Here is a 71,229-nt window from a genome sequence, read left to right as displayed (position 1 = left end):
GTGTGTGTGTGTGTGTGTGTGTGTGTGTGTGTGTGGTACTGGGGTTTCTGGACTGGGGTTCCTGGAAGCCCTTCTACCTCCAGGCTACACTCCCAGACCTATTTTATATTTTTTATTTGGAAACAGGGTCTCTTAAACCAGCAAGGCTGGCTCCGAACCAGCATGATCCTGCTGTCTCTGCCTCCCAAGCACGGGGATTAAAAGCATGCGCCACCACGCCCGGCATATTTTATACTTTTTTATTTTTGGAAACAGGGTCTCTTAAACCAGAGCGGCTGGCTTCGAACCTGCGTGATCCTCCTGTCTCTGCCTCCCAAGCATGGGGATTACAAGCGTGCGCCACCACGCCCAGCGTAATCTGTGCTTTGAGAGAAGAAAAAAAGCCCAAGAAGAAATGTATCAAACCAGGGCTTTAAAGACCCACAGAAAGGAGACAAGCACCACAAACCACAGCCAGGCAGGACAGGAACTGATGGAGTCTTAGCCTGGTGAGATGTTTCTCAGATGGAAATTACCTTAGGGGGTATAATCTGACTCAGGAAAACAGCATCGGATGAGATTTATGTGGATAATGGATGCACCCTAACAGACCGGAACTTACTCAACTCACATCTCTTTTTAAGTGTGGTTTCTCAAAACAAAAATCTAGATAAATATAATAGGGAAAAAGTTCAGCAGAGAATACCCAATAAATGCAATTTACTTTTTCCCTCAGGTACCATTGGTCTCTGTGCTGGTTCTGACCACAGAAACGTGGACGTGAATTCCACTTAATACAGAGATCCAGGGCCATTGTTTTGCCTTGATCAGCTGCCCAGCTTTCTCAAGGTTTGCTTGTTTTCCAAATTCAGTGTGTACAGGATGGAGGCTTTGGCAAAAAGTGGGGGGTTCAGATTTGTGTATTTAAGTTCTACTGCTCCCATCGGGCTGATTTCAGAGTCTTTGTGAGGAGAACCTGACTTGCCCACTGGGATCCCTGTTCAGTCCAAGGCAGGGATCCCAGGAGCATGCGTAAAAGGATGATGCTTGACTTGGAGACCAGCAGCTCCATGGCAGCTGACGCTGGACTGACTGTGTCCATGGGAGCTGGCTCTTCCTCTGAGGCAGCCTCATCCAATTGACGAGCTCAGAGATTAAATGGATATTCAGACATTTTACTCCAGGTGTATTGCAAAAACTAGTTCTAGCCCTGATCTCTCCCTCACCTTCCCAGGCAGTGGGAGGACTCACTTACTGGTGAGACTGGGGCAGCATGAGGACAATAGCCAGCCTCACCCTCTTTGTATTAGCCTATCCTGTGACGAGTCACTGCTACACACGGGGAAACAGACACAGCAGTAGTAAATCCCAAACCTGAGCTCTCAGGAGGTGGGGACTGTGGAGGACCTGGACCCCTGGGGAAACAATACATGACTTCCATTCACATGCCCCCTGGAAAGAGCTGGTTGACTGGCCTCAACCAATGGCAAGCATGGCTGGGAGTGAGCTTTAGAAGGTAGACTCTGCCGTCCTGATCTTGGATGCTCCCACTTCCCATGGCTCCCAGCCAGATCCCAGACTCCACTGAACCCATCCTAGGTCTCCTTCCTCTTCCCCACATCCTCCATGTCCTGCACCCGCTCACTGAGCCCATCTCGTTACTCCTCTGTATATATCCAGTTTTCCATCCCCATGGTCTTGCAGCAATTCAGGCCCTTGACACTGCCTGGCTGGGATAGCATAATGGCTTCTCCTTTTCCCCTGCCTGGATCTCCACAGAAATCTCTCCAAACATAAGCAGGACCCTACCACTGCCAGACCTTGCACTCTCTTGTACCCTCAGGAGAGGGTACAAGGGGAGAGTGTAGTCCCTCTCCCCTTCCAGCCCAACCCCCACTCAGTCCTCTGCCCCCTCCTCCTTCACACCACCCCCTACAGAGCTTCCTACAGTTCCCAGCTCATTCAGGCACCCCTCACTTCCAGGACTTGGTGTTCTCTTTCCTGCCAACTGCCAGGTGTGTGGGCTGCCTGCCCATTCCAGGTGCCCAGAGCTGCATATGCTTCCTGGAGGTGGCACTCAGCATCACTCCCTCTGTGAGGGGGTCCCTGGCAAACCTGGTCATGGAATAGATGATTTAGACCAGGATGCTTCTGAGGATGAACGGCCACCAAGCATGGATGGCATTCCCCCTCCCTGCCCCCCCAGGCAGAGCTGGTCCTTCTAGACTTGATGCATCCCACTGTGTCCCTGCCTTCACCTGACGACTACCTGGACCATACAACAGACCTTCTGTGCGCCCCCACTCAACAATCAAAATGAAATGACCCTCCTCGGATGCCAAGATGACCCTGCAGGGCCTCACCCTGCTACTTCACTGCCTCTTCCCCTCCCTGGAGACTAGCATGCACCCTGCATAGTGAGCACCCAAATGCTCCTGTGAGGCCTCATTGCACCCCTGTTTCCACATCCTTTTCAAGACAGATCCTCCCACCCTGCCTGGTCTTGCTCTCATCTTGGCCCTGCTTTCTCCAGGGAAAGGGGGGCATGGGTGGAGCAGGACACTGTAGCTTGTCCCTGTCCCCTGAGTGCTCAGAACCTGGAGCTGGCCCCAGCACTGGAAGAGCCCCCAGGCCAGCGACCTCCTGCCCTAGCATGGGCTCAGTCCGGCCCTTTTGTGAACAAATGCAAACGGGTATCTCAGGAGAAGTGAGGCTTAGCCAGGACACCCCGGGCCCCTGTTCTGTGGCTGGCCTCAGAGCCTGTCCCCAGGGTGGCCCCACCAGCCTCTGCCTCAGACAGGCCCAGCCCGGAGTACAGATGCCGCAGCACCCGCAGCACGCCTCCTCAGACACAGATCTGCCTGGCTGCACCATAAAACCTAACTAAGCACATAAAAGCTGCCTGCCAGCCTGCCAGGTGCCCCTGCTGGCTCCAGAAAGGCGCTGGTGGGCCCCCATGACAGCAAGGGGCTGGGACGTGGTGGCACCATGTCTACAGGGTCCAGGACACCTGACTTCACATCAAGAGGAGCCGCAGCAAGGCTGTGGGTGGGAAGTTTGAAGAATGACATCTGGCTGCCCCTTGTGCCTCGCAAAAGAGACCTGGTGCCCAGATAACGAATAAATCAAGGAATGATATTGTGCCCTCAGGATGCTGTGTGAGGCCAGGTTACATGCAGACACTATGCTCAAGAGGTCAAAGGTCATCAGTGGGCACACAGCCAAATGGGCACCGCCATTCTTCCTGCCTGCCTCTCCATACAGCAGTCCTCAGAGCACCTCTCAGGTTTGTGAAAAGCCATAGCCCTTCCCAGTAAAATTGGAGGCCTGCTTCTGCAGAATCCCAGATCCAGCTAGTGTACTCCGGGAAGGTGGGGGCTGATATGACCAAGCTCTGGGTTTTGCCTCTGGCCCTGGATTATAGAGGGTATGCCCTCCAAAGGAATTGTGGAATACTGCTCGTCCTCTCTCTTCCTCCTGGCTAGTCATGTGGGCTCTGCGCTCTAACACACATTCCTGCCACTGCCATCCAGAGCCCTCACCAGAGACCCAAAGCAATGGGTTTGCCCCATCTTGGAGAGGAAACATCATTACAAAAGTATCTCTCTTCTCCCTTCTCCCATCTCCTCTCTTCTCTCTTTTCTCTTCTCTCTCTCTCTCCTCCTCTCTCTCTCCCTCTCCCCCCCCCTTTCTCTCTCGTTTCTTATACTGGGGATTCAACCCAGGGCCGGGCTGTTCTACCTCTGAGCCCTATTTTATTTTTTATTTTGAAACAGAGTCTTACTGAGTTGCTGAGGACCTCACTAAGTTGCTGGAGCTGGCCTCAAAACTGTGATCATCCTGTCTCAGCCTCTCAAGTACTAGGATTCCAGGCATGTGCCACCACATCTGTCTGGCTACCTTTTTCTATTTATAAATTAAATGCTTCAGTAATTTCATTATAGCAATGTGAGACCCACACTGAGTCCTTCCACAGGAGGGGCTGGCTGGCAGGCCCCCATTGCCTCTCCCCTGGGCTTGTGCTCTCCCGAGCTGAGCCTCCTGACACAGGCTCCCCCCACCCTCCAGTCCCTGTCCACAGAGGCGGCTGAACTGCAGCCTGCCTTCCTGTTTCCTTCTCAGTCCATCCTGGGCCTCGGTGTCGCCAGCCCAGCCCACCAAGTCGACTCTTTCCTGATAGAGCAAAATGGCAAGGACAAGTTAAATGCATCATCGTGAGGAAAGAGGATGGTGTAGTTAAGGCTGAGCCTTTCTAAAGTGGCCTAGGGAGAGTGCGAAAGGATTTCACCCACCTGCCAAAGCCTAAGGACAAAATGTTTCCAGAGACTTGAGCAATTGAAGCCAAGATCCACTAGCCTTAGAGACCACTCCGCTGGACGAATACTAGTTAACTAACTAATCTGAACAGGTTTAAGGCTCAGGACTTTCTTCCAGCCAATGAACATGAACTACCTCCAAGAAGAGCGATTGCACAGATCCCGTATATGTCCCTCCACTCCCTGCACTTGCCTTTTGGGATACTATTCAAGGTTTCGTGAAACATCACATCTGAAGCACAATTCTTTATTTCTCAAACAAATATGATTTCTTTTGACCTTTGTGTTGGTGTTTGTTTGTTTTATGGTCCTGGGGATTGAACCAGGGTCATTCTACCTTTGAGCTATATCCTCAGTCCTGCTTTATTTATTTATTTATTGTTTGTTTGTTTGTTTGTTTATTCATTCATTCATTCATTCTACCTCCAAGCTACATCCCCAGCCCTAGTTTTTTTATTATTCATTTTGAAACAGGGTCTCATGAAGTTGTGGAGGGCCTCACTAAGTAGCTGAGGCTGGCTGCAAACCTGGGATCCTCCCGTGTAAGCCTCCCAAGTACTGGGATTATAAGCATGTGCTACCACACCAGACTTATTTTTTATGCTGAAACAGGATTGCACTCAATTGCTGAGGGTCTCAATAACTTGCTAAGGCTAGCCTTGAACTTGTCATCCTCCTGCCTCAGTCTCTCAAGTACTGGGATTACAAGTGTGAACCACCATGTCTGGCTATTTTTTTAAGTTAACATGAGGAGGAAGAAGGTTTGTGAAACAGGCACAGTGGTGCATACCTGTAATCTCAATACCTCGGAGGATGAGACAAGAGGATCGCAGGTGAGGATGAGCCAAGAGGATCGCAAGTTTGTGGCCAGCCTCAGCAAATTAACGAGGCACTCAGTTACTTGTTGAGACCCTGTTTCAAATTTAAAAATAAAATAAGATTGGGTAGAATGGGTAGCTACTTCTGGCAGTTCAAAGGTAGAATGACCCTGGGTTCAAGCCCCAGTATCAAAATAAAATAAAATAAAATGGTCTGGGGACATAGCTCAGAGGTAAAATGTCCCAGTTCAAGCCCCAGTACAAAAATATAAAAAAAAAAAAGGTGTATAGATAAAGCTTGGACAGGTGGGGTCATGAACCATACATGTATGGGAGGCCCTGGCCGTAACAAGGGAAAACACAGGCTCAAGTGAGCAAAGCAAAACCAGGGAGCCAGGACCCAGGACCCAGAACCCAGGTCTGGTCTGCAGAAGGGCATGGTCACAATCCTCCCCTAAAGGTCTCTCTGCAACTAAGAGGAGCCTGAAGAGAAGCCAGGCTGATGGAAGGGTCGTGGAGAGTGAGTTTGGCCTCTGGGGTCTTGACTCAGCAGGCTGAGACACATCCTCCATGGCACAGCAGGGAAGCCTGGAAGCTGAAGAATGGAACTGTGTCCAGACATGGTCTTTTGTGCAGGCCATGGCAGGAGAGGAAGAAACCGGAGGCGATGGCCCCAGGTGCGCCAACTGTGGTATCCATGTATTTCCTGGGAGGCAGGAAGGTTCCTGTTGATCAAGATGGCTGGTGACAAGAATCAGGGCTCCAACAGCCAGAGAGCAGGCGGCATTGAGGTTATGGTCCAGGGCTCAGCCACAGCCGGAACCTACAGCACTGCCCCAGGCCCACAGAGACGTCCAAGCTGTGCCAGGCTGGCTGGGATCACAGGAGGGAAGAGGGGAGAGGCTTCCATCAGAGACAAAAACACAAAGATCACAGCAAAACTTTAGCCATGACAGGATCTGACCCCACATGCGCCTGCCAACGCCTCCCCAAGTCTGGCTATTTGGAACAGGATGTGGGAGTTGGAAAGGAGCCATGGGTTGGGGGAATGGCCACAAGAAACCAACAGGTCCCAGGAGGCCAATATCACGAGTCTCTCTTGATTGAAGTATGCCAAGTGGGAGACATGTGTCACAGCTTGCAGCATGTGACAAACATGGGGAGGGCTCAGGGACAAAATAAACCCCTAGGCAGGAATAACAAAGGATGGAGCCTAGGAGGTGAAAACAACCTAGGTGGTGTGTGTGTGTGTGTGTGTGTGTGTGTGTGCGTGTGTTACTGGGGAATGAAAACATGGCCGTTCTACCTTTGAGTTACACCTCCATCCCTATTTTATTTTATTTTCTATTTTGAAATAGGGTCTTGTTGAGTTGCCAAGGCCTCACTAAATTGCTGAGACTGGCCTTGAACCTGTGATCCTCCTGTTTCAGCCTCCCTAATACTGGGATTACAGGTGTGAGCCACCGTGCACAGTAATCTACCTGCTTTTAAATCTTACCACAGTAATGATCAAGCTTGATTTTACAGAAGCTGAGCTCTGGTCAAGGACTTGGGAGGCACTGGATGCTGATTATTTTGCATGCTCCAATTTGCCCTTCATCAAACAGCACATCTCTCCACCACCAAAAGTCAGCCAGATGACCCTTTTCACAGACTGCCCTCTGCCAGGCCAGAGTCCTCCACAGGTATTCCAAACCGGGGTGGTAGAGAATCATGCCTTTCTCCCTTGCCCAGAGCTTTGGGAATCCCAATGCCCCCACTTCTACCCTTTTACTTTTCTGTCATAAAATAATGGCATTGATTCCCATGGCAGAAAGAAAACATCAAGGGCAAGAGTTTGCAAATTTCAGCTCATAGACCAAATCTTCCCCACCATCTGTTTTTGTAAATAAAGTTTTATTGACAGTCATATCCATTCATTTACACATTGTGGTTGTTTTCACAGGCAGAACGGAGGCTACATGGCTCACACACTCTATAATATTTACCGTCTGGCCCACTGCACACAAAAATTGCTGCCCCTTAGTCAAGATAGTAATGAGAATTTTGATAGGGTTGGGTTATACAGTTGTTTCTCAATATCCAAAGGGAATTGGCTTCAGGCTTTCAAAGATTCCAAAATCTTCAGAGGCTCAAGTTCCTTTAATAAAATGGTGTAGTATGTGCATATGACCTATGCACATCCTCCCATATATTTTAAATTTTCTCTAAGTTACTTATAATACCTAACACAATGTAAAAGACTAAGGAAATAGCTATTATACTGCATTGTTCAGGCAATAATGACAAGGGAGAAGAGTCTGTACAATTTGTGTTTGCTTATTAGTTTTTTACATACATTTTATTGATGCATTGTAGCTTCACATCATAATGTAGAAAGATTGATAGGATCATACCTGCACACAGTACTTGATGAACTTCCCCTCTGGTTTTTGAGTTTTAATCCAAGATTGGTTAAACCCATGATTGCAGAATGCATGGATATGGAGGGCCGAGTAGCGATCTTCACTTGTTATAGTAGCCAAATATTAATCATATGGTCAGTTAACATTAAAGCTGCTTTCATGTTGGAGAGGAAGGGAGGGAAGGAGGGGAGGGAGGAAGGGAACACAGCTCTGAGGTCCCTGCTTCCTGTTTCCCCAAAGGCTGGCTGCTCCCCACCCTCTAGTTTGGAAATCAGAGACAGAGAATTCCTTGTTCTCCATTGTTCTAGTTTAACTTTGGTTTGGATCATTACAGATGCCCAAATAAATTCTGAAAAAGGAGTAAATCCTTCTAGAACCAGAGTAAACTACCAATGTGTTCAGGTGGAACCCTGCTGGCCTGGTACTTTTCCTCTTCCCAGCTCATTATTGGTGATCAGAGGGGAGGCCAGAGGGAAGGGGGGGCAGTAGAGCTGTGAGCCATCAAGAAGAGTCATCCCCAACACCAAGGTTCCCTCCTGCTTGCTCACTTCCTGGGCACCTTCCATGGGACAACCACTCCCTTCCCAGGATCCTCTGCAAGGAGCCATACACACAGGGGCATCTGGATCCAGTTCCATTAATAGGGAGAAGATAAATGACTTTGAAGGCATGAGTGGTTCTGGGAGGACTTCTGGGTGGGATGGAGATTGACCTTGGGACTTAGAGGTGGGAGAAGATTGATGGTGGCTATGGGCTAGGAAGACATTTCAGGGTGAAAAAACAGCCTAGAAAGGAGGCCATGGAGTAGGAGATACCAGTGAGTGAGAGTGATTTGTGAAGGTCTTAAATGGACATTATGCCAATAGCGAGGGGAGCAGGCAATGTCTTATTAACAGGAGAGTGTCCTGTCTTCTGACATTAAAGACCATGCTGCTATCCAAGCAAGTTTCAAGAAATGACAAAGGCCTGGATTGGAAATGTTCATGGGCAGGGTGCATGCATTGGGGAGGGGTTTAGGAAACTGTTTACAGAGATGTGCTGAAAAGAGGGAGGAGCCAGCCCTGGGCCTCAGGCCTGAAGTGTGAGCCTGCTCCCATCATGGCCACAGTCACCAGAAGAGCCACAGCTGTGGAGGGAGTAGCAAGAGGCCTGGGAGGCAGGTTTGACACTCAGGATCTGATAGAGAATACTAGCCTCTGATCTGGGCCAAGGTCTGGGTGCAGATACAGAATTGGGGAATAGATGGAGACATCCCCAAAGAAATATTGAAGAATAAAGAGAGACGATTGAGCTCAGAACCTAGAAAGTGACTGAGGCTCAAAGTACTGAATCTGCCCCTCGCTTTGAAGCAGATGCTGCTCAGCCTAGCCTTGAGGGAACTGCAGTTCCAGCCAACTTTGACTGACACCGCAAGAAACATGCTGAACCAAGCCACATCTGTATGGCTGGCCCACAGAACCTGAGAGGACAAGCTTGTACAGATGCTGCTCCTCTTGCAGAAGAGCCATCTAAGTAATTGGCAACCCCAACCTAAGTTGAAAACTTCTAAAGTCCAAGATGCATTTGCTACACCTAACCTACGGAGTAGCGGCTTGGCAGCACAGCTCACTGTAGTGTGGCTTGCTTCCCTCGGGATCATGGTACTGACCACAGGGGCAGCTCGTGCTGATGCCAGCCTCCAGAGAGAGAGCACCCAAGGCACATGGAGAGCCTAGACAAGATCAAAATTCAAAGTCGAAAATACTAGTTCTACTGAATAGGTCTTACTTTCACAGCATCATAAAGTAAAAAAAAGTGTAAGTCAGACTGTCTTAAGTCAGGGACTGTCTCTATTGCTTTAAGCCAACTGTAAGTTTTGGGGTTATTTGTTACACAGCAATAGATAAGATAATACTTTGTTTCTTCTCTCTCTCTCTCTCTCTCTCTCTCTCTCTCTCTCTCTCTCTCTCTCCCTTCCTCCCTCCCTGTCTCCCCTCCCTCCTTTCCTCTCCTCAGCTGCCTCAGTTTCTTCCTATTAGAGAAGGTTTCTGTGTCATGGGCAACATGGTATCCACAGCCAGATGTGGTTTCCTTATGTCATTTCACCTTAGCAAACAGAAGAATTGGGCTTTCTCCACCAAAATCTGCACAGAAACATCCTATAGAACAATGAATAACCCAGTTTGCGACTCCTCTCAGGGTTCACTGGCCACAGGACAGGTGTTAGGATTGGGTAGGTCATGAACCAACAATCCCCTGGCATGACCAGAGAGCACCCTCTCAAGTAGCCCCCACTGAGGTGCGCATGGTTGGGGTAACAGCATTCCTCCATAGAAAGAAAATGCTATAAGCCAGGCGTGGTGGTGCACAGCTGTAATCTCAATACTTGGGAGGCTGAAACAGGAGGATCATTGTTCACGGCCAGCTTCAGCTACTCAGTGAGGTCTCCACAACTTAGTGAGACCCTGTTTCAAAATAAAGAAAAAAAATAGGACTAGGGTGTAGCTCAGAGGTAGAATACCCTAGGTTCTATCCTTGGTGTGGCAGAAAGAGAAAGAAATAAAGAAATAAAGAAATAAAGAAATAAAGAAAGAAAGAAAGAAAGAAAGAGAGAAAGAGAGAAAGAGAGAAAGGAGGGAGGGAAGAAGGGAGGGAGGGAGGGAGGGAGGGAGGGAGGGAGGGAGGGAGGGAGGAAGGAAGGGAGGAAGGAAGGAAGGAAGGAAGGAAGGAAATGCTGTTTCAAAAAGGAGAAGGAGCCGGACATGGTGGTACACATCTGTAATTCCAGCACTTGAGAGGATGAGACAGGAGGATCACAGGTTCAAACCAGTTTCAGCAACTTGGCGAGGCCTTGTTCCAAATAAAAACTAAAAATAGGGCTGGGGTTTAGCTCAGAAGTAGAATACCCCTGGGTTCAATCCCAAGTATAGAAGGAGGAGGACGAGAAGGAGGAGAAGATGATGATGGAGAAAAAAGCCATGCCAGACAGGCAAAATGACAGCTGTCCTTGCAGCAGCCTGGGTGTGCAGGGATGTAGATGCCTGGTCATTCTCCAAGGACAGGTGAGAACTGGAAGACAGTGGAGAAGGTGAGCAGCACCTGCTGAGGGACATGGGGCGAGGCACGCAGGGTCCAGGACCAGGAGCCTGCGGAGGGCAGCACAGGGACCCAGAGCAGGGGAAACCCAGAGCCAGGACTTCCACTTGCCCTAGGGGAGATCAGGCCCTGCTGGTCAGAGGTGGGGTAGGTAGCACAGCAGCAGGCAGGATGAGGCAAGACGGGCAGAGGGATGCCAAACAGAGCACCAAGTGGGAGGCCAAGAGCCCCAAGGGCTGGCTCTGGGAGTAAGGGGAGGCAGTCTGTCCTAGAGCCATCTACAGCCCCTGCCTTAGGGGACAGGTGGCAGAGTGGAGATTTTTAGTGGCAGCTGCAGGTTGCTATAGTTGGAATCTCAACTGTCCCCTTCTACATGAGGATAAAGCCCAGATTCAGTTATTTCACCTGTACACACTTCTACACTGCCAACACATGAGCTTTCCTGGGGACATTTCATATCCAAACCCTAACACTACATAATGTAAACTGATCACAGGAGTGTCATGCACCATAGTCAAAAGCTCCCACCCCACTCAGACAGTGGAGTTACAAAGGGTATTCACGCCAGTGGCATAATTCTATCTCTCCTTTTTAAATCCTGCCCACCACACACAGTGTGTGCCTTGGCCCACACTAGATACTGAAACTAGAAAAGGGAGAACGAATCAGCACTTGAGGCCCTCACTGGCCAGCTACAGAACCAGACACAGAAACAGATCCATCCATACAGTGAGACCGATTGCATGGGAGTTTAGGGTTGGAACCTTCACAAGGAGGGGGGTCTCAGGGCTGGTTTTTGCAGAGTGCTGATGCAGAAGGGGTCCCTGAAAGCAGAAGAAATAACTAGGGTAGGTGTCTCCCACATTGCCACTTAGTTAATTACCTTCATGGCACCTCCAGAGCTACCATTTATTTAGTATTTTTTCTTTAAACTAATTCATCCTGTTTTACTTAAATTTATTTTAAATAGAACCTTTACATTGCAAGTATAAAATGGAAAACTGACATTCCTTGTTATAAATAGAAGCTAACTAGAAAAATAAGTTAAAAAAAACACAGGCTCATGAATTTCTTATGAACCTGCTGTAGCCTGCTCTTTGCTAAAAGAGAGAAGTTGTAAGCATGAGAGAGAAGTAAAAGAAATATCAAAGATTGCTGATAATTTTCATAGAGAGATAAACAGCCAGGCGTGGTGGTGCACACCAAAATCCCAGTACTTGGGAGGCTGAGACAGGAGGATCGCAGGCTCCAGGCCAACCTCAGCAACTTAGCCAGGTTCCTCAGAAATTTAATGTGACCCCATTTCAAAATAAAAATTAAAAATAGGGCTGGAGGTGTAGCTTGGAGGTAGAATGCCCCTGGATTCAACCTTTAGGACCAGATAAATAAAAAATAATGATGATAATAAAAGTGAGCAGTTGTCACGTGACATGTAGACGGTATGGAGGCCTGAGGACTGTGTCATGGGCAGTGATCTGGGGACCAGGCTTAGATGTGGGGATGTGAATTGGGAAAGCTGACGGGGTAGGTACTTAGGACTTCATCTGTGAAGGTGAAGGTGAGGCAAGCCAGGGGAGACGTTGAATGTGATGTGGTTACAATGGGGACTCAGACTGCTACCACGTGAGACCCTGGAGCTTGGATGGCTCCTGGAATTTGTCCCGGTTGAGATAAGGGAGTCCAGGCCTTTGAAGGGCCGCATGGACCAGGCAGGGGAATAGGTGGCTCTGGGAAAGAGTTATGATTGTGAGTGGGGCACCCCCTTCAGGCATCTTATGGCAATTCCTGGGGAGGGTCCCAGCTGGGAGCTATCAGCAGGAAACACTGAAAGGGAAAAGATGAGGGTATGGGTCGTCTGTCCTGAAGGGGGCAACTAGACAGTAGAACAGTGTCCACTGCAGCAATTCCTTTTCTCTGCAGCTCTGAGCCATTTGCTTCATACAAAAGGCCCATCCTATCTGGAACAGCTCCCCCAGGATTTTGCCTGGTCTCTTGTCTTGGGAAAACTTGCAAGAGAAAGATTACGGGATGAGTACTCCCTCCAGAGCTGGGCTCAGGGCCACGAGACTCATCATCTCCCTCTTCTAACACCTGTTCTAAATTCTGTATCTCAGCCAGCACCTAGGCTGGTCAATCAGGCTTGCCTGGTGGGGTGGCCATGCTTCTTGGCCCTGAGAGTTATGCTGCCCTGCTCAGGCTCTGCCCCCTGCAGAGCCTATTCACTGTCTGGATCAGGCAGGGAGGTCTGGTGCTGTTAACCAGGATTCTACAGGCAAAAACAGCAAACCCATCCTACACATGTGCAGACTCCAGTCAAGATGAACCAGGGTAGAAAGAACCCATCAAGTCATCCTTTCACTAAGTAACCCAGGCGCTCAGCCAGAGATGGCTGGAAGCAAGGCCCCAGCGTTGATGTCCTTCACTGGGCACAGAGAAACAGCAGAGCATTGTAGCCCTGGATGCTGGGTGCTCACACTACTGCTCTATACAAACCTCCGGTTCTCACCGTTGCTGCTCCATGCACAGGCCCAGAGAGGCTGGAGGCAGAGGCTGGCGGGTGCCACCTGACGGAGCTTTTCTAGCTTCTTGGTTGCTGTGTGCCTTCTCCATGGTGTATGTTCTCTGGGGATGTTGACATGTAATACAAAGATCTTCTTGCCGGGCGTGGTGGCGCATGCTTGTAATCCCCGAGCTTGCGAGGCAGAGACAGGAGGATCACGCAGGTTCGAAGCCAGCTGCCCTGGCTTAAGAGACCCTGTTTCCAAAAATAAAAAAGTATAAAATAGGTCTGTGAGTGTAGCCTGGAGGTAGAAGGGCTTCCAGGAACCCCAGTACCACCAAAAAAAAAAAAAAAAATACAAAGATCTTCTCACTTCCTGTTCTGTCAGCACTCTTGCAACTATAATCTAAAAGATTGACCGTGTAACTTAGAGGAAAGATTTATTTTGCCTTGGTTTGGGGCTCTGTCCATGTGAGGCTTCTAATCAACTAACGAAGCCATTGGCCACTGCTCATAAATCCATCTCCATCCTTTCCTCTTAATACTTTACTTTCTACACAAAGAGATACCTAGGTGCCCCCACCCCTCATCCTGCAGTGCTCTGTTCATAACAAAGACTTCCCTTTGTTGCTGTCTTTCAGGGATATCCCTGAATGAGGACAGCAGATATTCATTTTGTGAATGTGATCACAAACTACTCTTCTGTGAACCAAGCTCCATTGAGCACAGGGGCCTCATGTGCCACAGGTGTGAATTGGAAGAGAGATGCAGGTATGCAGTGGTGGTGGCCTCCAGATCTGAAACACCTGCCCCTAATGGCGCCCCTGGCCCTGCTCACACGCAGTCTCAGATGGACCACTTCTGTCTTTGGTGAGTTATTGCTGGGCCACCCAAGCTTATGATGTATTGTATCTAAGTGCACACAGTTCATGACAGGCAATTTGGCTGCACTGTCACCTGATGCCCTATGCTTAGGCTATCTCTAAAGGTTCCCAGTAGCAAATTAGGAACTGCCTTTCAAATGGTATGAAATTCTCTGCTGGAGATGGTTGGGCTAGAGCAGGGGGTAGGAAGTAATCTTAGAGGCCTCTGCCTGGACTTCCCTAATACAGCAACTCTTCCCTCACGAGCCGCAACTTGCTTTTCCTGCTGCCCTCGCTATTGCCACACAGGCCAAGGAACCAGTGTCAAGTTCTAGCAGCTACCAAGGATGTTCATTCCAACTACCTTTAGAGGTTTGGGGAAATGGCTATGGCCGTGTCCATGAGTCCGGTCAGCCAGGCTTGAAGGAGCATCTGTTTATACAAAACTCCACTGTGACAGGGAAGTTATGGTGGTGTCTCAGGTCCTCAGCATCGATGTCAATTTGGACCTTGTGTCCCCCTCTTTTTGAAGTTTCTGAATATTCCCCTGCCCCATGTTTGGTTGTTTTCTGAGCAAGTGACTACAGGTCCCTTTGGAGAGGTACGGGAGATCTTCACCTTCTGTCTCACTACTGTATTTCAGGTGTCTTCCTGATTGGGTCCAGGCCTCTCCCTCACTCAGTGTGTACCAAGTCTAAAGTCTGGCTCTGGTCCAAAATTGGGCAATAAAATGTGACTCTTACTGGGGTGGCTGCCCTCAGCATCATTCATTCATCCTTGATTTATTTTTATTATATAACTTAGCCATAGTTTTGTTGGCTGCCCATCAACATGCCCTCTAAGGACTCCATGCCTTTTATTTCATGAGCTAACTCTACCTCACCCATGACACTCAGCTACCTCCGTAGCCCTGTGTGAGTTAGGAACCCTGGCTGCACTCCAGTTGTGCTTTTTATTCCAATGTTAGCGTCCACTTTGATTTGGACAGCTAAGTACAAGTACTCTGCTGCTTTGGAATCCTTATTACCATTTCTGCTAAGGATCTCAGCTGGGTAATAGCATCTCCCGCCCCAAATCCCCAGCCTATAAACCACAGCCGTCGCTAAGTTCTTCACAATGTCGGGCCCCTCTCTCCAGTGGACTTTGGATCACTTTGCTAGATTAAGAGTCCTGTGAGCTCTTGCATGGAATGTAGAGACTGATGGTTTTCTGGCTTTATGTGTCATTTCTAACCTAGCATATTCACTCTTCCGAGCCTTTGATTCATTCCTCTACCATTTCCTGTGGTAATTTTGGCATTGGTACCTCATTGAGTGCTGGTCATTGCTTTTTCCGAGTGTCCCAGAACCAACTCCTAAGCATCTCAGCCCCACCCATTCCGATCCTTGCCCTGGAATAAATCCAACATCGTGGGAAAATGCTTCTGTGCTGATAAACTCTCCTTCTCCTACTCCACAACGCACCACCACGCCCGACCCAGCACTGGATTGATTAGTCAGCTTTTCCGTTGCCGTGACCAAAATCACCTGATACGTACAACTTAGAAGAAAGGTTCATTTGGCTCAGAGTTTCAGAGGTTTGGCCCATGTTTGGCCAACTCCAAGACAGAAATCACAGTAGCAGGGCACCTGGTGAAGACAAGTTGTTCTCAGCTCATGGCAACCAAAGCAGAGAGTGAAGGGAGGGGACCTGGGACCTATGGAGTCCCCAAGGCTATGCCCCATGAACCGCCCCCTCTAGACAGGCCCTACCTCTGAAGCTACTTGCACTGGGGACCATGCTTTCAACACAAACACCTTTTGAAGGACATTCTAAGCTCAAAGTATAACAAGCACCTTCAGGACCTGGTTCCAACCCACTCTCTGATGCCCTGTGGCTACAGGTTGACTCTAAGGATCCTCCGGTCTGCAGTAGCTTCCCTTTTACTGGGCCCAGCTCCTTCCTAGCTAGGGTAGGAGCCACCCAGTCTCTCTCTGAGAGCTAGGGCGTGGGTATGCGTAGATCATGAGAGGGACGCATGCTATGGTTACATCATCACCCTCAAGCAAAGGAATGGGGCAGGGCATTTCAGGCCCAGAGCATTTGCAGGGGCTGGGGGGAAATAGGGTTTTAAGATTTTTGAGCACATCAACCATGGTGCCCCCTCCTTCCCAACTAGGGCTCTGCTTTTGGCATAACAGTGCTGGGATTACAAAGCCAACCATCTCTGGATCTGCTAGCTTCCTGTTTAACTCCAGGGCCTGACCCTCAGCTGGACCAAATACAAGAAATGAAGTGTTTTTGTTTTTTGTTTTTTAATGTGCTGCTAAGAGATGTTCTGCTGTTCACACTTTGCCTTCAGTTAGTGATTAACCTTCAATCCTTCCTGGTCTAACTCCAAAATACCCACAACACTTAGCAAGGACCAGCCATTGTCTTCTGAGTTACCCCTTCCCATGGACCTCTGTAAGAACTACCATCTTAGACCCTCCAGGTCACCAGCAGGCCAAGAGCTACCCACACACTAGCAGAGCCAATCAACAAATCCTCCTTATCACTGGGCAGCACAGGCGCAGGCTCAGAGTCCACTTCCTCAACTCATCTCTGCAAATAGCTACCTTGTGTCCCTAGAACAAGACTGGGTGCAGAGGTATATAGGGCAGTGTTTGTGGGACCTAGGGCTGGAAGAGAACAGGATGGGCCCAAGGGAGAAGCTGAATACGATGCAGCTGCGGTGGGGGACCCGGAAGAGGCTGGGGGGCATCCCAGAAAGCCTAGTGGCCTTCAGAGCCAGCCAAGCATCTGCTCCCTGCGTGGCCTACTCATTGGATTTGGCTGTCCCCAGGGAGGAACTCAGCTGTGGGCTCTCAGCAAATAACAGTGCTGGCAGCTGGTGCCATGCGTGCCTGGGTCCTAGAGGGAGATTCGGTGGTGCACAGCAGCATCTACTCCAGTCACCTGAAAGCAATGGAGACAGAGGCTAGGATGAAGACTTGAGTTCTGGGCCATTCAAGGGCTGATAGGTAGAGATACTGAAAAGAACTCTGCCAAGACAGATGAGTCAGATGGTAAGGGCTTGGATGCCGGTGCGAAGACAAAAGGAAATCAGCCAAAGATTTTGGAGAACATTACTCTGGGTCATAAGGAGGCTGTGCAGCCCCAAAGGAGCTCTGATTTCTAAAGTGTCCCTTTGGCTGCCTCTGCCTCGGACTCCTCTTAACTGGCTAGCTCTGGCCAAGTCAAATACACACACATGCACACACACATATGCACACACACACACGCACACACACACATGCACACACACCACCACCACCACCACCACCTCCCCCAAATCGGCTCCCTTCAACCCGGGGCTCCCCACAGCGCCGCATTCATGCATCAGTTCTAAATAGTCCCACTGTTCAGCTTTAACGAGAAGTAATACCAATTCCCATGTTTGCTCAGAGAGCACCATATTTCATCAAACCAGAGCCCACGCCGGCTCAGATTACTGACCGAGACAATGTTCTGTAATCCTGGTTTATTCACATGTCACGGGTATTTTAGCAAAACAGAAATGAATGGCCCCCGCCACCCTAGGAAGTAACAGGAGAGTTGGATTCCCGCCCAGGGGAAGTCCCGCTTTCGCCGCCACAGTTCTCAGAGGGGCTGACTTTGATTCTCTGAGTTTTTCCCAACTTTTAGAAAGAGAATACGGGCTGAGGAGGAGTCACAAACTGGGTAGTTATTTCCCTATAAAATGTGAACTCCACGGATGGATTTTGCCAGAACAAAAATAAAATCTGTCATTGATTATAAAGTCCTTTGTGCTTGTTATTTCACAGATTTATTACACTCTGGCCCGGCGGCCTGGGGAGGCCCTGGGATTCTTGTCTCTAGCACCCCACAGCTCATGTCCCGAAAAGGAACAGGGACTTGCTTGCCTTTCTTTTGTCCTTAGGGCCAAGAGCTTTGAAAATTTAGATGAAGAGCCGTGAATCATCCTCTCACAGACACTGATAACAACAGATCACCTTGGTGGAGCTCTAAGACTTCCGATGCAGAGAGCAGAGCATTCCCCCTTCTCTTTTCCTTTCTGCACAGAGTACTAAAACAGAGATTTCCTCTGCAGAGCAAGGAACCGCCAGGAGTGAACCTCTCACCAAATCTCTCAGAGTCTGGGTCCACTTTCAATGTGCTACAACCTTTTTAGAACACTCCATAAAAAGAATGGTAAGAATGATTGCTGCAATTATTTACCATCTTACGTTAAAACCTTGTAACCTTCACAGTGTCCTGCTCTTGTTCCCCTTTTAGAGTTGAAGAAACAGACGCCCAGAAAAGCCAAGTAAGTTGTTTAAGGTCACACAGGAAGGCAGTAGAGATAGGGACGTGGACACAGTTGCAGTTAACTCCGGAGAATGATGGTCCAAGAATGGGTTGACGTGAGGCCACAGACCTGTCATAGAGCATTGGAGGTGAAACAGAGTTTGGGGATCAGCCCTCTAGGATCCAGAGAGGCCATGGGACTGCCCTAAGGTTACATAGCTACTTAGCGCCTCAAATAATACAACCAAACAATGAAACAATTGCTTGGGAACAATTTATCTGGTGTTTATTTTGCAGGGAGAGGCTTTTTCTTTTCTTTCTTTCTGTTTTTTTTCCCCTTGCTGTACTGGGGATCCAACCCAGGGCTCTGTGCATATTAGGCAAGCACTCTACCACTGAGCTACATCCCCAGCCCTTTTTATTTTATTTCTAGACAAGGTCTTGCTAAGTTGCAGAGGCTGGCTTCTAATCTGCCATCCTCCTGTCTCCGCCTCCTGAATAGCTGAGATTACAGGTGTGCGGCCACCAGGCCCTGATTAGGGAGAGACTCTTGAAGAGTCTTTCTTGCTCTTCAGAAACATCAGTTTGATTTCTCCTTAACTCAGGCATAGAACTTTCTAACCAAGCAACCTCTGCACTCCATCTTTATTTTCTGGGCTTAGAGAAACTCTGCTACCCCAGCGTGTGTGACAGAGATGCCCGGAAGACTGAGGGCCCCCAAACACCTCTGCCCTCTCTGGAGAACACACTCCCCCAACCCCACAGCGATTTCAAGACCTCAGCTCCCATGAATATAGCAGCAAGATACTTCTAAGAGAAGAAAATTGTGTAGGAAGCTGTCAGAAATCAGACATCAGAGGACTCATATCCACAGCCCAGCATCTCAGCTCTTATTGAGCTTTTTAAAACAAAACATACTCACGGGCAAGATCCACAATTGGCCTTATTTCCGCACTAGAAAGCCCGTTCAGCATGAGTTGCGATTGAGCAGAGATTGTTTCTTGTCTACCCATGCCGTTTCAAGAACTGTGCTGGGAGCTGGTGAGGATGTGACCCAGTGGTAATCTGAATTGCTTCACCAAACACATTTTTATCCCATCATCTCGGCCACATGAAAGGGGGCCACAGTGCTCCAGTTGTTCAAAACTTTACAATCCTGCTGTTCAGCCATAAAATGAAGCAAGAAATATTAGCCGTCCCCGGCCGAGGCCTTAATTCTTTTTCAACAATGTCAGAGAATCTGTACCCTCCAGGTTTTAGTGCCAGCTAAAGCCTGACCCTCAGGCTGTCTTGAATGGAGCGGGAATGAGTTAAGGAGGGCCAGGGGGCTTTAATGGACACCGATCCCAATAGCCCAGCTTGTGCCGGCCTCCTGCAGACTCACCCTCCTTTTCACAGGCCTCGATTGTGTACGGCCCCAACAGAGACAAAACTACCCCCGAGTAGAGGGCACCCCCAACTGGTACAGGTCAGAGGCATTCTGGGGGAGACGGGAGGAGGGCAGAGGGGAAGTGAGGGGCACATGGGAGGTGGGGGTGTGGTGGGGGAAGGGAAGTAAAAGATGGTCCAGATCAATTATAAAGAAACCAAGACTTAAGACTTAAGTCTGAGACTAAGACTTGATGGTCTCACTTCCAGACAAACTGTTTTTGAAAAACAGTTCACAGAACAAATTGGGAGCTGTACTAATGGGAAATGAAATGCTTTGTGAGCTAATTTTCAAAGTAAATAAAATGCTCCTTTACAGTTTTCCAAAAGCTACAGGCCTGAGGTCCAGGGCTTCTCAATAGGATGGCATCTAATTTGACAGTATGAGGTTTAAAAAAAAATTACAAATGGGTTGTTTTACACACCATCAGAAGCTTCTTCCAGCAATTTTTCAATTATTGCATTGTGAGCCCTCCAAGAAAAGTAACTATTTTGGCTCCAGAGCCCAAAGTCACCAAGCAAAGGGAATGGCAGCTCACGAGTTTGCAAATGGTCCTTTGAAATGCAGCATAGTCAGTGTCTAGAAACTTTCTGCAGGAACATGAGTTTGAATGGAGTCCTTTTCACCGCTCAAAAAGATTCTTAAATGTTTAGGGTCCTGGATCCCTTTCTCAGTCTAGTGAAGTCTGAGCACCTCTTATCAAAAGAATATTTTCAAATGCATGAAATAAAATACGCGGGGTTACAAAAGAAAGCAATTAAAATGGTTATCAAAATACTTTTGAAAACAACTTGACAACATAATTACATAGTAATGCATGGCCTTTTCTTATTCTTTAACTAGCAGCTGGTCTAACAGTTTCTGCAATTTGAAGGTAGTGCTGAACAAAAATGATACTTTGGGAAATCTAAGACAACTTCCATGAGATATGAAAATACCTGTGGATGGTTTGTCAGTGTCAGCCACAGAGTTCCTGAGATTGGTTGGTTGCATGTGTAATATTAGGAAATGGTAAATCTCAACTAGAGACAATGAAAATAAAGATCTATGAAGATGAATTGATTTTGTAGAGCCCTGCATGTTTTCTATGGGGATGATGCCCTACTAGAGGCTGAACAAGTTCAGGACCTTCTGTCCCAGGGCTACACCAAGGAGCAAGGATTCGGTATTCACTGAATGCCCACACTTCACTTGGGGGGGGGGCCCTTTTCACGAGGGACTTGCTTTCTTCCTCCTCTGATCCTTTGGGAACATTGTTTTTTTTTTTTTATTTTGAAAGCATGTCCATTCCAACAGCAATCCTGCCCAAAGATAAATAAGCATCTTTGATGTATTTCTTAAACAACTGGAATCGTTGCCAAATAGAAAGCTAATCAGCTAATTCTGAATTTTAACCAAGATTTTTCTCCCACTGCCTTGGGTAGGTTGAGCTTTCGATGGAGATACCCCACCCTCTCCCCCACCTCCCTCACACACATACCCCAAACCGGGATGAGTCCCTGTTCACGGCCTGCACTCTTGCATTTTGGACACACATTGGCTCAGAGACAACTGGACACACACACACACACACACACACACACACACACTGGGGTCCTCATGGGGGGCTGTCATCTTGCAGCTGCCCAGTAATCGCATGCCATTGCAGCAGCAACCCTGCAGGCTGGGCCCCCCTCCCACAGCCCGGGGCCAGGCTGTGGGCGCCGACACACAGGAGCCGGCGCGGGGCTGGGGCTCCGGCTCTCGGCAGGGGAGCGGGGAGCGCGCTCGCCCACGCCCACGTCCCCCACACTCGCGGGCGCACACTCGGGCGCACACCCCGGCGCGCGCACGCTGCACACCAGGGCGCACGCACACCGCAGCCCAGCTGGGGCCGGCCCTGTCGGCGGCAGCAGGGAGTGAGTGGTCCGGGACGCGCAGCGAGGTCCCCCGCCCCGCCCCGCCCCTCGAACCCTCCGGCCTGGCGCGCCGTGGGCTGCAAAGTTTTGCAGCGCGACTCAGCCAGGACAGCGCTCCGGCTCCGGCTCCGGCTCCGCTGGGCTCCGGACGCCAGTGACCGCTGGCCCGAGGCTCGGGCGCTGTGGGTGCCCGGCACAGATCTCCTGTGCAGATCTCGGTACCCACAGCCCCGCGCCCCCTACTTCTTGGGCTCCCCGCATGCCCTGCTTCTGCTGAGTCGATCCGCAGCCTCCGAGGCGATCTCCGTCCTCCTGGACTCTGGCCCTTAGCCGCCGTCACCTAGCCATGGCTCGTGGCCCCCATCAGACCAGCTTGGGGCTCCAACTGCTGTCCTTGCTGCCGCTGCTTCTGCTGCTCCGGGACGCTGGCGGCAGCCACAGGGCCACCGATGGCCTGAAGAGGAACAAGGACCCCCAGCAGTCCCCCGGGGACGCGGCCGCCGCGCTGGGCCCCGGAGCCCAGGACATGGTCGCTGTCCACATGCTCCGACTCTATGAAAAGTACAGTCGGCGGGGCGCAAGGCCGGGAGGCGGCAACACTGTGCGCAGCTTCCGTGCCCGGCTGGGTAAGTAGAGGGTGCCAGGGAGGGGGAACCCTTTCTCCTCCTTTTCCCCATATCCCTACCCCTGCACCTCTGCTTTTCCTTTTTCTGGTATTCACTGACTCGCTCATTCATTCTTTGGAGAACAATTCGCAGAGCACCCTGTGCCAGGCCAGAGTGTAATCGGGACACTGAACAGGCACTGCCCATCAGAGTCTTGCTCCTGGGGCATTCCACAGTTTATGGACACAACTCCCCATGCTCAAGGCTTTAGGTGCGGCGTGAAAATAAGCATTGACCACGGAAGTTCCTTGAGGAGGACATGGTCAGGGGGCCTTAGGGAACTCGGGTAGATGTCCCAAGTGCCGGGTCCTGGCAGGAAGCATGGCCCTCCAGATTTGGTGGCAGGGAAGCAGAGTGCTTTGAGAGAGACTTTGGGTGCTCGGCACTGAGGACTTGCGACCACTGGTACTGTAGAGGTTTGAGGAAGGGTCCAGAAGCTTGGGCAGTAGCAGCGCCCGTCTCTCTCCTGTCTTTGCCTCACTCTTCCACTTTCTTTATATCTTGCATGGAATTGTCTGGGCAGAGGCCACTGGCATAGGCCCTCCCTGCCCTGTCCCAAGGGCACTGCCGGGCTCTAGCTTTTGCAGCCTTGCCAGCAGGGCTGAGCTGGGCTGGGTTGCTTCTGGAAGTCCTGAAGCAGATAGAGAAGGTATGGATTGGGCAACAGGGGTGGTGGGAAGACCCTGGTTGTCATGGCGACTACTCATGGCTGCAGAATGCTTTTCCAGAAGGTGTGGGTGGGGGTCTGCGTGGCTCTGCGGGGGAGGAAGCCATTCATCAGGAGAAAACTCTTCAGTCTGTCTGCTTCCCTCCTGGGATGAAGGGGAGCATGCCCAGCCAACTCTGGGGCCAGACCCCAGCCTAGGGTCACATCTGTCACCTGCTGCTCACTGAGAGTGTGACTCCATGGAACATCTGCGGCTGTAGTGCCGACGTAGGAAGTTGGCCCCCATAACCACAGACAGGGGAGCACCTGCCTTCAAGAGTGGTGTCAGCTCCCCTCCACAGTGGCCTTGGCTCCAGGGCCATCAGATAGAGCTCCATCTCCCTGGCACCTTGAATCCACCACCTGGGGTCCATTTCTGGAGCAACATTATTAAATTTAGCCACTTGGGGTCATCTGGCATGACTACGACCCTGGGTACAATCGCTAAAGCTCTGTTGGCTTGATAGTGTTCATCTATCCAATGGGCAGGGCACTGCCACTCTATCCCCTGGGGGGTGCAGGCAAGAGGAAATGAGATACTCTTTGTAAGCTCCAAGCCCAGCTCTAGCCAGACTAAGTGCTGGTGCATGTTATTCTCCTGGGAGTACAAAGCATTGTGCTGAGCACTCTGCATTCATAGGGGTTTAAGCTTGACCTCCATTGCCCTAACTCACTCTAAGTCTTGTAGTTGAGGAAGCAAGGTCCACGAGGTCATTGGTGCAGTGTGGAGTGCACATGCCCACTGAGCTCGGTCACCTGCTCCAGCCCAGCACAGAGGGGTGTGGTCTTTCTTTCAGCTTTCATGGGATGGAGGTAATCTAAATAACAGTGGACACCGGATTTTAATCCTGGAGAAGGCCTAGAGGCAGTACCCCGTATCCAGCACTCTTATTTCACAGATAGGAAACTGAGTCGAGGGAGCAATCTGCAGGCTATTACCATTCTCTCTGCTACACCCCCATGCCTCTTTCATCAGAACTAAGCCCAGGGCCCTGGCGGGAGGGGTGAGATGGAATAGACAAGCATGAGAAAACTGAATTCTGATACAGTCTTGAACCGTCTGGCAAATCCTTCATTTGGAACCCTGAGGCAAACTTGGGCATAAATCCCAGCTACTTGCTATGTGCAGGAGGCATGTCATTTTCCCTTTCTGAGCCTCAATTTCCCTGTGTGTATAGAGGAGGTGGGAATTAAATGGGATGCAGTGGTTTGGTGTCTGGCGTCAGGTGGTAGGCAATGGATGGCTTCTCATCTCCTCCTTTGACTCATCTCAGTTGAAGTCGTCTCATAGCCGGCTCTCAGATGTGTCTCCTGCCAAGTCTGGGGATCCATCTGTGAGGAGCTGTGACCTGAGCAGGGACCTCTCATCCCATGGATGAGGCCACAGATACAGAGGCTTCATCCCTGGCCCCACAATATGCCAATACTAGCCTGCTCCATGCTGGTGGAGATGCCTCTCTCTCTCTCTCTCTCTCTCTCTCTCTCTCTCTCTCTCTCTCTCTCTCTCTCCCCTAATTTTTTGGCACTGGGGATTAAATACAGGGCATTCTACCTCCAAACTACGCCACTAGCCCTTTTTACTTTTTATTTTGAAACAGGGTCTCACTAAGTTGTGGAGGACCTCACTAAGTTGTTGAGACTGCTCTGGAACCTGTGATCCTCCTGTTTTGTCCTCCCAAGTACTGGGATCACAGGTGTGCACCACCACACCCAACTGTGGGGGTGTTTTTCTGCAGCATCAGGAAGATACCTCTTTCTAACCAAGAGCATGTCCCCCTCTGTTGTCCTAATGCAGTGGCTGCATGGTCTCCGGGCGGCACAGATCAAGTTCAGAATACAGGCTGAGAACTTTGTGGGCCAGTTCTATGATCCGGGCAAGGGTCTGTACTTGTCTATAACTCGCTTTGGGGTTTTTGTTTGTTTGTTTTTTACTTCCAAAATATGGCTAATACTGCTCTATTCCTGATAGGATTTAGGGTTTCATTTTTTATTTTTAAGTGACCTAAGATTTGGCGAGTGCTTATACCAGTTCCCAGTACATGTGTCAATAATTTATTAGATTTTAACTCTTGTTACACCAGCTTCCCCTCCCTCCCTTCCTCCCACTGCACCCTAACGTGAATTGTGTTTCCTGTTAAGTCTGTTTCAGTGAGGAGAGTCTTTGAGTCTGACCCCAAGAGTTCAGATTAGACCACCTGAAGCTGGGCATGTTGGTACACAGCTGTCATCCCAGTACTTGGGAGGTAGAGACAGAAGGATCTCAGATTTGAAGCCAACCTCAGCAATTAGAAAATCTTGTTTCAAAATATGAAAAGGGGGGAGCTGTGGTGTAGCTTGGAGGTATAATGCCCCTGGGACTAATCTCCAGTACCAAAAATAAAAAAGATTAGACCACCTGCTTCCCACATTCCTGCTGAATGGCCTGGTTTACACCTAAGACTCAGCACCGCCCAATGTGACAAAGAGCTTGCTTTCTTCATCTCTATAATGACTGTAATACTACATACCCATCTGTCAAAATTGTCAAAGGTCAAGTTCATTTCAGTTCCTTCAAATATTCTGTTGCTACAACCAAATACGTGAGGCTAAGTAACTTACGAAAAAAAAAAAAAAAGAGGTTTATTTTAGATAACAGTTTTGGAGGCTGAAAGTCCAAACATCATTATGCCAGCTCTGGCAGGGATCCCTCGCCCCCTGGCTACATCACAGCAGGGCCAATGGCAACCTGGAGGGAGAACATGTGAGATGGGGACATCACAGAGCAGGGCCGGAAGCTGAGAGCAGGAGGGACAGGGAGGCCCTGGCCGACTTCTACAGACAGGTGTAACTAACTGCACTAACTGAGGCCCCATGGGGACCACGTCAATACCAGTATCTTCCTGGAGCCGTGGAGATCAAGTTTCTGAGACGTGAACCCTTGGAGGGCATACTGTTCTCCAAGTGAGCACCAAGCATTTTTAAGCACCTCATGTGGTAGAAGGTGCTCTAAGATCAGAGGTCACAAAGATGCATACAATATGGGCCCTAACCAGAAAATATCATGAGCCGGTAGGACAGGTAGAAGTTAGCAGAATGGGGGATTGGGACAGGTAGTCAATGGCGGGATGAAGGGCTGGGGTGCTCTGCCGGAGCCCCCAGGGCAGCGCAGATCTGGCAGGGCCAGCAAGGCCTTCACAGAGCAGCAGAGGTCCCTGCAGGCTCTAATAGGCAGGCGGGGTCTAGCTGGGTGTAGATGAGGCAGCCCTGTGGGGAGTCTGGTTTTAAAGAGGAAATAATATGGGGTGGAGGTGGTGGCGGGCAAGCAGGTCACAGCCAGGCCACAGAGAGCCTGAAGTTTGCCTGAGGACAATGGGACATGGTGTGGTACATACTAGGGTAGGGGGATGCAGGGGAGAGGAGAGGGATTTTTTTCTTCACTAATGAGGAGTGAACCCAGGGACTTCTACCTCTGAGCTGCACTCCCAGCCTTTATTTGTCTTCTGTTTTGAAACAGGGTCTTGCCAAGTAGCTGAGGCTAGCTTTGAACCTGTGATCCTCCTGTCTCAGCCTCCTAAGTAACTAAGATTACATGTGTGTGCCATTGTACCTGGCAAAAAAAATTGTTCTTAAAATACAGGCTTATTGGGAAAAATCTGGAAATCATAGAAAATTACAATAAAAAAAATCATCCACATGATATACCCAGCCATAACCAGAGTTAAGATAACATTTTGGTAAGATTTTATACCTACCTATAAATATATGCTATATAAATATATAAATATATATATATATATATGTGTGTGTGTGTGTGTGTGTGTGTGTGTGTGTGTATGTATATGTGTGTATGTGTGTTGTGTGCATGTGTGTATATCCACACTGTTTTTTATCCTAATGTGATCTTATTTTCAACATGCAGGTATTCTCATCTGAAATTTTATTTTCTGTTCCTGATCATCCTGAACTATTCCACATGCCTATTGGCCATTTGCAGTTTTTCCCATGGAAATTGCCTCCCCAATGGGTTTTTTTGTCTTTTCCTTACTGATCCATAGTGCAGGCATCGACCCTTCATCTGTCACAGATGTGACAGATTTTGAAATGTGAGTGGGATGCCAGGTGACAGCTCTGGAGGGACTGCTCTTAGCCACAGGGAGCTTGCCCCATTCCCAGTGAACTCAGGAAGGAGCTGAAGTGCCCAGCAAAGTGGTCATGGTCCTGGGAAGACCAAATATCCATAGAGAGGTCAGCTGGTATAAAGAAGGCCAGTCTCCTTCTTACAAAGTTAGAACTCAAAAACAGCCAAATAATGGCCTGCATTTGCAAAACATGTTGCAATTTGGAGCATAAGATCTCTGTGTCTTTGCTCTTAGGCCCATCCAGTTTATTGCCAGAGCACACAGGGAAATAGAGAGCATGGGATTAGGTCAGAAAGACCTGGGACCACGCCCTGGCTCTGCCCCTCACCAACTGTGTGACTTGGGCTAGTTATATACCCTCTCTGAAGATCCAGCACTTCATCCATCAAATGAACGACCATTCCTACTCCAATCTCTGAAAAGAGACGTAAGCACACAGAATGCTGAGCCCAGGCCAGGTGCTCGTGCTTGGAACTCAGAACTCCATCTCAAATCTGGAAATCCTAAACCAAAAGTGATCCAAAAACTGAACCTTTTTGAGCGTCAATATGATGTCACTGGAAAATTCCCCTTCCAACCTCATGTGCCATGTCCCAGTCAAAATGTAGATGCACAGCCGGGTATGGTGACACATATTTGTAATACCAGTAATTGAGAGACTGAGACAGAAGAACCACAGGTTTGCAGCCAGCCTCAGCTACTTAGTGAGGCCCTCTGCAACTTAGTGAAACTCTGTTTCAAAATTAAAGAATAAAATAGGGCTGGGGATGTAGCAAGGAGGCAGAATGCCCCTGAGTTCAATCCCTAGTACCACACACACACACACACACACACACACACACACACACAAATGCATATGCACTAAACAACTCTACAAGACTACTTCCAGGCTGTGTAGATGGTATACGTGAAGAATAAATGATTTTGTGTTTAGACTTGGGTCCCATCACTATCTCATGTATATGCATATATTCCAAAATCCCAAAACCTCCTCAATCCGAAACATTACTGGTCTCAAGCACTTCAGAAAGGGACACAACCTGTATCCTATTTAGAAATAAGAAAAAATGAGATTCAAAGAAAAATCACTGGTTAAATACCTAGCGGTTCTGTGTCTCCAACTGGATTTGCATCATCAGCTGTATCTCTCCAAAAATGAGACTTTCTAGAATATTTATTCATTTATTTATTTATTATTTTTGATCTTGGGAATTGAACGCAGGGGCATCTACCTCCAAGCTATACACCCAGCCCTTTTTTTTTTTTTTGAAACAGGGTTTCACTAAGTTTCTGAGACTCTTGCTAATTTGCTGAGGCTGGCCTCAAACCTTTAATCTTCCTGTCTCAGCCTCCCAAGTACTGGGATTGCAAATGTGTGCTACCACTCCCAGCTCTTCTGTACTTCTGAAGAATGTGGTTACTACACTCCAAAGCAACAGGGGAGGAACCCCCTTTGTTAACTAAAGTGACAGGCCCTGTTATTTCCCTGCCCCTCCCTTCCCTCTGACAATGCAGAGGTTGCTTGGGAAGGATGAGACCAGGAATCCCATCACTCAATGCATATTTCTGAACACCAACTCTCTCTATGATCAAGGGATACAGAAAAGCACAAAAATGGTGAAATCCCTGCTCTCTGAATATATGTTCTAGAGAAAAAGACAATTAACAAATAAATAAGCATCCGATGTCGGGCAGGGGTCTGAAGACTCACGCAGTGGCCACAGACACAAGGATGGGTGGCTCTTCAGTCCTGGGAGCCAAGGGTATACTTTGCTACGAATACTGTAAAAACAGACTTGGGAGCCTGAGCATGGTGGCACAGGCTTGTAATCCCAGAACTTGGGATGCTGAGAAAGGAGGATCGCACAGGCGCAAAGCCAGCCTCAGCTACATAGTGAGGCTTTCAGCAACTTAGTAGACCCTGTTTCCAAATAAAATATAAAAAAGAGCCAGGCGTGGTGGCACACGTTTGTAATCCTAGCATTCGGGAGGCTGGGACTGGAAGGATCGTGGCTTGTGGCCAGCCTCAGCTACTTAATGAGACCCTCCGCAACTTAGTGAGACCCTGTTTCAAAATAAAGAATAAAAATAGGGCAAAGGGTATAGCTCAGAGGTCAAATGCCCCTGGTTTCCATCCCCAGACCTGCAAAAAAATAAAAAAATAAAATATAAACTAGGTCTGGGAGTGTAGCCTAGAGGTAAAAGGCCCCTGGGTTCCATTGTTGGGGGGGGGCTGGGGAGACACTGAGACTTGAAGGAGGGACCATGAAGGGAGAAGGAGCAGCCAAGGCAAATTCGATAGAAAGGACAAGAAGGCCAGTGGGCCCAGAAGGAGGTTGGGGTGGGGAGGAGATTAAAGTGGGGCAGTCCACAGGTCAGATCACTAGGGCCCTGGCAAGGGCTGGAGCTTGGTTGGAGGACTAGGGGCCTCTGAGCAAGAGTGTTTGGCTGAAGGCTCTCAGCATGCAGGGCCTCACTTGGACAGTGCTCTGTGAAGCTGTCATGTGAAGGAATGCAGGAGATGGATGTGTCACCATTACCAACCTATCCCCCACTAGGCTGAGCCCTTCCGGGGAAGCTTGGAACACCTCTGCCAGGACCCTGCGCAGCCCTACTCTTAGTCAGAGAGGAGTTCTGCAAGTGTTTATTGGGACACACAATGGAAGAAAGGATGCGAGAGGGGAGGGAAGGAGGAAGCATGCTTCTTACTGGCTGAGATGGGAGCCCCAGGGCACCAGCACAGTTCCTAGGAGATGGAAACTTCTCTTCTGGACTTCTCCTTTGTGGCCTGGGCGCCTCCGAGCTAGAAACTTGAGATAGGTGTCCCTGCTCTCAGCAGTAGCCTGGATCCCCTGTAGGTCACGCATGCAAGCACCTGCAGAGTCCAGCCCTGTGGCCCCTTGCACTCTGGGCTGGGGGTGACCCATTTAGACCTCAGCCATTCTCAGCAGCAGCAGGGTCTTCATGGACTACGATGCCCAGTAAGACTAGACTTACTACTTACTTGTAGACTCCCTCTCCAGGGCCACTCAAGCCAAACAGAAGTAGAATTCTTGCCCCTTTACATAACCTCTGAGCACCCACCCATCCCCCTGGATCAGCTAGCAGAACAATCAATTGGGTAAGGCTTGAACTAGATCAGAGAAAACATGTCTGCTTGCCCTGCTAGCAGGTAACAATCCAGATCCTACGGGGACAGGCAAGAGGGATTGCTCGCACTAGTGTGGGAGGAACCTGCCCCGACACCCTTGGTCCTGGAATTGGAAGTGGTGGGGAGCACATTTTAAGACACCCCCTTTATACCAAGCCTATGACATATGCTGTTTTTTTAGTTCTCCAAAGAATTATGTTTGATAGAAACTCTGTTATTCCTACAAGGCAGGTGAGGAAGGTAAGGCTGGGAACATGGCAGCACCCTGTGGGACTGGACGCTTGGTTCTTATCGAGTTCTGGCTTGGGAGAGGGTGCTGCATTGGCAGTGAACTTCACCCACCCACAGCACTCACAGGTCAATGGGCGGGAGGCCCAAGGAGCCATAGTAGTCTGGCATACTCTCTCTGTCTCTCTTTGTCTCTGTCTCTCTTTCTTTCTCTTTCTTGACAAACCTGTGTGAATACAACTCTGGGGCCTCACACTGTGGCCAAGAGCAGGGACACCTACCTGAAGTTCCCAGCTGCAGAAACACAGCATCTAGAATGTGGGACTCCTCAACACCAGGACACTCAAGGCCATGTTTGGGGAAGCCAAGAAAGACCTGACATTGCTTCTTAGGTTTGGAGTATGTGGAAGGGCCATGACACATCCCTCTGGCTGTGTTGGGAAGATTTGATAAGATGACATCTTCAGCCTTGACCTACACTTAACAGGCCCTCTCTCCATTCCTTCTTATCACAGTGCATTAACAGTATCTGAAAATTCCCAATGGAGTTATGCCTCCTTCCTAATAGAAACAAATAATTTTAAACTGAAGATTGATCCTTTGGAAACAAGTGTCAGGGAAGTAGACACTTGATGCTGCAGCCCCACACATACCTCCTTGGCTTGGGAACTCTGGTCCTCTGCTGGCTATACCAATCAGACAGATACCTGGTGGGCAGAGGCAAGGAGGAAGCCCACTCTGGTCTCCAGCATCACAAAGAGGCACCAGGAAAGACCCCCTCCTGCCCTCTGAAGCCCAGAGAGGACTTGGCCATTATAGAGAATTCATGTCACTGCCGAAGATGAGGCAGTTCCTTCTGATCACCTGGGGGAACACTCAGAGGTACCAGGCTAGCAGGAAGGGGGGATCAGCTCCCCCAGGAAAGCAGAGATTGGATTGGTCTCAAGCCACCCTGCATATGTGATGGTTGAGTCATGCTGGTCCTTACTGTGGCTCCTGTCTCCAGAGAGCAACAGAGTCCTTGGAGGTTTTGTGGAGTGACCTTGTGCAATCCTGACCATAATCTTTCTTTGTAAATCAATCTTAAAAGTCCTAGAGAAGAGCAAACAGCAGATGCTCAAATAGCTGTGTTCGTAACTCCCATGATCCTTAAAAGGTGCTCAGAAAGCAGTGAAAAATCTGAGGGTCTTCTTATTTCAACTTCATTTGGAAGAATGATCCCATTGAATATAAATTGTATTTTTTTTTTTTTTGGTGGTACTGGGGTTCCTGGAAGCCCTTCTACCTCCAGGATACACTCCCACGGGCTACACTCCCAGACCTATTTTATATTTTTTATTTGGAAACAGGGTCTCTTAAGCCAGCACGGCTGGCTCCGAACCAGCGTGATCCTCCTGTCTCCGCCTCCCAAGCGCGGGGATTACAAGCGTGCGCCACCACGCCCGGCTATAAATTGTATTTTAAAAACAGGTTGCATAGACTAGAGGGCTGTAGAGGGACTGCTTGAGGCAAGGCTTGGACCAAGCTCAAGCCATCTTGAGCACTTAATGAAGGTGTCAGCAAGGTTTTTCATTTGTTCTTTGAGCAGCAGTACAGTACAGAGGAAAAAGCAGGAGCTTTAAGGTCCTGCAGGCCAGTGTTCCCACTCTCTTTTCTCTCTTTTTAAGTTTATTTCTCCTTCCTTTCTTCTTTCTGCCTGCCTGCTTTCCTCTTCTCTTTCTCAATCTCTCTCTCCTTCCCCCTCCCCTCCCCTCCTTCTCTTTCCTTTTATTCCCCCCCCCAAGCAAATGACCATCCCCAAGTCTGACTTAGTGTGTTCATTGGGAATGTCAAAGGGCGCCCCCGTCAGTTCCATCTGGGGATTGCAGGAGATGAGGAAAGGAGCGAGAGTCTGGCCTGGAAGCGCTGGGTCCTGCAGCAAGCATTGCCGCACCACCCAGGGCCCTGCAGGCAGGAGACCCCCGGAGCCAGGCGCAACGCGACGCGTAGAGCAAACCTGACTGCTTTCTGTTCCCTCACAGAAGTCGTCGACCAGAACGCCGTGTATTTCTTCAACCTGACCTCCATGCAGGACTCAGAAATGATCCTCACGGCCACCTTCCACTTCTACTCGGAGCCGCCGCGGTGGCCCCGGGCGCGCGAGGTGCCCTGTAAGCCGCGGGCCAAGAACGCGTCGTGCCGCCTGCTGCCCCCGGGCCCGCCCGCGCGCCTGCACCTGCTCTTCCGCAGCCTCTCGCAGAACACCGCCACGCAGGGGCTGCTCCGCGGGGCCATGGCCCTGGCGCCCCCGCCGCGCGGCCTGTGGCAGGCGAAGGACATCTCGCCCATCGTCAAGGCGGCCCGCCGGGATGGGGAGCTGCTTCTCACCGCGCAGTTGGATTCTGGGGAGAAGGAGCGAGGGGCGCCCAGCCCCTATGCACCCTACATCCTCGTCTACGCCAACGACCTGGCGATCTCGGAGCCCAATAGCGTGGCAGTGACGCTGCAGAGATATGATCCCTTCCCAGCTGGAGACCCAGAGCCCCGCGCTGCCCCCAACAGCTCGACCGACCCCCGCGTGCGCCGCGCCGCGCAGGCCTCCGGGCCCCTCCAGGACAATGAGCTGCCCGGGCTGGACGAGAGGCCGGCGCACGCGCCCCACGCCCAGCACTACCACAAGCACGAGCTATGGCCCAGCCCCTTCCGGGCGCTGAAGCCCCGGCCGGCGCGCAAGGACCGCAGGAAGAAAGGCCAGGACGAGTATCTGGGCTCCTCGCAAGTGCTGGACTTCGACGAGAAGACCATGCAGAAAGCCCGCCGGAGGCAGTGGGACCAGCCGCGGGTCTGCTCCCGGAGGTATCTGAAGGTGGATTTCGCCGACATCGGGTGGAATGAATGGATCATCTCGCCCAAGTCCTTCGACGCCTACTACTGCGCTGGAGCCTGCGAGTTCCCCATGCCCAAGGTAGGGTGGGTTTGAGTACCACTGCTGCTTTCTGCCTGTTGTCTGGAACTATGCTCTGGCTCTGCCCCTGTTGGCAAGTTTCTCTGCCTGCAACCTTGGGATGGTAACCCCTCCCATCTATTGAGGCAAAAGATAGGTAGGCAGAGGGGTGCCACGTGGCAGCCCACTGGGTGGGTACAGTCCACAAAATGTGTTTGGTTTGGCTGTGCTTTTGAAAGTATTTCTCTTGGCCTAATGAGATTTCTGTAAATCAGAAGATCTTTTCTGGGGGGAAAAAAAAAAGGAGAATCCATCTCTTTAGAAGTGCATCATGGCAGGGTGCAGTAATCCCAGTACTTGGAAGACTGAGACAGGAGGATCACAGGTTCAGCTTCAGCAATTTAGTGAGGTCCTCGGGAATTTAGCAAGAGCCTGTTTCAGATTTTTTTTTTTATGAAAATGAAAAGGGCTGGGGATAGAGCCCAGAGGCAGAGTGTCCCTGGGTTCAATCCCCAGAACAAAAAAGGCTGTCCTGTCTGTTCCCGGCCTGGACCTCAGGGTATTGGTGTCTGTGTCCAGCCAGTGCTAGTCTCAGTAGTTCTCCCAGTGCATGCAACCTCCTTTCTCTAGGTCAGGGCACCCACAAGGCAACTCTGTTCCCCACTTTGCAGAGGAATCTGCAAGATACCCAACACTGGGCCTTTGCACTGCACCAGCCCTGAGCTTTCTCACTCTGCCCCTGATCTCCCTGAAGCCTGTGCTGTGGTGGGCCAGCAGTGTCAGCCCAGGGCACCAGGTGCAATTGCCTCTTGTGTAGTTACTCTGCAGAGTGCTTAGGGCTTTCCCTCCATGAAAGGAAGTCAGTGAATAAATCCAATGTGAACCTCTGCAAACCAGCCAGGTGGGAAAGCCCAGACCCAGATGTGGGGCAGTATTAATCTGTATTGAATTAAGAGGCTTCTCCTCAAAGCCATGCATGTGCAAAAGGGAAGTGCCTGACAGAGAGATAAAACCTTCTGGAGAGTCTTTGCAAGGAATTTGGGGCAGGTGCAAGATCAGATTTGTGCAGGCTTCAGTTGGCTGACCTCATACTTACCTTATCAGCCTGGCTCTCCACCATCCCACCTTCTCAGACACTAGCCAGAGCCCCACACAAGGCTCTCACTGAGCCTCCTCCTCCCCACACTAGGAGGCTGTGCCATCAGCTGCCAGCAGTGAACTGAAGCAGGTTCCACAACTGTGTTCATCTGGACAGAGGTGGGCACAATTTCCAAGCCAGGCCACTTTCAAACACAGGGGTCTCAGTCAATTTACTTAATCATTTTAAGTCTCAATGTCTTCAGTGTCTTGCCCAAGAAACTGGCAAGATGACAAAACAGGATGCTGCTAGTAAAGTGACACCTGCCACTCCTATTCAGGCACACTTGGGAAATATAAGTCTCCAACCCATGCCCAGATGCATAGCCGGCCTTCCCCTTCAGTTTTAATGACCAGTTCACCCGGGGAGACATGTCTATACTCCTGAGACTGGAAATCCCCGCCAGCCAGCCGCAGTGGCCTCAGGCGGTGCTGGCTGGGCCATCTCCCTCAGCTTTCCAGTGGGGCAGCTTCTACCCATACCAGGCGCTTGGCATGTGTGACGTGTGGGCGCCCCCAAGTGGCCATTTCCAGGCAGGCAACACATCACTTGGATTCCTGAGTAGGAGGGAGGCCTGCAGGCCTGGGGGCTCCTGCAGACCTCAGCCTGGGACTGAGTCTGTGGCTGTTCAAGAGCCATTCATATTGCCCATCCCTAAGGCCTTGCCTTTTCTTCTAAGCCAACATTTCCACGGCCTCTGCCAAGGAACAGCAGCAAGCTGGGTGGTGGGCGGGTGAGCGCAGCACGCTGAGGTAACCATGATCCTTTGTTGTTCTGCAGATGGTTCGCCCATCCAACCATGCCACCATCCAGAGCATCGTCAGAGCCGTGGGCATCGTCCCCGGCATCCCGGAGCCCTGCTGTGTTCCAGACAAGATGAACTCCCTTGGGGTCCTTTTCTTGGATGAGAACAGGAACGTGGTCCTGAAGGTATACCCCAACATGTCCGTGGAGACTTGTGCCTGCCGATAAGACTGCCCCGGTTGGCAGGCAGTCTCCACTCTACCCCTCACCTGGAAGAGCAGCATTTTGAGGGCCTCCTGGAGCCAGAACTTGACCAGGGGTGCGGCTGCTGATACAGGACAGAGCCTCCAGGCAATCCCACTGGGGCAGGAAGATCTGTCCACCCAGACGCTGTTCTGGAGTGTTCCATTGCTAAGTGACTTAGCCCCCTACATGTTTTCTGAGGCCCTGAAGGAATCTGGAGGTATCCCTGGCCTGAAGGTTGTCCAGTGATCCTACCCACCGTTCTCAAGGCCTGAGGATGGCACAGGACCGCAGTGTTGGCTGTGTATGTTCACCATCTCATCCTTTGAGAAGACTATGCAAATCCTGGGGTGCTCACTCCTGTCATATGGGAAAACTCTGTTTAAGTGTTCAGTTTAAAACTCTCTGGCCACATACAAGAAATAGGGCCTAAATCCTGGTCTAGATGGATGTTTCCTTCTACATTCCACCGCAAAAGCTTTTATGCATACAGTATGCACATATAAACAATATTGGTTTTTTTCTCTTAATATATATTTTATTTTAAAGCAAGAAAGAAGGAGTGGACACCATCTCCTGCAGAGATAATCATGCTGGTGAGGTTTGAGTTGTTGAAGTACACTCTGGAAATAACACATATGGTAATATGTTGGAATACTAAAAAATAACCAAGATTTTATATTTTTGTAAATTATACTTTGTATACTGTAGATTGTATGTGTTCTGTGTTTTTATGGAAAGCTAATAAATTAAAGGTACAGTGGTATTTCAAAAAAAAACTGAATTTCGCCCATTCCGAAACATCGATCAATCCCTACCCACTCATAGGGATAACATGGGCGGCTGCTGGGAACCACATTCTTTAGGATCAGTGGAACCCCCCGTGCCACCTTCATACTCTCTGCCTGTCCCAAACCCCAGAAAGCCCACTTCTCCTGGGCCCTCCCACTCCCTGCCTTCACCCTCTAGCCTGAAAATTCTCAAAATTTGGGGTGGCATCAAAATGGGTCATGGCTACAGGCTGGCATGAGTCGCTGAGGCCACTCACCTGGGTCTGCATTCATCTGGAAGGAGCATGACCTGCAGCTGGGCCATGTGTGAACTTAGACACCCTCCTGAAGGGCTCAGCATATCAGAGATCAGTTCATTGGATCAGTACCAAGAGAATGGCTGAAAACTGGAAACATTAAGGCTGGAGGACACTTGGGGAAACTCCAGGTGTCACTCTTCCTAAACAAGTGGGGATAGTGATAGTTGTCTTGCTTAAAGCATCCCAACAGGCCTCTTTCTGTGTCTAAGTCACACATTAAGTCAGAGTCATCAAATGCCTATAATTAATTCTGCCTCTGTGCACAGGATGGAGACAGAACTCTGGTGGAGGAACTTACCTTTGTCTGGGCTGGGGTGAGAGGGCATTTGGTCGGGGGGGGGGGGGACAGTGGCTTCAGAGGAAAAATAAGAAGAAGTGTCCTCACAATGATGTCTCCAGGACAGAAGAGGTTCTTGACACCCTACAGGGAGCCATTTTTCAAAAACAAAGGTGGATCCTTTCTGGTGAATGAAGACTGAAGTCAGTGTCACTGTTTTGCAAGAATGAACTCCTGTAAAACAAACTAAGTGGAACCACCTGTGCTTCTCTCATTCACTAAGTTGTACTTCTACCACGTCACTTGCAAGGGAGGGTGACTTGATTTCTACAATGACTAGGGCTGGGAGGCTGATATCGAGGATTGGTTGAAAATTTGCCACAGTTTGGGTACACCAGACCATCTAGACATCAGTAGACAGGGGGACAAGGCTGAGCAACCAGTGGCCAGGGCAGACCCATCCCTCCAGACACGCCCCACAGGCAAGCCTCCTTCAAGGGTGGGACAATTCAAGTCAACAGCAGACCAGCAGACCAAGGGCCTTCAGAACCTTCAGACAAATCCAGCAAAGTGTGCTTGCTTGGAACACAGAGTGTGCATGGTACAGGGAGTTCTGAGCAGGCACCCGGGACAGCAAGGACTGGCCCAGGTGGTCAGCAGGGAGGAGTGTGAAGCTTTTCAACAGATGCAGCCAGAGCAAGAGCTCTGCAGAAGAGAAAGGCAGGCAGGGGAGAGAAATCGGCAACAGCACGACGATGCCTCCATGTCCCAGGCTGTGTGCTAAGTGAGGTGTGCCCCCGGGAAACTCAGGCAGCGGGGCACACGCTGATCTCTCTCTGGACAGGAAGGCCTGTAAGGCTGGCCAGTGCAGGTGAGAACCAGCCAGTTCTTTACCTTCTGGGAAGCTGAGTCCAGACTCTGTGGCTTGGCTCACTAAAGTGTGGAGGAAAATAAAATCCAGCACAAGTAGCAATGCAAATTTGCCTTTTTATGATTGCAGTTGCTCATTTACTTATTGTGAAAAGACAAAATTAAAACAAATTTAGGATCTGGGCATGTGACACACCTAGTACTTGGGAGGCTGAGACAGGAGGATCACAAGTTCACAGCCAGCCTCAGCTACTTAGGCCCTCTGCAACTTAGTGAGATCCTGTTTCAAAAATAAAGAATCAAAACAAGGGTTGGGGGTTGTAGCTCAGAGGTAGAATGCCAATTCCCATTTCCACAAAAAACCAAATTTTTTTAGTTTAAGGATCTTAACTGACTTTTGTGATTTTAGGTATAAATTATAAAATATATAATTATGAAGAAATAATAAGGTATTATTTTAAAATATAGATATTTCATGAATTTCATTAAATATGTGAAAGTAACTATTATAATTTTACATAATTTATATTCATATATAATTATACTTTGTAATTATTTATACTTATAAATAATTATATATAAGTGTATAGACATTTATATAATATATAAATAAATGTATGTAAATTACATATAATACATTTATATATTTTTAAAATTTTACATTTAAATGCATTTTATATAATTATGCACAATTATATAATTTATATGCAATTTATAAGTTATAAAATAGAAGGCATGTTTTAATGAGCCAAGAAGAGGATGTTGGTTTTATAGACAGAAAAGGGCTGAGGAAAGCAAAAAAGAAAAAAAAATCATACTGAGCACTTCTAAAGTAACTTTCCTGCTAGGATTAGGAGGGATTCCTCACTAGGCTGTCTCAGGTTGCTGTAAAACTTCTGGTGTGTGTGTGTGTGTGTGTGTGTGTGTGTGTGTGGTATTGGGGATTTAACCCATGGGCATTCTACCTCTGATCTACACTCCCAGCCCTATTTTATTTTGAAACATGTTTCACTAAATTGCAGAGAGCCTCACTAAGTTGCTGAGGCTGGCCATGAACCTGTGATGCTCCTGTCTCAGCCTCCCAAATACTGGGATTCCAAGTGTGTGCCACCACACCTGGCCCTTGTTTGTTTTTTTAATTGGCCGGTTTAGAGCTCAGTTTGATTAGGTGGCACTTAGAATATGTGATCCCATTCTGGTTTGGTCTGGTCTGCTGGGACCTAGGCCTGGAGGCTAGTCCAAAACAATGGAGCACTATAAATTGTACTTACGTTACTGAAATTCAGGAAGCACTACTTTTTTTTTTTTTTTTTTTTTTTGGTGGTACTGGGGATGAAACCCTTCTACCTCCAGGCTATACTCCCAGACCTATTTTATATTTTTTATTTGGAAACAGGGTCTCTTAAGCCAGGGAGGCTTTCTTCCAAACCTGCGGGACCCTCCTGTCTTTTTTTTTTTTTTTTTTTTTTTGGTGGTACTGGGGTTCCTGGAAACCCTTCTATCTCCGGGTTACACTCCCAGACCTATTTATTTGCAGCGAGGCTGGCTTCAAACCTGCATGATCCTCTTGTCTCCGCCTCTCAAGCGCGGGGATTACAGCCGAAGGAAGCACTACTTTGGAGAAGATGGTAATACAGAGCCTCTTAGGCTTACCTCACTTCTTTACTTTTTCTTTTTCTTTTCTTTTTTTTTTTCTTTTTTCTTATTGTGGTACTGGAGGTGGAACCCAGAGGCTTTACTATCTCTGGGCTACACTCCCAGACCTATTTTATACTTTATTTGGAAACAGGGTCTCACTAAGTTGTTGTGAGCCTCACTAAGTAGGCTGGCTTCGAACCTGTGCGATCCTCCTGTCTCAGCCTCCCAAACGCTGGGATTACAAGCGAGCGCAACCATGCCCAGCTCACCTTGCTTCTTGAGAGTGAATATTCTCAGTACATTTCTGGCAACCAGCTCAATGAAGTTTACCAAGAGCTTTCTACACCTTTACATATATTTTGCCCCAGACATTCCTCTTCTGACATCCTGTCCTAAGAAAACATATAAAATATTGACTATAATAACATGCAATAATGTGCCCTGCAATGCTATCTTAATAAATACTCCTAGTTATTTTGCAGTTGGAGAACATTTGCATCAATTAGGATGTCCATATGATTGGAAAGTGTTCAGTTATTAAATTCAGGAAAAGTTTTTTTTTTTTTTTTCACAACATGGTAAAGTATTTACACAAACCTTTAGTGGCATTTCTTTCTAGTACCCAGACCGCTCCCCTTCAAGGGCTACAACAATGAGGGCATTGAAGTCCCTGGCAAATATGCTTGGCTGGGGGTTAAGGGAATGTTCCGGTTTGAGCCATGAGACACACTAGGGCTTCCCAGCACAGGGGCTTTTGCTCTTCCTTCCACCCGACTTCCACGGGAAACCGGTGTAGACCATCTTGCCAAAACTCAGAGAAATGGCCCATGAAGGGCAGGATTTAGAGAGGAAAAAGCCACATTAAGACCTCGCCGGGTCCTCTAGCTCAAGCCACTCTAAACCGAGACTGTTGCTGAGTTTTCCATTTATGTTAGTCAGCCATAATCCACTTAACTTGATTCTATTTGGATTCTTCCACAATTTTTAAAAAGAGAACAAACCTATATGGACCAAAAAGAAAAATAAACTTTTGTATCTCAAGCCTGTATATACCAAAACTTATACACTCAGTGACTTCGAAAGGAATTCCACGGTAGAGTTGCAGACACTTTAATCTGAATGTCTTAAATTTTATTCTAGCTTTTGATTTGTCTAGGCATTGACACATGAAGTCACCAAATTGCAGATCTTTGGTCTTTGAATAATTATGTGGATGGACTTTCCTGAAAAATAGTTTGAGGGAGGAGGAGAGGAGAGAAAGGAGGGGTAAATAAGATTTTCTCTGGCTCCATCAAGGCCCTCCTTCCTGAGGTTACAACAATACAATGCTGGTGATGGGAGAGGGAACAAGAATCTTGACATCTTCTGGAAAAAGCAGAGCAAGACCCAAGCTTTGTTCCCTAAGACTTAGAATTAGGGGATCCATTCAGATGGACCAAGGCCAACAAGGAAGGATAATAAGATCCCTGGAATCTCCAGCTAAGGAAAGCTGGGATCTGGGCTGGTGACCCAGACTTTGCATAAGAACCTAGATAGTTGGGAGGAAGGTTGGGCTGGGATTAGAGTGTCCATGGCGGGCCTCCCCCATGAGGCAGGCCTCCTAGAGAGAGGTGAATGTGGTAGTGTGCCTGAGATATCCGTTACCTTGGTACCTGGTGGGCACCAAGAGAAGCAGCTGTTAAATACACACTCATCCCCAATCAGCAGCAGATGGGTCCTACTAGGACTCTTTCTCCCAACATTAAGACTGGCATCATCCTACCCCAATCTCCTTTGCACTAAAGAGACCCATGGGACACTCTTTAGTAGGGAAGAGTCCTGAGCAGCCTCCAGGCTAGAGCATGTTGGGCACTGCCCATGTTGTTCTCCAGCTGCTCCCAGCCAGTGCCACACTCTGCAGCTGCAGCTCTGTCTCCCTGCCCTGTGGAATTCTTGCAAGGAGATGGATTAGTGTCCAGCATTCTTTCTGCCCATTACCAAGCAGCATTTCTGAAGCTTGACCCTTCCCCACTTTTCCTGGTCATGTCTCTAAAGGATAGGAACAGCAAGCTCTGACCTGTTCAGACTAGCCACCCAGGGACTCCGGGTTTTACCCTGACCATTCTGGGATCTCTGACTACCCTTCCCGCATCTCCCTGAACTTTCTTGGCTCCTGGTACCCCTGTCCCTAGGAGCACCTGCAATGTGGAAGGAATAATGTCATGCTTGGCCCTAGAGTAGACCACCTTGCATATAAATTTGAGAATTTATTTGAGAATAATTTATTTTTGTTTTTTGGTGGCAATGGAGATTGAACCCAGAGGCATTCTACCTCTGAGCTATACACCTAACCCTTTTTACTTTTTTGTTTTGAAACATGGGCTTGGTAGATTGCTGAAAGTCTTTCTAAGTTGCAAAGGCTAGTCTTGAGCCTGCAATCCTCCTATCTCTGCCTCCCTAGATGGATTACAGGCATGTGCCACCATGTCTGGCTCCCAAGTATTTTAAACTGTGCTGGTTCTTTGCTTTGTTTAATGCCACGCATCCTGGAAATAAGTAGAGGTTGGGTGTGGGTACACTGCGTTTTGGTTCTTGTGGTGGTGGTTCTGGGGGCTGAACAAAGGAGTTTTCTACCTCTGAGCAATACTCCCGGCCCTATTCTATTTTTTTATTTTGAAACACAGTGTCACTAAGTTGCTGATGGTCTTGCTAAATTTCTGAAGCTGACCTCAAACCTGCTATCTGCTGTCCTCCATCCCAGCCTTCCTAGTACTGAGATTATAGGCCAGGCATGCACCACCACACCCAGTCCATACTGCTTGCTTGCTTTCTTTCTTTCTTTCTTTCTTTCTTTCTTTCTTTCTTTCTTTCTTTCTTTCTTCGGTACTGGGGATGAAACCCCAGGGGGCATTCTACCTACCTCTCTACACGCCTAGCCCTATTTTTTATTCTTTATTTTGAAACAGGGTCTCACTGAGTTGCTGAGGCTGTCCTCGAACCATGAACCTCCAGTCTCAACCTCCCAAATGCTGGGATTATAAGCATTCCCCACCATGCCTGGCCTGAATGTATTGCTATTAAAGTCACACAGTCCTGAGTCTCACAAGCCTCCATGAAGTTGCATCATGCCAGTCTCCTCAGACCAGGTGGCTGTCTCTGGCAGGTGCCAGGCTCAGAACTTTCTACTTGTTCCTCTGTCTACAGGGTTCTACTGGATAACAGGTACAGCCCAGGGGGCTGGCCAGCTGAGGTGGGCTGCACAGTGCAATACAAGTTGGTGGTGCTGCCTCAGAGCGCTGGCAGTGGGGTGGGGGTGGGGGGCAATAGGAGACCCAACAGAGAGAGAGGTGGCACCCCTCATGCATGCAGCCACCCAACTGGATGGGGCTGGCAGTGACCACTCCAGGTCCCATTTATGGGCAGTAAGTGAAGGATTCGAACCCTGGTTTCTCTGGTTCCAGAATCTTCCCCATCACACCAAGCTCCCCATGCACGTTCATGCTGGATCTCAGACACTCAGGGGCTCATTCAGCAGATGGAGTGTTTGAGCCACATTGGCAGGCCCTGCTTCCAGGAGAATTGGTCCTCTCTGATCCTGAGGTGGCCTCACCCCACACCCATCCTCCTGACCCACACAGCTATTGCCATATTCTGGGTGCTTTTTGTTGTTGTTTCTATATTTGGAGAATTTTTTGGTCTCATTTCCTGGATTCTTTGTTCCCGTGGCCCAGGAGATGAGGCATATGTCACCCTGTCTAGAGATTCTTCTGAACAGAGCTGGCGAGGAAATGAGAAAGGGTCCTAATTAGGGGGCGATGACCCCCCTGGAGAAATGCAGATCCTTTACAGTAGACTGTGTCTTTCCCACAAGCCCTGTGAGCTTGCCAGATGTTTATAAAGCCTTCATTAACAGAGAGCTCCCTTAGATAAGCGGTTGGAGCATCGGGGGCCAGATAAGAACGAGTGGAGGACTGTCCATCCGGGGACGGCAGAGGAGAGCCTTGTGCTGGCCACGTCGCTCTCCGCAAAGCGGTCAGCAGGACCATGCGGGCCCGCTCCTCCCAGATGCCTCCCTGCACCCGCTGACACACCGCAGCAGCCCTGCAGTCTCCTCTCCGGGGCCCAAGATGTCCGCAGGGGTGTTGTGGGTAGCTCTGACCCTGCTGTCCTTGCTGGCCTGCTCCGTGCAGGGCAAGCCGCTGCAAAGCTGGGCACTGGCGTCTGCTGGGGGAGAGGCCCACAGCTTGCTGGGACAGCCCAGAGGAGGTCGGCAGGAGGGCACCTTTGACCTGAAGGTGTTCCTGGAGAACATGAAGGTGGATTTTCTGCGCAGTCTCAACCTGAGCGGGGTTCCCTCCCAGGACAAAACCAGACTGGAGCCGCCACAGTACATGATCGACCTGTACAACAGATACACCACCGACAAGTCATCCACCCCGGCCTCCAACATCGTGCGGAGCTTCAGCGTGGAAGGTAGAGTTGCCTGGCCCTTGGGGTGCTCGTGGGGGGACACCCTAGCCCACCGCAGCACTGCTCAGTGGGGCATCCACGGGCCACACGGCTCTTCAGGTTTTCACTGAAATGAGTTGCAGTGAAACACAGTGAAGATGCTGTTCTACAGCACAGCCAGCTGTGTTTCAAGTGCACGACAGCAGTGTGTGGCTAATGGCTTCCTTACTGGGCAGTGCAAATCATGGGGCCTTTCCCTCATCACAGAAGGTTCTAGTAGACAGCGCTGCCTGGAGGATTCTCCTCCCAAGGGTCCATTTGCGCAGAGAAGATAGCGGGTGCTCAACGTGTGCTCCTTTCCGTCCCCTCCACCACCCCTTTGTCCTCTCCCCTCCTTTCTCTTCCCCACCTTCCCCTTCCCTCTTACTTTCTCTTCCCTCCTCTCCACTTTTCTTTCCTTCCTGTCTGCTCCCTGCCATTCTGTCCGCTTCCCACTTAGAAACAGACGACTTATTTAGCCCCAACTAACCGCTATATTATTAAACTTTGACAGAATGCTTCTCTTAGAAAAAAAAAGGGGGGGGGGGCTTGAAAAGCCCAGATATCATCATTTAAAAGAGAAGCAATGGAAGAGAATGTCATTGCTTTTAAACACAAATTTCCTTGATTTAGGAAGATTAGAAGGTATGCATCGATTTAAGGCCTAGGTCGGATAACTCATCCAGCCCTTCACAGTGCAGGTGAAGTGAGTTTCTGAACAGTGAAGCCAAAGCTGGCAGGGTGGACAGAACTTGCCCAGGCAGGCATAGGCAGCTGGGTTCTCTGAGCCAGGCCCTGTCACCTGCACAGTGCTGGCTTGCCCTGCTTTTGTGTCCTGCTCTAAAGGGCCCAAAGCACAGGGCCTCTCCCCTCCTGTGTCTGAGACCTGCAAATGCCCAGAAGACCCAGCTCAGTGCCACAGCCAGGCCAGGCCAGACCTTCCCAGCCTGCAAAGTCACTATGATCATGATGCATGCTCAGTGCTACTGGACCTTCTGATTGCTTCAAAAAAGAAAATTTTAGATTTTATATAACCTTGCCTTATTTTTAAAACTCTGGTTTCAAGCCGGGTGTGGTGGCACATGCTTGTAATCCCAGTACTTGGGAGGCTGAGACAGGAGGATAGCAAAGGTTCAAAGCCAATCTCAGCTACTTAGTGAGGCTCTCAGCAACTTAGTGAGACTCTGTTTCAAAATAAAATATTTTTAAAAAAAGAAGGCCCCTGAGTTCCACCCCTAGTACAACAAAACAAAACAAAACAAAACTCTATTTTTTTTTATTCAATCTTCATTTTTTAAAAAATACAGGTCATCAGGCCCACAGAGCACATCTGTTATTTCAGCCTTAGGGGACACTGCGCTTTTTTGTTGGTCAGGACCTAAATCACCATTGGCCATAGACCTGGGAGCCCAATGTGGGAATCCCTTCTCATGATACCCCACATGCCCACAGGAGGATTGCCCTCATCCTAACCCTCCCAGCCAAGCCAGCTTAGGGAAGATGAAGACTTCTTTTCCAGGTGTCTGACCATGGCCCCGCAGCCATGGTCAAGGCAGGCCGCAGGAAGAGCATACTAGGTCCTGAACGCTCAGGTCACTGTTCCAGATACCACAGTGGCTCAGCACATTCTGCAGGAGCCAAAGTGGTGCATCCATGACAGGCGAGAGGACTAGAGAGCCTGAACAGAAGGTCACATGCTTTGTTGCATTCAGGGGCTGTGTGGGGGCCAGCAGGAGGGGAGGGACACAGAAGTGTCCACTGAGAGCGCACCATAAGCCAGGAATGATCCATAAGTTCCATATACCACATGGAGAAAACCTCACACCAACTGGGAAGGCAGGTAGCAGGAGTCTCATTCTAAAAAGAGGAAACTGAGTCACAGAGACTCAGGGTTTTCCAAGGTAACAAGCCTAGTGATAAGACAGAGAAGGTGGGCACCTAAGTTTGTCAGACTCCAATGCCGACCTGCTGGGTTCAACACAACACAGGGTTTCCACTCAAGTTGGGGCTCACTCATCGATGGCCTCAATTTCAAAGGTTCCAGTTATCTTTAGTCAGCTACAGTCCAAAAATAGTGCATGGAAAATTCCAAAATCAAACACTTCCAAAGTTTTAAATCACTTGTATTACAGTATATTGTTCCCATTGTTCTATGTTACTATTAATCATTGTTGTTAATCTCTTACTGTGCCTAACTTATAAATTAAACTTTAGCATAGTACGTATAAGAAAAGAATATAGTCTATATAATTTGGTGCTATCCACAGTTTCAGACATCCACTGAGGATAAGGGAGGTTTCTTATACCACTCAAAAAAATGTTACTTCTTAGTGGGGCGTGGTGGTGTGCACATTGTAATCCCAGCATTTGGGAGGCTAAAACAGGAGGATTGTGGTATGAGGCCAGCCTTAGCTACTTAGTAAGGCCCTTTGCAACTCAATGAGACCCTGTTTCAAAATAAAGAATAAAAAATAGGGCTGGGAGTATAGCTTGGAGGTAGAATACCCCTGGGTTCCACCCCAGTACCGCAAAAAAAAAAAAAAAAAAAAAAAAAATCGTACCTTCTCTTTCCTCTTTGTGAATAAGCCATAGGATAGTCAATGGCTATGTGTCAGCCTAGGAGAAATAGGAAATAGAGACAATCATGGGGCTAAAAGACAGGCTCCATTTATTGACTGATGCTTTTTCCAATCAAATCACTACTTTCACTTTGCTTAGGAGTTATAATTCCAAATGACTTCTGCACTACTTAGATGCTGAGATTTCTCTCCGTGTGTGTGAGTGTGTGTGTGTGCGTGTGTGTGTGTGTGTATGTATGTATGTATGTATGTTACTGGTGATTGAACCCAGGGAAATTTTACCTCTGAAGTACACCCAAGGTCTTGCTAATTTATTACACACTGGTCTAAAGCCTATGATCCTCCTGTCTTCTCCTCCCAAATACTAGGATTACAGGCATACACCACCACAGCCATCTTCTCACCTTATATTCATTGGACTTTCACCATGCCCAACCAAGTTCTCTCCTTTAAGAGTCAGATCTTCACTTGAAAGTTGACAAAGTGTTTTGTGGTTCTATGTGAAGGTACTTACTGTGTGTAATTTCTATAATTAAATGCCTTGAGTCCCAGTTTCCACATCTCTAAAAGTGGAATAATAATTAGATCCTCCCAGGCCAAGTGTGAGAATTAAAGTAAAATAGATTGTGCAAAACTCCTAGGGTAACATCAGATGTGTGGTAAATATTCAATAAACAGTAGAAACTATCCACCCCAATTGGAGGCATCTGCCTCTGCTTTTCCTTGGACAATCCTAAATGAATCATCCCAAAGCTTCTACCAAGGGCTTAAGTGAAATGGAGTAGAGATAATGATGGTAAAAACTGTCATACAGATGTACTTTCAGCTGAACCATGAAGCTCAGATTTGGTGTCATGAGAACAGACACTCTCACCATATACCTGTCCCTCTGTCTTACATTTCAGATGCTGTCTCTACCGCGGCCACAGAGGACTTCCCCTTCCAGAAGCACATCCTTCTCTTCAACATCTCCATCCCCAGGCACGAGCAGGTCACCCGGGCAGAGCTCCGCCTCTATGTCTCCTGTCAAAACCACGTGGACTCGCCTCATGGGCTGGAAGGAAACATGGTCATTTATGATGTCCTAGATGGAGAAGACTCCTGGGACAGTGCTTCAGGGACCAAGACCTTCCTGGTGTCCCAGGACATTAGGGATGAGGGCTGGGAGACCTTAGAAGTGTCCAGCGCCGTGAAGCGGTGGGTCAGGGCAGACTCCACCAAGAGCAAAAATAAGCTGGAAGTGACGGTGGAGAGCCACAGAAAAGGCTGTGACACACTGGACATCAGTGTCCCCCCAGGTTCCAAAAATCTGCCCTTTTTTGTTGTCTTCTCTAATGACCGTAGCAGCGGGGCCAAGGAGACCAGGCTGGAGCTCAGGGAGATGATCGGCCATGAGCAGGATAGCATCCTCAGGGAGACATCCAAGAACAACTACCCAGAGGCAAGTGAGAGCCCCAGCCGCGAGGAGGAAGAAGATAGTGTGGACAGTCACACAGCTACGGGTCTGTCCTTAGTCAGACGGAAGAGGAGTGCGGGGGCCAGCAGCCACTGTCAGAAGACCTCCCTGCGGGTGAACTTTGAGGACATTGGCTGGGACAGCTGGATCATCGCACCCAAAGAGTACGACGCGTACGAGTGCAAAGGCGGCTGCTTCTTCCCCTTGGCTGACGATGTGACGCCAACTAAACATGCCATCGTGCAGACCCTGGTGCACCTCAAGTTCCCCACGAAAGTGGGCAAGGCCTGCTGCGTGCCCACCAAACTGAGCCCCATCTCCATCCTCTACAAGGACGACATGGGGGTGCCCACCCTCAAGTACCATTATGAGGGCATGAGTGTGGCCGAATGTGGGTGCAGGTAGTGGCCACCCTTGGGGCTAGGGAGGCAGGGAGGGGAGGAGGGTCCTGAGGAGAGGCCCTGTATCCCCCTAGGCATGACAGGGACCAAGTCGATCTGCATGCCACCCCGGAGAAGGAAGGGAGCCTGCTGTCCCTCCCATGCCCCACCCTAAGTACACACCACTGGGTCCCACGGGTGGAGAAATGACGGCTGGGGAGTGTGGGCAGAATAGGAGAGTCTGGAAGTGTTGTTGGGTAAAAAGGAAACACCAAAAAGGGGGAAAGAAACCAGGTGTGGAGGTAACACCTATAATTCCTGTACTTGGGAGGCTGAGGAGAGAGGATCATAGGTTCAAGGCCAGCCTCAGCGACTTAGTGAAAACCTGTTTCAAAGTAAAAAATAAAATAGAGCTGAGGGTATAGCTCAGAGGTAGAATGTTCCTGGTTCCATCCCCAGTGTAAAATAAATAAATTTAGAATAAATAAAAAGACTTGGAAGAAGGAAGGAAGGGAGGGAGGGAGGAAGATAGGAAGAAAAGATAATGGAGAATCAGCACAAAACTGAGCAGAAACTAGCCAGAGAAAAATAGACAGGCAGTGCTCAGAAATTCATGGAAATGGCAGGGGTCTGGAAGAGGGGCTTACTCCAATAGCCTCGGGAGGAGGAACAGCCTTCAATTGTCATTTTATGCATTTCCCACACCCTGGTGAGAGCTGGGCGTTATGATCTCTGATTTTCAGATGTAGAAGCCAAAGCCCAGGCAGTCCATGAGTGCTGCTCAGTGGTGGGATTACAAGCAAGGTTTGTGGGAGCCAAAGCCTGGGACCTCTCGACGTGCCCCGTGCAGTTTGGCAAGTCACTCTGCACTGAAAGTGTCATGCACTGGGAGGCCAGAGCATCAGAACAGGACAGCCTGAGCTACAGATTGGACCCGCCCCACCTGTGTGACTTGGCAGCTCATTACACCCAAGACACGACCGACCCATTTGGTGCTTATGCTCATTCTGCAGCCAGTATAGTATCACTCTTGAGTCACTGAAAAACCACTCCCAGAACCACCTGTAGGATGGAGAAGGAGGCGAACCCACATCACAGCCCTCTGGCGTTCACTGGGGCTGAAGGACTGCTCACCGCCCAGGCAGAGCTCACACAGTCAAGGCTTCACACAGGGCCGCTTGCAGTCTCTGGACTCAATCTCTGGGAGGGACAACCTGCTGCCTGGGCTCTGCAGTTACAGATTCAGCAGAAGGCAGCCATGGGTGTCCCCTGCCCAGGGACTATACAGAGGACAGGACTGGGATTTGACTTTGCTGAAATTAAATGTGCTCTTGGATTGGTATTTGAAACATCCCTATTTTTACTCCTTGGTGACATGCACTCATGTGTTAAATGTCCAGCCACCCTGGGTGAGGGCTCCCTGGATTCTAAAGACCCTGAACCTTATCGGTGCCACCATGTCCGTGTACATCTGCCAGCTGTCATAGGTAACGTTCCTCCAGCTCCTACTGGCCCCCAGTGGCTTGTGGAACTGGAGGGCCCGAGGAAGTGTGGAAGTGTGGAAGATCCCACCCCCAGGCCTGCCGACCTCTGGAGCAGGGCCCAAAGGAGAGAGGCGTAGAGAGACTTGGGCCACTCCCATTGGTTGCAGTCCCCACATACTGAAAGAAAAATGGTTTGCAGTAACTGTTTACCTGGAATCCATGAACAACTTTAACATAAAAGTACAGTGCAGCCATACTATCCAATTACTAGAGTTGGAGAAGACACAGATTCCTGGCCTGTGATAGGCTGTGTGCGTGTGAGATGATGTGCCCAGTGGGTGACGCGTCTTCTTCCGGTCCCAGTGGTGTATTTATGTGCCTCCATGTAATTTTTCCTTGGAAATAAAGTCAAATGTCTGATGTGTGGCCCTTCCTGAATGTGAGACCAGAGCCTGGGCCCTATAAGCTCTACTAATAGGTGCCACCATTTTGCCTGGGTGGAGGGTGGCAAGCAGAGACATGGGTCTGCCACAGAGCTGGGGGGACAAGGCTGGTGATGCCTGCACAGTAGGGGTTTGAGACGTGCTGGGACTGGCTTTCCTGTATGGGTTACAGGAGTTGGTGAGGGATGATGAAAGTTGCCCCAGTTCTCTTTCTGCTCAGGTAAGGGACATCTCCATGCAGTGTCTCAAGGCCTGCACAGATCTTCCAGCATCCATCTACCATGGCCCTCCCCACACACAGACTCCAGCCAGAGTGTACCTGCAAACTGTTTCCTGTTCGCCACCTTTGGACCACTCTCCCAGCTCCAAAACCAAGTCCTAGAGTCTGTAAGGAAGGCCCCAGCCCCAGTGCCACCATCCTGGCCATCTCCCGTGCTCCTATTTTCCTTCCTGGCTCTTAGGAGGTGATTCTGTTTGTCACACTGGAATTTGCTTGAGAATGTATACACAGAAGAAGAAAAAAACCTGGCCCTTAAGAACATGTTTTTGAGAATAATTAGAATATTTATCACAATGTCACTAATAGGAAAAAAGAGAAACTACTTAAACTATGCCTCACTAAGTGTCTTAGTCTGTTGTCTTTTCTTTTTTTTTTTCTTTTTTTTTTTCTGGTAGTACTGGGGATTGAACTCAGAGGTACTCTAACTCTGAGCTACACCCCCAGCCCTTTTTTAAGTTTTTAAACAGGGTCTCCCTAGGTTGCTGAGAGTCTTGCTAAATTGCTGAGGCTGCTCTCCAACCTGTGGTCCTCCTATCTCAGCCTCCCAAGTACTGGGGTTACAGGTGTATGTCATCATACCCAGCTTCTTGGTCTATTTTCTGTTGCTATAAGTGAATGCTACAGGCTAGGTAATTTATAAAGAACAGAAGTTTATTGGGCTCACAGTTCTGGAGGCTGGGAAGTCCCACAGCACGTCTATATTATTCTGGGGTGGCATAGAAAGAGTGCCCACCGGTGTGTGGGCAGATATTGCTCCAATAAGCATGTCTCCATCAATGACACCAAGACAGAAGAGGACAGATACACACTCAGTGGTTATTACTGCATAGTAAAGAGAGTTGGTTGGATTGGAGAAAAGCCATTAGAAAAAAATTGTTCACACATTTTTATAAAAAATGACTATAACTTACTCTTTGGGTTTAAAAAAGTAAAAAGAAAACGCTGACATCAAAATCCATTGCAATGAAGTAAAGACAAAGTTCAACTTAGTTTGAAATATGTACAAAAAAAAATACTGCCTTGGGGCTAGAAAGGGGGTAGGGAGGCGGAGGTGAGCTAATGAGAGGGTAATAAACGTCAGTGAGAGAATGTAGGCAGCAGTGTTAAAATATTTAAATGTGAGGCCACTAGACTGGGATGGCTCTAACTCCCTGGCTTCTTAACTGGACAAATCAAAATCTAACTCAGACTTATTTCCTATAAGCAGCTAACTTAAAAGAAAATAAAATTTAAGTTTACCCATCACAGGTAGTAAACTGGTCATGCATCGTATTGTTTTGAACTAACCCCTGGGATGGTCTAAAGGCAGGAACTCAAAGAGAGCCTTCACCAATCAAATCATTCCCTTGTTCTACTTTCACATTCGTCCTATAGAAGCCTTCCCCTGGGGCTCCTTTGGCAGAGCCAACTTCCTTTTTTTTTGTGGTACTGGGGATGGAACCCAGGGGCATTTTTACCTCTGAGCTATACCCCCAGCCCTATTTTTTTAATTCTTAATTTTGAAACAGGGTCTCATCAAGTTGCAGAGGACCTCATTAAGTAGCTGAGGCTGGCTGTGAACCACAATCCTTCTGTCTCAGAATCCCAAAAATGCTGGGATTACAAGTGTGCACCACTATGCTCGGCTCGGCAGAGCCAACTTCTGGGTTGGAGCTGTCCAATGCACGACTCATTGTTCAAATAAACCCTAAAACTTCAATGTGGCAAAGTTAATCTCTTAACAACAGTATATAGTAGTATGCTGTAGCGCTTCAAAACCTTCATATTAAAACAGTGAGGGGAAAACTAATATAAAAAATAGACAGACAGATAGACAAGGGCTTTGGCTACCACAAAAAGCAAATCCATCTTGCAACAGGCAATCCATTTCTTCCTGGCCTCTCAGGCTCTGGTCCTGCGTCCTCCTCCTTTGACCATTCTGAGCAGCACACTGATACACCACCAATTCCCCTGATGTGCTCAGATAGCTGAAGGACTGTGCTCTGGAGCCTGGGTCTAGGCATTTCTTCCAAATATACACAGACCCATGGAAGGTCTGGGGCCTAAAAAGCACTAAGTACTCCAGGTCTCCATAGCAGCCCTTGCCTCTTGGGGCATCTTTCCCCAGTCTCACAGTGGCATTGTCTCACAGGCTGAGCCAGGCTGTTCTGCTGAGCTCTCAACAACCCCTGTGTCTTCTGCCTCTCCACCACTGCTGTGCTGAATCCTACGGTGCTGGGGCTCTTCTCCCCATTCCATTTCCCCTCCTCAGGAAGCCTCAGTACAAATTGGTCCCATCAAATAAGCAAGATTTCACATCACCTAATCAAGATCTCACCTACCTTAGAGAGTGGTGATGTTTGAGGGTGGCTTCTGAACCCACATTCTAGGCAGCTCTGACCACATGGCCATTTATTCAAACAAGGATCTCCCAAACCCATCCCAACTTCAAAACTCAAGTCTCCAAGACCCCGGCGGGACTCTCCGTAGCCCACTTGGTCCATCAACTGGCAGAGGCTGGAAGCTGAAGTCTCTAGCTCCCACCTGCCAGAAACATACACCCCAGGGTGGGTGGAAAAGGCTGGCTGCCTTCAGCTCACATACCCTTCCCTATCATTTGCAGGCTAGGACACCTCAGTCTTCTAGAAATGTCTAGGGATAGGACGTGCCCTCCACCTGCCTTGACTATACCCATAGGAGGAAGTGCCATCCAGCCCGGGAACCTGCATCTGGCTGTGGTTCTGTTCGTCTCTTCCTGAGGTTCTGGGCCATCCATACAAATCAAGGCCCAGCCATAGCTCTAAGCAACCTATCCTGAGAGCACGTCTTTGCATAATACATCCCCCAAAGGCTCCTTATTCCTAGTCATTTTCACCCCCTCGCCCTAACTACCCCAAGCTTGGCCTAGTCTCCAGTCATGACAGAAAGGCCCTCAGAGGACCACATGCTCAAAGTTGGGGACCCCAGGTAGAAACAGAGTAGAAGACCCAGTCTTCCCAGAGGGACCTGAGGAAGTGCCACAGATATATTAATAAGAGGGTGTCCACAGCATCACAGCCTTAGCCTTATTCTAAGAGCAAACCAGTCTCATTCCCACTGGCTATGAATGGGAGAGTGATGTGACCATATGTCACTTAGGCATTAAACAAATCCTAATGAACTAAAAATATGTTTGCTTTAGCTAATTGACCTCTTCAGCCTGCATAAACATTTTGGTAAACATCCTCAGATAATCATTTCCAGAGAGTAAACTGTGGCTCTCAATCATGCGGAGAAAGTCCCCTTGTTCCCCAGAGACCGTCTCTGGCTGCCTGTTGAGTTACACATTGAATCCCACCTGATGCCCACTCACCAAGAAGTGTGTGCTGGGGATGAGTGAGGGGTGACAGATAGGATGGGCCAGAGGAGGCCCTCCCACCCACTGTTTGTGACTGACCTTAGTCTGAGCTGTGTCTGTTAAAAAAAGAAAAAAACGGCCCTACCCAGCTGGATGCGGTCACAAACAAGGGGTTCTGGGTGTTATTGGCAAGTCATTTGCAAACAAGCCTGAGAGTCCAGCAGTGCACCTAGGGTCGCTCCCAAGTATGCTCCAGGCAGATGAGGACAATAACCCAGATTCCATGCAGGGTCTGGGATGAGAGACCCAAGTTCTCCAATAACTGGGTTTTCCCTGCAGGTGGCAGGCTATAGCTGAGCCCTGAATGAGCACAGTTGTCTTTCAGTAAAGAAAATAATGCTCATCAGATCTCAGAATAACCTCATCTGATTTGGAATCACTGTCCCCGTGATGCTGGGAGGCAAGCACCCTGCTCACCTGAGGTCCAAGTAGTCCATTCCAATAAGAGGGCCTGTCTGGTCCCCAGAGGCATTAGGACATAGGAATAAACTCCAAGCCCTGAGGCTGACAGCAACCTCAGACTCAACCTCTACAGGGTCTAAGCCTCCTGTGGTGCCAGAAACTTCCTCTCACTGCTCCTCACACACATGCACTTACCTGAAATATTGTATTTCAACTAGCTACTTACTCCCTCTGGCCTGTGTCTTTGGCAATAAAACAGAGATAATTTTAAATACAGCACACTTACAACTACTGAGTGCTCCCGACCTGCCGGGCACTGCCAGGCACTTCACAGAGATTTTCTTCTGTAACCTACACAAGTCAAATGACTTCCCAGATCCATGGACAGTGGCAGGACCAGGTCTCAAGGAAGGTCTACCTAATTCCAGAGCCATGGGTCACCCAGTATAGTAGGTGTTTATTTGAAGGTTAATAACTTTCCTTTGCAAAACTCTAGGGGAAACTGTCAGTTTATAAAACACTGTGCACAGGGCCTGGCATGTGGCAAGAACTCCAAATAAACAACAATTATTCATGTTATTCTACTCCGAGATGGCTCAGCAAGATGAGACACAATGTTCCTTCCGGGTCAAACCTCCGGTCCCTAGGGCTGATGCGCTTGAATTAGACAGGATTAAAGGCTTACTGGAGCTGGAAGCCTCTCCCCAAGTCCTCAGCTGAGCCTCAGACCTTCTGTCCGCCTGCTGAGAAGGACAAGGGAGAAAGGCAGCTGAGGCGCAGAGGGGACGCAGCCTTGCACATGGTCCAGGGGGGTTTTGTTCAGAAACGAGGCCTCCCAGGGTTCCCCACGATGAGACAATGGGTCCTGCTCTTGCCCATGCTGCTCTGTGGCCTGGCTGGCCCCACACGCCTGTTCCAGCCGAGCCTCGTGCTGGATATGGCCAAGGTTCTTCTGGACAACTACTGCTTCCCAGAGAACTTGATGGGGATGCAGGCGGCCATTGAGCAGGCCATGAAAAGTCGTGAGATTCTGAGCATCTCGGACCCTCAGACGTTGGCCCACGTGCTGACAGCTGGCCTGCAGAGCTCTTTGAACGACCCGCGCCTGATCATCTCCTATGAGCCCAGCACCCTGGAGCCTCCCCGGCCATCTCTGGCAGCCACCAACCTCACAGATGAGGAGCTTCTCGCCCGGCTACAGAAGAACATCCACCACGAGGTCCTGGAAGGCAATGTGGGCTACCTGCGGGTGGACGACCTCCCGGGCCAGGAGGTGCTGAGCAAGCTGGGGGGCTTCTTGGTGGCCCATGTGTGGAGGCAGCTCATGGGCACCTCTGCCTTGGTGCTTGATCTCCGGTACTGTGCTGGGGGCCATGTCTCTGGTATCCCTTATGTCATCTCCTACCTGCACCCAGGCAACACTGTCCTGCATGTGGACACCATCTACGACCGCCCCTCCAACACCACCACGGAGATCTGGACCCTGCCCCAGGTCCTGGGAGAGAGGTACAGTGCCGACAAGGATGTGGTGGTCCTCACGAGTGGCCGCACTGGGGGCGTAGCTGAGGACATCGCTTACATCCTCAAGCAGATGCGAAGGGCCATCGTGGTGGGCGAGCGGACTGAGGGGGGTGCCCTGGACCTCCAGAAGCTGAGGATAGGCCAGTCCAACTTCTTCCTCACCGTGCCCGTGTCCAGGTCACTGGGGCCCCTGGGCGGAGGCAGCCAGACATGGGAGGGAAGTGGCGTGCTTCCCTGTGTGGGGACACCAGCCGAACAGGCCCTAGAGAAAGCCCTGGCCATCCTCACCTTGCGCCGTGCCCTGCCAGGGGTTGTCCACCGCCTGCAGGAGGCCCTGCAGGACTACTACACACTGGTGGACCGTGTGCCAGCCCTGCTGCACCACCTGGCCAGCATGGACTACACCTCAGTGGTCTCCGAAGAGGATCTGGTCACGAGCCTCAATGCTGGCCTCCAGGCTGTGTCCGAGGACCCCAGACTCCTGGTGCGGGCTTTCGGGCCCAGAGAAACCCCTTCTGGACCCGAGGCCGAAGCCGATGACCCCCCTGTAGCGGCCTCTGAGATTCCCAAGGACGAGGCTGGCCGGCAGGCCCTGGTGGACTCTGTGTTTGAGGTATCAGTGCTGCCGGGCAATGTGGGATACCTGCGCTTTGATCGATTTGCAGACGCCTCTGTGGTGGGGACTCTGGGCCCCTACGTGCTGCGCCAAGTGTGGGAGCCCCTGCAGGACACAGAGCACCTCATCATGGACCTGCGTCACAACCCCGGGGGGCCATCCTCTGCAGTGCCCCTGCTGCTGTCCTACTTCCAGGGCCCCAACGACGGTCCCGTGCGCCTCTTCAGCACCTATGACCGCCGCACCAATGTCACACAGGAACACTTCAGCCGCAAGGAGCTGCTTGGCCCACGCTATGGCAACCAGCGTGGGGTATACCTGCTCACCAGCCACCGCACCGCCACAGCAGCTGAGGAGTTCGCCTTCCTCATGCAGTCACTGGGCTGGGCCACGCTGGTCGGGGAGATCACCGCTGGCAGCCTGCTCCACACGTGCACCGTGCCACTGCTGGACACGGCGGATGGCGGTCTGGTGCTCACGGTACCAGTGCTCACCTTCATAGACAACCACGGCGAGGGCTGGCTGGGTGGTGGAGTGGTACCAGACGCCATCGTGCTGGCCGAGGAGGCCCTGGACAGGGCGCAGGAGGTGCTGGAGTTCCACCGCAGCCTGGGGGCCCTGGTGGAGGGCACAGGGCGCCTGCTAGAGGCACACTATGCACGGCCAGAGGTGGTGGGGCGGACAGGTGCCCTCTTGAGAACCAAGCTGGCCCAGGGGGCCTACCGCACGGCTGTGGACTTAGAATCACTGGCCTCGCAGCTCACAGCCGACCTGCAGGAGGTCTCCGAGGACCATCGTCTGCTGGTGTTCCACAGCCCTGGAGAGCTGGTGGCTGAGGAAGTGCCCCTGCCGCCCCCTGCCGTCCCTTCCCCAGAGGAGCTCTCCTACCTCATCGAGGCCCTGTTCAAGACAGAGGTGCTGCCTGGTCGGCTGGGCTACCTGCGTTTCGATGCCATGGCTGAGCTGGAGACAGTGAAGGCCATCGGGCCACAGCTGGTACGGCTGGTGTGGCAGAAGCTGGTGGACACGGCCGCGCTGGTGGTGGACCTGCGCTACAACCCCGGCAGCTACTCCTCAGCTGTACCACTGCTCTGCTCCTATTTCTTTGAGGCAGAGCCCCGCCAGCACCTCTACTCCATCTTTGACAGGGCCACCTCAAAGGTTACAGAAGTATGGACCTTGACCCAGGTTGCCGGGCAGCGCTACGGCCCCCAAAAAGACCTCTACATCCTCATGAGTCATACCAGTGGCTCGGCAGCAGAGGCCTTCGCTCACACTATGCAAGACCTACAGCGGGCCACGGTCATTGGCGAGCCCACGGCTGGAGGGGCGCTCTCGGTGGGTATCTACCAAGTGAGCAGCAGCCCCTTATATGCCTCCATGCCCACCCAGATGGCCCTGAGTGCCACCACTGGTGAGGCCTGGGACCTGGCCGGTGTGGAGCCTGACATCACTGTGCCCATGAGTGAGGCCCTCTCCACAGCCCAGGACATAGTAGCCCTGCGTGCCAAGGTGCCCACAGTGCTGCAGACAGCTGGGAAGCTGGTAGCGGATAACTATGCCTCCCCCGAGCTGGGGGCCAAGATGGCCGCGAAACTGAGCGGTCTGCAGAGCCGCTACGCCAGGGTGACCTCCGAAGGGGCCCTGGCTGAGATGCTGGGAGCTGACCTGCAGATGCTGTCTGGGGACCCACACCTTAAGACAGCCCACATCCCCGAGGATGCCAAGGACCGCATTCCTGGAATTGTGCCCATGCAGGTGAGACACGAGGGAGCCTGGCCAGGCCCTGGGGGTGGGTTGGCCAGTCATCCACATGCACGGGGCAGTGTTCATGCTGTAAGACAATGCTTTCTGCACGTGTTTCCATTGTGATATTTTCACCAATTGCATATTTTCCTCTCCCTGTTTTCCCATACCCTCTCCTTGCCCGGGGATCCCTGAACACCTCTATAGAACATTACCACTTACTGGGACCCAGTCTGAAATCCTCTGGAAAGAAAGATGAAGTTTTTACAGTGGTTCTTATTGTCAGTGTCAGTGAAAGAGCCAGTAAATCACCTGAGATCCCTATGCTGTCACTTCCTGCTCTGGAAATATGGTGTTTGTACTAATCCCCACTGCCTATCTCTTCAGGGATTTCCAGTTTGTGTGAATGCGTTGGGGAGCAGAGAGGAAACGCTGAGCAGCAGGGGGAAGGGTGCAGGGAAGTGGACAGAGGCTGCAGCCTCATGGTAGCATCAGAGATAAAGTGTGAATGCTGCTCTGGAGAGGTCAGGGTGTCAGGGCACAATGCAAAGGCCCATTTCCTCCTGCCCTGCAGCACAGAGTGCAGGATCTTGAAGGAGCAGGTCTGGTTGGGTATACAGTCTGACCCAAGGGCACACTGGAAGAGCCAGCCAGAATCCTGGAAAGCCAGCATCAAGGCCTTGGGGAACACCAGCAGGTGGAGTAAGGGGGTGTGGCTGAGTGGAGAGTTCTCAGTGGCCAAGGTGGCCCTGGGACTCACCAGGTGTCCCCACTATCCCCTAAGCATCCCACCAAAGCAGCACTTAAGACATCTCTCCTATTGTTTTCTTGCTGGCAATTTTGCTGCATGGTCAAAGTGAGTAAGCAGGGGGCAGTGTTTGCCTCAGGCCCCTTGAGAAGAGGCCTGGGGGAGGGGCTTGGGTGCAGACAGCTTATTTGGAGGTGGTCACTGAGCAGAGAGCTGGGCTTGTTATTTAGGCTGCTTTGCTGAAGACAGCAGAGTGAAGTCATCCCGGCAATACCCTGAGAAGTGGAGGTGTGGAAGACATCCCCTGGAGCTGCTTCCTGCAACTCCTACCCTCCATTGCCTGAGGTCACCCTGGGAACCTAAGCTCTTGGACACTGATGCAGGGCAGCCACACCCTTGAAGGTCTGGACAGCGTAGAAAGGCAGGGGGTAAACTGCAGGACGGCCCTACCCTGGGCAGGGGCAGCTGAAATCAGAGAGGGCTGAGAGCAAGCAGGGCTGGTTTCCTGCCCTTCGGCTCAGTGAGTCTTGTTACTGTCTACAACCTTGATGAGAGAAGAGGAGTTGCAGCCACGCTGCAGGAGCCTGGACTGGGATTGCAGGACTCCTTTCCACATACCCAGCTTGTTCCTTTCCAGCATAGCAAGGGGGTCACAGTTTAAAGTTAGATATGGATTCAGAGTCTGGCTTCACGCCTTTCTGGCTGTGTGACCTTGGGCAAGCTACTTTATCTCTCTGTGCTTCAGTTTTTTCTTTGAAGATGATAATACTGGTCTCTCCTATACAGGATAACTGGGAGGGTGACAGTAAGGGCTGCAGAATGCTCTGCTCAAGGCCGGGCTCTGGTATAGATGACGGTGTTCCCTCCCTGCCCTGGTGGAGGAGAAGAACATTGAGAAGTGTCTGGTGAGGTCAGAGGTGTCAGAGAGACCATGCCCAGAACTTCAGCTCTGGACACTGAGGTGTGGGGTTGGCAGACGTGAGCATTCTCTGCCAAGAGGTGGCCAATCAATCAGTTGACCAATTGTACATAGGTTTATATCCCAGGCTCATTACCCACGTGGTGGCCTCCCAGAGGTGCCTTTGGAAATTCTCTGGCACCCCTTCTCTCCTTTGGAAATATTACCTGTCTTCCCATCTCTTTAATATTTCTTGTGACATAAAGGAGACCCAGAGCTCGGCCATCTGCTGCTCTACTGAGCTGACAGGACTTCCAACTCTTCCAGATTCCTTCCCCAGAAGTCTTTGCAGACCTGATCAAGTTTTCTTTCCACACAAATGTGCTGGAGGACAACATCGGCTACCTGCGGTTCGACATGTTTGGGGACTGTGAGCTGCTCACCCAGGTCTCTGAGCTGCTGGTGGAGCACATCTGGAAGAAGATTGTGCACACAGACGCCATGATAATCGACATGAGGTCAGTGGACAGGGCTCCTGGACAGGCTGCAGCACCTGCCAGAAGATGGCCAGAGCTCTGGGCCATGGCAGGAAAGAAAAAGGACCCTGTGACACGGCACAGCTGAGAGGGACCAGGCCACTTGCCTATCTATCAGGGCTCTGGCCAGCTAGCCCAGGAGTTCTGATTTTCCTGGCTAGTGAGGCTCCAACACTAGTAAACCTTTTTAAGCTCTTCCCATGCTCCCAATGTATATTTCAGGTTAAGAATTACTCCAAATTGGTTATCTGGTTTTAGGGACCAGCTGGGACTTGGAGGTCAGGGAACATCAAGAGTTCAGATACCTGGGCCCACTCTGTCCCTACTCAGCAATTCATGGGGCAGGGGTAATTTACACACTTAACCAGCATTTAAGGTGATTCTGAGGAATGGTCCTGTTTGAGATAGCTAAACCCTTTGCCTGTAGTTGTGCCTCATGATATACACAATCAATCCACAACAACCCAGGTTAGGAGAATCATAAAGCCAGGGTCCCAGAGAGAACTTGGAAAGGAACCATTATCATTGCAGATATATTCTTTGCATCACAAAATGGTTGTTGGAAGGACATCTTCAGCTAGCCTCTACTTCTGTAAAAATGTGCCCCATTTGCAGCAAGTTTCATTCAAAGAGACAGAGCAAGAAGCAGAAGAATCCACAGGTGCTGGCCAAGCCCGGGCCACCCAGGACTCCTGAGTCTATTGGTGGACATGCTCTGGACACTGGCCATGGGCATGGGGAGGGGAAGGCTGACTCCCTTGGAGGGGACACTTTCCATCCTCCCGGGATGCCTGAGAGATGCAGCAAGGCTTAGGGAACAATGAACCTTCACATCAGCTAAGGAGTTACCTGATAGCAACCAGCACTGGGTTCTTAGCAGCCACTAGGTGGCAATATATCCTGGAGAGGTTGATTGAGTCCCTGGAACCTGAGCCTGGGGTTCCTGTGGTCCCTGTGGTCCTTCTGACTATTTTATTCCTCAAAAGCTATACCCTAGTGCTAAGTTTCTGATTAACTGTGCCATCCACATCTTTGAAAGAGGATAAGTTCTAGCCTGCAAGTGTAAATGATTTAAAGACCCTTTTGTGTCTCCTCGAGGTTTGGAGTTTCAGATACTGGAATCATGGGCAGCTGGGTTGTCGTCGGCCACTGACTAAAAGAAGCTCCTAATGCATCAGCAGCCCCATGTGGGGAGGCAGGGCTTCACAAGTTCACACCATGGGATACATCTAAATGCCCCGGGATGTGCACAGCTGTCCTTACTCCTGAGGGTCCCACAAACCTGAGCACAGAGCCCTTCAGGGCCACAGTAGGATACCTAAACTAAGACACGAGGGTTCTGTAAAATTACCACAATGCAACTGCGGATGATGTTTGCCCAAATGTTCTCCTTTCACTGGTAGTAGTACAAATGAGGCAGTTCGTGGTCAATAATTGGGTGAAATTTCTAGACAAGGGCCTAACTGCAGGACCTTATCACAGCCTCCAATGTATGACCATGTGATTAGAGGAGGAGGGGATATGGTATTCAGTATCTTCTAAAAGTATTCAGCCACAAAGTGTCTTGGTCTCAAGAGTCTGGTACTGTGGAAATGTTATAGTTAATGCTGTCCTATGGAATTCTAGAGGAGGAAGGGGAACTACACCTGAAACCAGATGCCTTCCAGAGCAGAGGTCCATCCCCCGGAGGGCCACACACACAGCTTCCATGTCTATTCCCTTAGGTTCAACATTGGTGGCCCCACCTCCTCCATCTCTGCCCTGTGCTCCTACTTCTTTGATGAAGGCCCTCCAATTTTGTTGGACAAGATCTACAACCGACCCAATGACTCTGTCAGTGAACTCTGGACCCACACCCATCTTGCAGGTGCGTGGAGAAACCATCTTTCCCCGATCTCATTCCATAAGCTTCTGGAAAATCAGGGAAAGCTAGCTTGACGTTGGGTATAAGTCACAGGAACTAGAGGAATTAAAAGCTGTTGTCCTGGTCCATGCACTTGGTGCTCTGACCTTTAAGCTCTGCAAAACACGTATCATTGTGCCCATTTTTCTAGAGGGGAGCATTGAGGGTCAATTACATCTACATCTTGTCTAAGGTCACTCAGGTAAGTATTAAAGAGCCAAAATGAACATGTTCCTTTGTTTAATGCCAAAGTGCCCCACTTACAACATCACGACCAGCAGCCTGCAGGACAAGTGTGGATCTGGGAGGCCCCCCTGCTCATCACTAAACCCTGCAGGCACGTCTAGGACTTATGTGGCTTGGACACTCAAGTTCAGGATGAGATGGGGCCTACATTCTTACCGTGGGCCCAGAGCAATGTCCAGGATCAAAGGCACACCTGAGCTTTACAGACCTTTCTCTCAGGCCCCTCCTAGGGGAATTGTCCCTCCACAACCTAGCATGCAAAACTGAGGGAGCTGTGCCCCCATCTGACCCTGGAGAGGTCAGCGTGGATGTGCCTCTGACTAGAGAAACACCCTACTATTTTTGTTCCATGCTTCTTCATTGCCAAAGCATTTTGCCACAACTTCTGTACATGTAAAATGAGCTTGGCACCAGGTAAATTCTAAATCCAGATATTCAAAAGCAAGAATTACAAAGAGACTCAGATCTGAAGGTTATAAGCTCCTAGAACTTCCGGGTCCAATATGGTAGCCAACCACCACCTGTGTCCATCCCGTGCTTAGGCTGAAGCTCTTTGGTATTAACACAAGCTGTAAGTGTAAAACTCAAATTACATGCATATTACAAGACCTATTTCAGGCACAGAGGGGGAGAAAGAAAGTAAAAGTCCCCATTAACACTTCCATGTGAATGCATTTGAAATGAACCTCTTTTGTATATATTGGGTTAAATAAAACAAGATTAAAATTTATTTCATCTGATTTCTTTTTACTTGTTTAACAGTTACTGAAAAACTTAAAATGGCAGCAGTGGCTTGTGTTCTGAGTTATGTTACATTTCTTTTGGACAATGCTTTTCTAGAGCACTGGCTGTCCTTGTAAATCCATAAATTGCCTCTTCTGGTGGTCCAAAGTGATAAGGGAATCAGGTCACATCCAGATTGAAGAAGAAAATGCAGAAAAGCCAAGGTCTCCTGTCATTTGATGAAAAAAGGACTCACATTGTTTGCAGCTGGGCACAAGTTGTGGTCCCCGTTTCATAGATGCTGGAACTGAGCCTCAGAGGGGTCGAGTGGGGACACATGCACATGGGACTAGATTCTGGGCCCTCCTCTCTGCAGGTCTGGATAGTACAGAGAAAGCAGAAGCCCTAGGGCCTGACATCCTGATGGACCTTGTGTCTTCCAGGTAAACGCTATGGCTCCAAGAAAAGTGTGGTCATCCTGACCAGTGGTGTGACAGCTGGTGCCGCTGAGGAGTTTACCTACATCATGAAGAGACTGGGCCGAGCCCTGGTCATTGGGGAGGTGACCAGTGGGGGCTGCCAGCCACCACAGACCTACCATGTGGATGACACTCACCTCTACATCACCATCCCTACAGCCCGCTCTGTGGGGGCCGCTGATGGCAGCTCTTGGGAAGGGGTGGGTGTGACTCCCCACATGGTCGTCCCTGCAGAAGTGGCCCTCACCAGGGCCAAGGAGACACTCCAGAGCACCCTAAGAGGCTGAGGCAGAGCCTGAGCCTGCAGGCCACAGTAAAGGCCTCTGTGTGTAGAGTTCCTGGTGGGCAGGACCTCTGGAATCTTGCCTGCAGCCTCAGGGATCTGCTGAGCTCCAGTTAGGCTTAGAGTTATAGGTAGCTTTACCACTACAACACTCCTCTGCTTGTATCTTCCAGAGATGGGGAGCTCAGCACCTTCAAATGAAATCTCCCATGGTTATTTTGAGGAGATAAAGTCCAGATCTATCTCCTAACCCATGCTTCCTAATCTTCAAACCCTGATCTTCATAGTATCACCAAGAGCTACTCTGTTGTTAAAACTATGTGAGCCACAGATGCAAGGCACATGTACTCCTTTACATCTTCCAGTAGCCACAATTTTTTAAAGTGATTGATTTTAACAGTATATTTTAATACCACAGGTGCTCCTAGGCTTATGATTGTTTACATCATGAAAATCTCACTCTAAGTCGAAAAGAGCACAAGTCAAAAATGCATTTAATACCCTGCTAAACTATCACAAGATGAAAATTATAAATTGAACAAATATAAGCCAAGGACATCTGTATAACTTATTTACCTCACTATATCTACAGTAGTATCATTTCACCACATACTCAGTATAGCAATATTGATGAATGAGATGTTTTTGTACAGTCTTTAAAATATGGCATGCAGTTTGAGTTTAGAACACATCTCCATGTGTCTAGTGCCAGGTAGCCACATGCAGGTTGAGGCTCCAGTGCAGAATGACACAGGCCAAGAGGTCAAGGACATCTCTCCTCCTATACTCTATCCCCACTAGGGTAGCCCCCACACTGCCCAGAGGTCATTTCTCCCTGCCATGCTCTGCAGTACTCAGGGTCAGGCATGTTTCAATCAATCCTAGTCTCCTGCTGCCTGACACCTAGCAGGGAATCTGACACAAGTGTCAGATGCATGAGAATGTCAGGATGTACAAGACACAAGTCTACAAGCCCTCCACATGTATCCCTCAGACACTTGAATCAAATGAGCCCAAGGATAGGCCTAGGGAGCCCAAGGGTGACCTGAAAGTGGTTGGGGGTGGGGAGAGCTCTGCTTGGTGCCTTGGACACCATACATACCCACTGTGCTGAAGTGATCAAGGTCTCAGAAGTGAGAATGCTCCAACACCCTGTCTGAAGTCTCAGTAGAGGTAAGGCTGGAAGTAGGAGGGAAAACCCATCCAAAGGCAGTGTCCCAGAATCCAAGGCCCCAGGACTTCTAAGTACAGGTACTCTTCCAGGTCATCTGGCCTTGGCATCTATCTGGTCAGGTAAAACTGCAGGTGCCCAGGTTCTTATAGACCAACAGAGCTTACCAAAGATAACATTTCCCAGGGCACCAGATACAACCTTGGCTTCCCTGACTCTCCCATAGAACCCCAAGGTCTATGGAATCTGGGAAAACTGCCAAAACACCCACCAATACTTCAGAGATTTCTTTGGGGCAACCCTGGGATAACCCTGTCTCAACTCTGCCCCATATGGGCAAAATTTCACTGTAGTTTCTCATTCAGCTACATTAAAATAAGATTAAGTATAATATTGAATTTTAGGAGTAACATATATAATATGCTCTACCTTTTCTTCACTAGACCTATTAATTTCCAGGAAAGTGTATGGGTGTTATAAGCGCTTAAATACTTAAATTCTAGGGCTTCTCCTCTCTCCTCTTTCTTCTCCCCTCCTCTCTTTTCTTTTCTCTTCTCCTTCTCCTCCTCCTCCTCCTCCTCCTCCTCCTCCTCCTCCTCCTCCTCCTCCTCCTCCTCCTCCTTCTTCTTCTTCTTCTTCTTCTTCTTCTTCTTCTTCTTCTTCTTCTTCTTCTCCTCTTCTTCTTCTTCTTCTTCTTCTTCTTCTTCTTCTTCTTCTTCTTCTTCTTCTTCTTCTTCTTCTTCTCTCTCTCTCTCTCTCTCTCTCTCTCTCTCTCTCTCTCTCTCTCTCTCTCCCTCTCCCTCTCTCTCTCCTCCTATATGAGGCTATCTGAATAATACCTAAATTTTAATAACATCTCCTTCTAGGAAAGTGGTAGAACTTGAGGTGGTATTTTTACCTTTCTTCTTAATACTTTCCTCTTTTAATAAATCCTCATAATTAGTACTTATCATTATCTTCAGTAGTCATTATTTTTAATTTGGTATGGATTGGAGGCCAGCAAGCAGTAACTTAGTGAGATCCTGTTTCAAAAATAAAAAAGACATAGGAGTGTAACTCAGAGGTAGAATATTCCTGGGTTCAATCCCCAGTACCTCATACACACAAAAATATGAACTTATAAAATTGACCACCTAATTGAAATGTAGTGATTTGAAGTAGACTCCAGTCTTCTATGGGTTTCCTGTCATATCAACAGATTTATTCCCACTGCTGGTACTTGTAAATAGCTGATTGGGCTTAAGGCGTTGTGCCAGGGTCAGCAGATGGTAAAGATCCCACAGATCTTCAATAAGGAAAGAGGTAAAGTAGCTCTCCATTGGGAGCATTCATTGTTCTCTCATCAGAGCTTCATGCAGCGGGGCTGACCTCACTAGTCCTTCATTGTGAAGGCAGATGAGATGCAGACAAACTCAGCAACTCATTGAGGTCATGCTTCCAGCACAGTGGGCATTTAGCCTAACTTTGGTCCACCCAGCATTGGTATCGCTTTAGATGTTCAGAAAATCACTTCCCATATGAGCCTGTGAGAAAGGCTCAGTAAGAAGCAGTGAGGTAGTTAGGAGCACAGGTGTTGGATAAGCATTTTCAATGCTGTGGATGAAATACCTGACAAACACAACTTAGAGAAGGAAATGTTTATTTATCTCATAGTTCAGAGGCTCTGGAGGTTTCAGAAGTTTCAGTCCTTGATCAGTCAGCTCCCAGGCAGGAACCATGGTGGCAGTGTTTTAGGGCATGGCAGTAGGAAGTGGGGAGGAGGAAATGGGGAGGGAGAAGGAACAGATAGAGTCCCCAAGGCCATGCCCCCACGTACCCACCTCCAGCCATCCCCTGCCTACTAACCTGGTGTCATTGGTTAACACATGGACTTTGGGGGACATATAAATCTGAACCATAATACTAGATCAGCCTGCCTGGTTGGAAAGACCAACCCAGCCACTTGCTAACTGTGTGATTCCAGATAATGTATTTCACTTCCCTAGGCCTCCGTTTCCTCATCTGTTCAGTGGGACAGACAATACTATTCTTGGGGCTGTGAACATTTAGCAAGCATATCCAGTGTTTGACCAAGGTTAGCTGTCACAATTTGCCAGCTCAGAAGCTAGACAACCTGGAAGCCCACTTTCTGGCCGTGGAGTATGTGGGTATGCAGCCCTGCCTTGCTCAGTCAGGGCTCCTGTGCAAGATGTCTAGTCTGGAGCAGGTGAGCCAGAAATCTGGGATTAAGCCACCTCCGAGATGCCCTCTGTGTGTGGGCAGCACAGCCACGGCTCGTCCTTAGCAGGGACAGCAGCAGCATCCTCAGGAGAAAGCTCCTGGATGTGACTTTGGCCAGGTCTTGAATGAATAGACCACTTCCCCTGCTGCCTCAAACAGGGTGTAGTTCAGGCTCCTTACAGGAATTTCTTTCTGCTTCCATCAGCCAATGTGTTTTTGTGCTTCTGGTACAGCTGGGTAAGGGGTGGATGGGACTTGAACTCATGTCTACCTGGCTGCAAAAATCCAGCTATTTCTATCATATCACCAATAGGAGGTTCTGGGCTTGGTCTAGGGAAGTGGGTTTAGGAAGAAAGAATTAAAAGTGCTCTGCAAAGCAAAAGGTTAGCCTTCTTGAGCCAAGATGACCCTTCTATTGTTATCTGCTTGGACACAGAAGACTAAAGGGGAAAAAAAGGAAAACAAAACCCATCAGACCTATCAGCTGGTGGCCAACCCAGCTGGCCAACAGCTGCCTAGCAGCCTCTGCTCAGATCTGATCTCAGGGCTCTTAAACTCTCTGTCCCCATGTGCACTCACTACCACCACCCTCCCCAGCCCTGCCTGACCCAAGCCAGCTTGCCAGCTTGCACCCACCTACCCCTTCCTCTAGACACCCCAATGCCCTCACTCTATGTCCACACAATCATCAGGACCAGATGAGTTAGTATCTGACATGGCTCTTCTCTGGGCTCAGCCTACCATTCTCTCTCCTTTGTCTTGAGTCCTATCTTGGAGCCTAAAACCCCACCTGCCCTACCTCTGTGCAGCTAAGGACTGGTCCTCACTAGAATGCCTTATTCTGTGATGCAGATTGCTCCCAGAGGTCAGATTTGTCTGTCCCTCCTGCAGATCTGGTAGAGAGGTAGGTCATCCAGGACCCGACAGCTGGAGCAGGCCTCTGACCTGGCATTCAGGAGTGCTGGAGTGCCCCCGTGAGTCTATCTGGCCTTGTTGCACATGACTAATGAATTATAAAGCCCTGGAGGTCACTCAAGCTGGTTCTGTGGGGCAAGACGGGGGGTGGGGGTGGGGCTTCTCTGTTTTTCTCAAGGCCCAGACCACACTCCAATAGCCAAACTTTGAGATCATTAAGTAAAGAAGGGAAAACGCTAGATCTATCTCCTCCTCCTCTCTTGACTCTTCCCCGGGGCAGGATCTAAGGATGCCAACCCATCCACAGACAAGTGGTTAAAGCAGAGAAAAATCCTAGAGGCCAGGTAAGAGCAGAGGTGGTGAGTGGGCACTTGTCCACTCCAGGGCACATCTGGTCCCTGCCAAAGACTGACCATACCATAACAGGACGGGCAAGGTGGAGGGCCCACTGAGTACTCAAGGAAAAGTGACCTGGACCTTCGTGTCATTGCTGGAGAGGTGGCCCAACCTCCCAGGACAAGAGAGGCGGGGACTGCAGCAGACAGATAATCCATCCAGAAAAGAAGGTAAAAGAGAGACCTGGGAGAAGCCCCCAGGGCCCCTGACTGCAGGCCAGGCTGGAGAACAGGAGAGAAGGATCCCAGCACATTTCACATCTCATTCAGCCTCCTCTCCTAGTGGCCCTGTGTCTACCCCCGCCCCTCTACCCCACCCCACACACAGAGAGAACAGACATGTCAGCACATGCTAAGGCTGCCCAAAGAACTGGAATACAACTGAAGGAAAGTGCCTTTAAAACCTGCCTCCAACTCCCACCCCAGGCTCTATGGGACAGAGTGGCCACTGGCCCAGCCCTGGGACTGCCTCTCTGCTTGTTAACCCAGGTGGGTGGTGGACTAAAAATAGCTTTCTAATCCAAGCAGCTTAGAATGGCAAGGGGATCAGACACCAGGGCCTCCTGCTTCTGTCCCAGGAAAATAAAAGACAGACAGGGAGGAAGAGCTTAACCTAAAGAACCCCTCTCTCCTCCCCCTACATAATCCACCTCCCCAGCCTTCATTCAAAATGGGTTTCCCAAAATTCTTCTCTCCTAGGAAATGTCCCAAGTCAAACATGTTGGAGAACTGCTTCTTTTTTTAAGGAAAAGATTGATCCTGTGAGAGTTATATCTTATATTACATATGCTTCTTAGACCTGGAATTTGACTTCTAAAAGAAACAAAGCAAAATGATACCAATAGAAGAGGTATATGACAACTCAGTCTCTGAAATGACCTATGAAGAGGGACCGCTGCCGCCAGGAGGTGCCACCGCTTCCCAAGGATGAAGGAGACTGGGTGGGCCTTGGACACCTCTTGCTGACTCTTGCCCTGAGTAAATTTTTCCTGTGCTCTCAAATGAGGTTGGTAGTCCAGGCCTGGCTCCTGGCTTCTTTAAGAGCTGGCCACATAACAGAGATGGATCAACAGCTGGTGCTTCTCGCTCCCTTTCCATCTCCACCACCACGGACAGGCTTTCCTGGGTCCATACCATTTTGGCCCTCCATCATTGTTTATCAAAAATTGAGTCACACCGGGCATGGTGGCGCACGCTTGTAATCCCCGCCCTTGGGAGGCAGAGACAGGAGGATCGCGCAGGTTCGAAGCCAGCCGCGCTGGTGTAAAAGACCCTGTTTCCAAAAACAAAATAGGTCTGGGAGTGTAGCCCGGAGGTAGAAGGGCTTCCAGGAACCCCAGTACCACCACCACTAAAAAAAAAAAAATTGAGTCACATGAAGTCCTAGTTTCACATGAAGTTCTAATTATGGCCTCTCTTGAGGCCTGTGTTCAGCCAGCCTTGAAGAATCTTCTCCTAGAACATACAAGGTCACAAGTTCTGTGTGCCAAGACCCCACCACCACCACCACCACCACTTCCAAGCCCAGGCAGCCCCATTCATCATCATCATTCTAAACATACAGTCATTTGCATTTAGGACCCCTGGTCTACAAATGTAGAAACTGGCACTGAGTTGAAATCTAAGCCCCTGGATTTGTGATGATTTTTCTTCTCTCCAAAAAAAACGAACAAAAGAAAACATGCTCTCAGTTAAAATTGAGAACTAAATTGCATCTGGATTCAGAATGTCTTATTTTAGTTTCATCTGCTCATTCCAAGGACTCTTTTAGAAACTTTCATTGAATGGCTGCTTCTGGGAGATGATTTATTAGGGTCTAATTTACACTTTTTCCAACTGCTAACATATTTTCTCTCTTCAGTTCCAAAAAGTTAGCAAAGCATTTCTGTTCATCAATTCAATAGCTTCTACATTACATGCCTAACCACAGCTCTGTAAGAAAGCCACGGTGTGAGTCAGCTCTATGTTACTGCAATGAAATACTTAAGACAATTAACTTACAAAAAGAAAAGGGTTGTTTAGCTCACAGTTTGGAGGTTTCAATCCAAGATTGGTGACTCCCATTGTTTTGTCCTCTGATAAGAGTGGAAGAAGGCAATGGCAGAAACATGTGCTGAGGCAGTGCTCACATCACCAGCCAAGATACAGAGAAAAAGAAGAGACCAGGGTCCCACACCCATTCAAGGACACACCTCCAATAACCTAAGGACCTCCCAAGAAGTCCCACCTCCTCCTAATACTGCCATCTCAAGGACCAAGCTTTTACATAAGGATTTTGAGGATAGTAAACCATAGTAGCTGCCATAAACCATAGTAGCTGCCAAGAGCCTAGATCCTCAGAGAAGCTTGGAGGCAAGAGACAATGACATCCAATTAGCAAGAGGATGGCCTGGGATGCCAAGAGAGAGGTGGAGGGTGCTGGGGAACTTCCTGTGACCTTGAGAGCTAGGAGAAGTCTCATGATGTTGGGACGCATATCCTACCAGAACCACAAGACAGGGGTGTCCAGTCCCTTCAATTAGCCATAAAGAATTTAAAGAATGTGGCGATTCTTAGCCCAGAATTGAAGATTATAATTCATACCTTCAGCTGTGATGT

General features: G+C 49.5%; 3 protein-coding genes across 3 annotated transcripts; all 3 read left to right on the top strand.

The window, feature by feature from the left end:
* Window positions 1-21,919: 21,919 nt before the first annotated feature.
* GDF10 (growth differentiation factor 10) lies at window positions 21,920-35,474 on the top strand (the record flags this gene model as incomplete). The annotated part of the gene is made up of 3 exons (XM_080694359.1): window positions 21,920-22,199; window positions 32,463-33,385; window positions 35,283-35,474. The coding sequence occupies 3 exons, from the start codon at window positions 21,920-21,922 to the stop codon at window positions 35,472-35,474; spliced, it is 1,395 nt and encodes a 464-aa protein (XP_080550485.1).
* A 7,996-nt stretch (window positions 35,475-43,470) lies between these two features.
* Window positions 43,471-48,271, top strand: GDF2 (growth differentiation factor 2; the record flags this gene model as incomplete). Its single annotated transcript, XM_080694267.1, has 2 exons — window positions 43,471-43,816; window positions 47,316-48,271. The coding sequence occupies 2 exons, from the start codon at window positions 43,471-43,473 to the stop codon at window positions 48,269-48,271; spliced, it is 1,302 nt and encodes a 433-aa protein (XP_080550393.1).
* Window positions 48,272-55,081: 6,810 nt separating this feature from the next.
* RBP3 (retinol binding protein 3) lies at window positions 55,082-63,934 on the top strand (the record flags this gene model as incomplete). The annotated part of the gene is made up of 4 exons (XM_080694072.1): window positions 55,082-58,126; window positions 60,088-60,278; window positions 62,021-62,163; window positions 63,612-63,934. The coding sequence occupies 4 exons, from the start codon at window positions 55,082-55,084 to the stop codon at window positions 63,932-63,934; spliced, it is 3,702 nt and encodes a 1,233-aa protein (XP_080550198.1).
* Window positions 63,935-71,229: the final 7,295 nt, after the last annotated feature.

The sequence above is a fragment of the Muscardinus avellanarius genome (genome assembly GCF_963383645.1).
Source record: "Muscardinus avellanarius genome assembly, chromosome: 4".
NCBI lineage: Eukaryota > Metazoa > Chordata > Mammalia > Rodentia > Gliridae > Muscardinus > Muscardinus avellanarius.
This window is presented reverse-complemented; position numbering and strand designations above follow the sequence as displayed.